Genomic DNA, 72,089 nt, shown 5'->3' on the forward strand with positions numbered 1-72,089 from the left:
ATGTTGGATTATCAAACATCGCCATGTCCCAGCACATGGTCCCATCTACTATAAACCCCATGCACACCTGAGTAATATGAGAAATCTTCTTATGTTGGGTCATTGAGGCACCAGACTTCCACCAGGTCAAAGCCTAACATGACTGCCCTCAATGTTGACTCCATGTCCGGCTCCAGACCCTGCCTGGGAGAGGGAAACTGGTCAAATTGCCAATTCAGGGCTCAATTGAAGTTGTTCATTCATATTACACAGCTTTTCATACTACTGTCTCTCTTTAAAAGGAGTCCCTGCCACTATCCAGGTTAGCACGCCTCTATCATAATTAGAATAGGTGGTAGAACACATATATCCTCACCACCATTTGGCCAATGTATCTATCGCTGTCCTAAGCAAGTGTGATTCCTGTAGCATTCCTATCTGAAGTTTGTACCTCCTGAGATATGAATGCCATCTTTACTTGTTGGGACAGCTTTTCAGACCCCTCACATTCCATGTCATTAATGTTTTGTGCATGACCCAGATGTATCAATTGCTCGTATCTCCCTCCTGGAGCTTGTCCCACCAACATCTCATCTCATGGCTATTCTGCCTCAAAGTTGCCTCTACGTATAGCCATTTTCCAATTGTGTGACTACATGTGCATAACAAAATCCCTCCCATTCCCCCAGGACAGACAGATAATCCTGCAAATTATAGTCCATCCAGGTGTGTCACTAAGTCTCACAAAAAACCTTCAAGTGACTGTTCACCAGACCTCCCTTCCAAGAAAAGTAAATTCAACTCTGCAACTTAGCGTAGCAGACCCATAATCTGCATGTAGCTTCCAGTCAGCTTAGGGCCGAACCAATACAGGGTGTACCCTCTACCAGAAGCGAGGCCACCAACCAAACTCCCACCTAGGGGCTCAGTACATGGCCAAGACTTCACTTCACCATGACACCCAGGGATCGAGTAGTTCCATCCCAACCCCCACCAGCCTTTCATATTCAAATACTCACCCCAGACATACAAAAACATATAACATTCCACACATCCTAATGATGTATCTAATATACATCCTGCCAATCCACGAAATAGAAGTTTTCACACAATAATGCACATGTTCAAATCCTAGTGTTCTGAGGATAAAAGCTTTGTAGCTTTGAGTATTTTTACAATTATCAAAGACCTCTCTGGCACAGTCCTTTTCAGATCTCATCATCCACCCAGCAAGGCTGTGATTGCACCACAGCCTGACTGGACTCCATGTCTGGCAGGCCTCTCAGAGGTAATTCAAATCAATCTAGAACCCAGGAGTTCTCTTCCTCCCTTCACATTACATCATCTTCCTGGAATACCACCATTGTTGTCTAGCTGCACTAAGGCCTACACCTCTGGGACCTCCTCAAATCCGTCCACTACTGTTGTCATCACCATGTCTCACCCTCTAGTAGCAGACCTATCCTCCTCTCATCGGTTTTGTCTTGTACCACATCCCGAGCCAGCTCCATCCCTCATATGGTTGGTCCAGGAAGTGGCTCTTCCCTTGCTCAATGACCCCCAACCACGCCTGAAAGAGCAGAATGTACTCCAGGCCCATGTCTCACAATTTCTGTTTCACTTCCCAATACACTTTTCTCTGCAGCTGCAGATTTTTACTGTAATCAGAATACACTGCAATAGAGTGGTGTTTGAAAGTCAATTTTTCCACTACACTAGGCCTCTCAGGGATCCAGTCCTATAATTAAGGGTTCAAATTACCAGTGCTCTATGCGCTCACTCCACCACAAACATCATTGCGTTCTCATTGCTATTAGGATCCATTCCTCTATAAATTTCCCCATGTCATGGTCTTTTGCCCAGTCTGGGAATCCAAGAAAGTGAAGGGTGCCGCTCGCAGGCTCAGACTTTGTTCACAACCGGCTGGGCTTTCATTCTGCTCCGGCTCTACGGCTGCTGAGGACGCCACGTAGCTTCTAGGGGGACCGCTGCTCTCACCTGGAAATCACCACAACCGGGACTGCGAGGACCAGGGTGCCCTGCATACAACTCACCTGTTGCACCTGGTTCCTCTTCCCGACTCCGCCTCCACCAGCTACTTCACGCCTCGCGGCCCCCGCTTCGCGGGAGCCGCTCGCAGGCTCAGACTTTGTTCACAACCGGCTGGGCTTTCATTCTGCTCCGGCTCTATGGCTGCTGAGGACGCCACGTAGCTTCTAGGGGGACCGCTGCTCTCACCTGGAAATCACTACAACCGGGACTGCGAGGACCAGGGTGCCCTGCATACAACTCACCTGTTGCACCTGGTTCCTCTTCCCGACTCCACCTCCACCAGCTACTTCACGCCTCGCGGCCCCCGCTTCGCGGGAGCCGCTCGCAGGCTCAGACTTTGTTCACTACCGGCTGGGCTTTCATTCTGCTCCGGCTCTACGGCTGCTGAGGACGCCACATAGCTTCTAGGGGGACCGCTGCTCTCACCTGGAAATCACCACAACCGGGACTGCGAGGACCAGGGTGCCCTGCATACAACTCACCTGTTGCACCTGGCTCCTCTTCCCGACTCCGCCTCCTCTTGCCCTCTCACCTACAAGTAAGGCCCCGCCCAAACGCGCCAGCGGAACGCGCACGGGACGTAGCTCGGGTCGAAGACCGGGCAAAGAGCAGGCCGTTTGAGGCCGTTCGAGTACGGGCGAGGAAGGGCTAGGGCTGATATACTCGGCTCAGGAGCTCGCCACGAAATCTGTAATCCGGCTGGGGAAGATGTCTGTAAGAGAAACGAGGAGCAAAACATCGTTGGCCTCGGGGGCCCCCGAAGGTACTTTGGACACGTACTTCGCTAAGGCAGGGTCTCTCCTTATAGACGAAATCACTACACTGGAAAGGCGTATTTCCGAAGAGATAGAATGGGTCAGTAGGTCTTCTTTGGGTCCCATCCAACTTGCTACAACTCCAGATCGATCGTCCAGTCACAGCAGAGGGGGGACCAAATGTAATACCCAATGTAATAACCGACCTGTCTGTACTTAGTAACTCTAGTGTCCCAACAACTGACTGTGACATTTCTGCTCATATTGATTCCAGCTTATTACCCCTTCCGCTACCCCTTCCACCACCCATTCTATCTTTACCTGCTTTTAATGCCAAACTTAGTACAATTAATAAAGAGCAAACCACTACTAGGGCTCCCCAGTCCGACCAAACACTCCAACATGCTGGGGAAGGAGCTATCCCGAAAAGGAAAAGAAGGGCTCAAATAACTGGAGGGCGGAAGGTTAAGATTACCAAATATAATCCTACCTGTGAGAACAAACCAGATGGCACGATCAAAAAGGGCCAGAGTAAATCCCAAGATCAAGGGTCGTCATCTTCAAATATCCCTCCCCAAAAAACCCCCAGCTCAAATGTGGCACCGAGGGAGGAGGGCCTCACCCTGTCGAATATTGGTGCTCTCCTGAGGGACCTACTTAATCCCCTTGAAATTCGTTTAGTAAAGATAGAAACATGCCTAGCGCACCTTTAGAAGGGGATCACCCAACTTGTAGAGGGATCAAACACAATCAACCAGACCCCAAGCGACAGATTGCCCAGTACTGATAAAATCACCCCATCTCTGACCCCTACCAAGGAAGGCTGCCCGACATTAAAGCCCACACAACGGCAACAGCCATTGCCTGTCATCCCAGAGCTTTTAAATTCTAATTTTCCAATAAAAGTACAAGGCTCTAGTCAGCAAGCGAAGACAGGCGAAACCTTAACGGGCACCTATGGCAAAGATGCAAATTATAGATCTATCGACTTGCCACCAGAGGCTATACCATACACAGTTATATTAACTGGTATCCCAGAACTAAATCCATCCACCACAGAACCTTTGGGGGCCTTGAAGAACAAGGTCATATACTGGCTCTCTGTGTCAATAGGCCGCTTCCAGAAGGAACATACAGCCAGGTGTTGATGGTGAGGCGAGTCCCATGGATAGGAAACACCAGAAAATCAATCCAAGGTGACTGTGTCCTGATTAATTTTAGAGATCCCCTCACCGTCTCCCACATATGCAGTTGGACACACCAGGCACGAGGGACCTCAATACACCCACTGCCCCTTTCTTTCTTTTATCCATCTGTTAATTATGAACAGGCAGAGGAGGGTTGGGAATTAGTACCTAGAAGGGGAGGTAACCGGGCTGTAAGGGTCACAAGTGTAAACCCTCACCCCAGACCACCACGACTCGACCACCTTTCTACTCACAATAGATTCAGTGGCCTTGACATGGTGGACTGACCAATAAAGATAGTGGGGGAGGAGGCTATATCGCCCAAAAGGATTAATAAAATGCAAGCTCGGAATATAGATCCATTGCAGAAGGCGAAAGCCGACCGGGAACACCCAGATTTGGAGTTAGGTGTTGGGACCCTCCTACCTACGCCCAGCTCAAATGAGGGAAATGTATCCCAAGTAGCTAGTTCAGTTGATATTCGACCTAGAGGGCACGACGTGGGAGAGGAAGTGTCTACAAATTTTGCAGCAGAGAAAATTAATTGTTCCTCCCTCAAGATTTTATCTTGGAACGTGGCAGGTCTGGGAAAAAAAGTAAACTGCCCGGACTGGTGCGCCTATATTCAGGCCCAAGACATTTGCCTGTTTCAAGAAACCTGGGTGAGAGAACACCTTTCCCACCCAGGTTTTGCAACATTTGTCGCGCAGGCAAAATGGGGCGGTACAGGACGCCCCTCGGGAGGTTTGGCTATATGGGTGGCTAATGACCTGGGATGTAGGACCGTCGTTTACCCACAAAAATCGGAGGACATTCTTGTCGTTCGGCTCGAGTGGCCAAACGCACATAGTCTCCTGCTGATTAATGTATATTCAAGGCCAACTAAAATCTCGCAGGTATCACGCACGATAGAGGAGTTGGCACTCGCTCTAGACGAAATTCCTCAGGGTACCCCCATCTTAATTGGGGGAGATTTCAACTGCCACTTCGAGCCCCCTCCGGGCCTAATGGTGGACTTGGCCCAGGAGGAGGACCTGGAGTGGTCTATACCTCCCTTGCAAGCTTCGGTACCAAGAGCCTGGACACCTCTAGCCATACAAATTACCTCTCTAACTCTGAAATATGGCCTTCGGGCCTGTAATGGCAGGATAAACTCGGATATACCAGCTAGAAATACCTATAACAGAGTGGGCAGGGAGTCAAGACTGGATTATATTCTTGTTCCATTACCGATGTGGCCGCGCATTACTGACTTCCGGGTGACATCTAGGGAAGACAGCGACCACAATGCGTTGGAGCTGGAATATGATCATCCTGGTCTTGACCCCAAGGAAAACCAGAGGGTGACATCTGAGGCAGGGCTCGGCCTCACACATAATAGACGCAGAGTGAAATGGGAGAGATTAGTCTCTAAACCTGAGAAGTTACCCATGCTCTATGCGAGGGTAATTCCCATATTTGAAAAGATACAGGCACTCACGGCCCATGGTACAAATCAGAGTGTACAAAAACAATTAGGGCAGTACCATAAAGATCTTTCCAAATCAGTTTCCGTAATCCTTACCTGTCTACCAAAAAGGGCTAATGGAAGCGCCGCCGGACCAGCTTGGTATAATAAGACTTGTCGCAATGCAAAAACAAGCTTACTGACTTCCATCAAGGAGGGTTTGGGAAGTGAGGAAATTAGGGCCAAGAGATCAGTCTATAAAACCCTAATTAGTAACGCAAAAAGCGAATGGGAATACCACAAATGGGAATCACTCACCATCTCACTTGCTAGGGGGGATTCACGTAAATTCTGGTGCACCGTGAACACTGGCTCTGTGGACTTGGCCCCAGCAGTGGAGCCGAATATTTCAGCTAGGACATGGTCAGACCACTTCCAATCGTTATATCACCCATCTGACGGGGAATTGGTAGTTCCTCCTTCATTGATGGTCGATGACACTGTAGAAGTGGTGTGCTTTACAATAAAGGAGGTTAGAGCAGTTATCGTCGGGCTGGCTCCTGGCCTGGATGGTATTCCAGGCGATCTTTTTAAACAGGAGCCGGATGTCTGGGCACCTTATTTGGCTCTACTATTCAATTCAATCCTGGGGGTTATGGAGGTCCCTGATACTTGGCTGGGCGCAGAGATCGTCCCCATCTTCAAAAAGGGTTCGCCTCTGCTCCCAGCCAACTACAGACCCATCAGTCTTATCGATGTCTCACAAAAATTTTTTGGTAGACTGATATTGAATCGCCTCCAGGTTTGGATTGATGAATGTGAAATTTTGAGCCCATTTCAAGCAGGGTTCAGGAGAGGAGTCTCAACGGTGGACCAGATTTTCCGCCTGAACCTCCTCTATTGGTAGTCCGTATTAATTGAGGGGGGCAGCTTATATACGGTGTTTGTCGATCTGCGAGCGGCCTTTGACTTAGTGCCCAGGGACAAACTATGGGCCGTCTTGACGGTTCTAGGGGTCCCCGTTGATCTTCTATCAATTTTGAAGAAATTACATCAGGGCAACTTTGCAAGGGTAAGATGCGGTCGAGGAGGAAACCTCTCGGATGGCTTTCCCATTGACAGGAGGGTTAGACAGGGCTGCGTGCTTGCACCGACCCTTTTCTGCCTCTTTGTCAACTGGGTTTTTAGCCATCTAAACAAGCTAAGTAACATTGACGCCCCTAAGTTGGTTGGCAGCAGGGTGCCAGCAATCATGTTTGCAGATGACACCCTGCTGCTCTCCAAATCTCCTATGGGCATACAAAAGGTCTTGGATGGATTTGTGGACTTCTGCAAGATACATGGTTTGGAGATCAACGCCACAAAAACTAAATATATGATCTTCAACCCGCCCTCCTCAACACGACCGAGTCCTCGGATAGGAGCCTCTAGGCTGGAGAGGGTATATACGATTGAATATTTGGGGGTTATATTCAATCAGTCTATGATGTGGGACTCACACCAAACAAAGGTAAAACTGAAGTTGTCCCAGATGACGGGCGGTGTTTGCAGGATGACGAAAGGTCTGACTTATAAGCCTCTAGGCCCACGCCTCCATATCTACAAAACCCAGGCGAGGGTGGCTGGACTGTATGGGGGTGAAATCTGGGGCCACACAGCTAATCAGAAATTGCAGGTTATTGAGAACAACCTCCTAAGGCACTTGACAGCCCTACCGTCTAGCACACCATTACTCCCACTAAGACTAGACCTGGGTCTAAGACCCATTTCAGAGGAGCTTGGCCTTAAACCTATAATTTTTTGGCGCAATATCTGGTGTACACCAGAGCTCCAGAGTTACAGAATGGAGCTCCAAGAGATCTTGCGCCTTGTAAAAGTTGCCCAAGTGCCATGGTTAATGTATGTGAAACAAACTTGTGATTTATTAGGTAGACCTGATCTGTGGTCAGACCCAGTCAACGCATGTCGTAGGATCTCACGCAAAACTATCTCATTGGCCTACTACGAGCATAATTTACGTGTCTTAATCATGAATGTTCGGGTTGGATCTCTGTCCGACCATTTCCTGAGGTCTAAAGACACATACTGTCGAGAGCTCGTTTTTGATGACATAGGTCCAACACTAACAAGGAAACTTTACCTACAATGGCGTTCTGGCACTCTTCCCCTTAGGGCATACATGGCCAGCTGGACACACTCGCAACCTGTAGCACAGTGCCCAGCATGTGGCCACCCATCCGAGTCCGACCTGCACATAATATTTTTTTGTCGAGCCTATCAAAGACTTAGGAAATACTGGTTGGTCCCACTGTTAAAAAATCTGGGCTTTAGGCAGCACCTTCCAGCCTATAGAATTTTAAAAACAGATCTATCAGCTTCTACAGTATTCGCAGTTGCGAAATTTTTAACAGCAATGTGGTTCACCCGCAAACATTGTATAAAATCAATTATTGTCATTGAACATTCTCCTTGATAGCTATGGTTCATTTGTTACCTGATTTATTTCTGTTTTTTGAGTTGTATGTATTTTTCTGTATGCTTATTTGTTTTACTCTTTTATGGTCCTAGTGGCCGAAATAAAGCTGATATGATGAAAGTTATTTCAGCGGAGCGATTCTCTGCATCATTGGCTTTGTTTTCCAAAGTATTTGTTAGGGTTGTCCATCTTACCCTGAGAGTAGCAAAGTCCAGCTCCACCTCTGCGACTGTACCCTCCACCATTAGGACCCTATCCACTGCAGATCCGTGAACAGAAGACAAACCTCTACTGAGACAGTCTCAATTTTGCCCTCCAGGACACCTCTTGACATGCATATGGCCAGCAAAAGCTCTACGTGTCAGGATTGTTCCATTCCTGTCTCTTGGGCAGTCGCCATCCAGGGTTTCATGTTAGCCTCTGTGGGGAGGGGGGTTCTTCAAGGTTGATATTGCTAATTGTGTTGCCCTACTTTGGCTCTATTTCTTTCACTGCCCTATGAAGACCTGCACCTTTATCAAACACATGTTGACCACAATACAGTATCTGGACCAGACCTTAGGGAGCCCTCTATATCATTAACCAGGAGGGCTATCCTATAGTAAGCACTGCGCACCAGGAAGGGGCGTCGTATTGTCCAGCTGCACGTCTCCCCTATCACAGCTCCATTCAGCCAGGTTGCTGCTCGCTCCACAATGCTCAACCATTCCTGAGCACTGGGTCTTTCATAGCTGCCCCTCCTCAGCACACTCTTTGGAGTACAGTTTACAGGAGACAATCCAATGGGCTGCCCCAGTATGGCCTAGGAGTCACCCAGGTACCCAAGCGCCTACTTGGTCTAGTCTCGCTCCCGGTCTTTTTTTCTCTGAGGAGGGTGCCTCCAGCCCTGGTGTCAACCTCCAAGTGCCAGTAACACACCAGCTCATTAGGTGCTCCTCACTTCCCGCTTCCAGCCTCAGAGGCTGCTCGCCCTGATCAGCCGCACCATGCCAAGTCCCGGAGCCGCACAAGGACAGGCCTTCCACAGGCAGTGCGGTTCACAGCTCCATGCCTGATGCCTATATCACTGCAGTTTGGAGGGAGGATGGGGTAAGAGCACCCATGACCTGCAACCTCCACCAGTGAGTGACCGGCCCACTCCTCTGAACAGGAGATGCGTCTCTCTTACAGCACCTTGGCCCAAGCAGTGCAACTCCTACAAGGGCTGCACACATGTTTTAATGCAGGCCACCAGGCTCTTCATTCTGTAGTAGTCTGAAGATCATTTTAATAGTGAAGATAGACCCTAGACTCCTCTCTGGTCCTTGAAAGACCATAGCTCTTCCCAGGAAACATCATACTTTTGAGGGAGAAAGTTGTGACTGCTAGTGTGCAGGAAGGCATGGCTTGTCTCCCATTTTCCCCGATGTTCAGTCTATGGCCTCTGAACATTTATACCCAACAATTGAAACCATTCTGTCCAATGATTGTCATAAAGTGTGGCTACATATCTTCTGTAACCAGACCACAAAATAGTGCATTACAACAGCATATGTAAATCGTGAGCTCACTACTTACACCATCAGTACCAACCACACTACTTAAAACCTCTATTGGCTTGATCCAGTTTCTCAATTTAGAGTGCTTTTTGTAATTGTAAATCTTTTTGAATGTACAGAAAATTGCCACCTGTTGTACAACATTTGTCACTAAGGGTTTCATTTTGTTTCTTTCTCACATGCCCTTGCTTAAGGTATAGCTGTAAAGACTTAATCTCACAACTCGCTGCCAAACATTGGCTATGGTGGATGTTTCAACTTCAATAATGTCTGCCAATGCCACACAGAGACTATTGATGCATTTCACATAAGACTTCAACACAGTGTTGTTGTACAAATGTAACAATAAGAATGACATGATATACATGTTCAAATATTATACAGACAACTAATGCACTGAAATATCTTACGCAATTGTGACATGTGACTTTTGGATGTTCATTCTGTATGGAAGCCTCCAGATGTACTCTTACTAGAATATTCTGTCAACTGGACAGCTATTTGGCAGTGGCTCACCTACTCATCATGTTGAATTCCATCATAAAGTAAATTTAGGCCCATACACAACCACTTTTAACTTGTACAACACATTTTCTCATCGCTATGTCACTTTCATCCTTGCATTCACTCCTTGCAGCCCTTAAATACATCTAGAGCAGTCTCCTGCAAGGAAGGTGCAGTGTAGCAAGGCACATCTGCGGATGTTAAATGAACTGATACCATGCCATCCATATGATCTACCATCCTGAAAAAGGCATCTAACCAAAGGCTGATGAAACTATGAGATCAGAGTTGATGTTTAAGAGAAATGGCTGGGAGAAGAGGAATCCTTTTAAATAAAATTTAGGCTGATCCGAAGTTTAAATAAGTAACCTCAAGGAGGTCTAAAAAGGAATTCCCATCACCATAGATTATTAAAGTGTATTGTTTGATTGAAGAGTGTGTGGGCTAGGTTTTCACTATAAAATCGTTTTCTAGATATGTCTAATATGAAAGAAGCGTGGTTTCTGTAATAATGAAATATTTTGTATAATTTGTCTTTTGATACAGACTTTTTCCCCTATTGATCCAGGTAGATGTAAGTTCAATTCTTAACTACTTGTGATGATGGATAGATGAACTAAGGTAAGCTAACTTTTATTAGGTCAACCCCTGGTTATTTGATTGAATCTTAGCCTCTACATGCATACAATATCACACACTACAATAGTTGTACTGACTACTGCACTTCTTTTGAGCCAGGTGATTTGCTCAAGGTACGTCTTACTGGCAAAGCCACAACCACATAACAGAGCTAATCAATTTAACACACAAAAAGGACAGGGTTGTCATAAGGTGGTCAACATCAAGAACATTTATTAGTACCACCAAAGATGTAGCCTACTAATAAGATTAAAACTTGTTGAATACTCTAGATCTGATGTACATGACAACCCTGTTGAAGACCACGAAGAGGCTATAAAAGGACTTTCATCCACATGATCTATGTGGCATGCTGCATCATGAAGTCTTTCATCCAAAATGACGTGCATTTAGAGGGGCGCAACCTAACATCAAAAACACTCAAAACCAACCATTCAACAAAATCAGGCCCTCTTATTTTTCTCAAAACATATTGCATTACCAAACTCGAAATGGTGGCGAATACACAATTGTCACATCGTCATGTGTCTACCAAACTGGTAAGCCTATCAATTGGAGGGAATGTCCCACTTGAGGATCGGAGGGACTTCCAAAAATTACCTGGTCATATGTATGTTTTTCTTGGTTCTGTATGTGGTGGACACCAGGCTGCACTGTGTTGTTTTTGCCATTATAAGCCTTATTTAGAGATTGGTTGATGTGATGGTCCTGGATATCTTGTCCGCCAAACTACAACTGCCAAAGGCTAATATGCACTTGTAATATGGGGGACAGGATGTCCGCCATGTTTGGGTCTATAGTGGTTATGTATCTCACCATTATTAAGTCTCCCATTCGCAAACGTCTGCATAAGGTTGAAGACTACATTATTTGATCTGGCATGATATAAAACTTGGGCCTCATCACTCTGCAGTGCCTTACAACTGAGTGCCTCACCGCCCTCATAAATCAGTACAACGATATGACATTATACACATACACACTGTTATATAATAGCGGTATTCAATAAATAATTGTGTTTCCAATTTGTTTTAAATCTTGAAGATCTTCTGTGGCATGTTGGCAAAGAGAACAGCAATAAAAAAATCTTTCAGAGCTGATAAAATACTGTTATACTTTCTGCCTAATAAGTACACGAAGTTCCATAACTCCCCTGATTAAACACATTATCCTTCTCTGGAAAGTCAACGTGATTTATGCAAAAAGTGATTTGGACGTATTTTCCTCCAGCTCTGGAGATTTCATAACTCCTGGTGTGCTCTGGAAAATATCCACTTACTCTGAATCCAAACCAAATTAATGTCTTCTCGAATGACCTGAGGAATTAATGAGGTTTTGGCTGTCAGTCTTAGCCAGGAAGGGTCAACTAAATCATTCGCTGGCCCTTAATGCACGAATTCTCTTGTTTTTTGCAGGCTCTCTGTGTCCATGCTGAAATGATAGCAGCTTCGGATGCCTTTGAAATGCAGCGTCGCTGGCACCCTCTGTCCATCTTGTGTGTTATATTTCAGGCTCTGCTTTCCTAATAGCTGTAAACTCTGAATTAACTGGAGTCAGCAGTGCTGATTAATGAGGCAGCAAAGGAGTCAGAGGACTGTAGGGCCTCCCTTTCTTTTCCAGTGATGTGCGTTCATTTCATTTCTCCCTTCCCATGTCTTAGAGCATTTGCTGCACGTGCTGATCTGCGGTTCTTCTCTTTAGCTTTTTTTTTTACTTCATTCGTTTTATTAATAATCTATACAAAATTACAAAAATTGCCCAAAATACTGATAATTTATATAGCTAGAATAAGACTAGGCCTGGGCTAAAATTTCGTTCCGTTCGCGGAAATTGCGATAATTTGACATTTTTGCGTTCCGCGGAAAGCGCGAAAATGTCAAAATTTCCGCATTCCGCAGCTTGGCGATAATTTGTATCTTGCTCGCGCTGTAAAATAATCCATTCTCGCGCGCGCGCGCGCGATCGCCTTACCTGCATCCCTGCGTTCGCCGACAAGCTTTCTTGATCCGGTCGCATTCTCCATGAGATGTTGTATTGTTTTTAGCCATTTGCGCTGTCTCGCGACAGTTCGCGTCCGCAGTGACGTGTTGCGTCGCGCGATCACGTCTTTCTTCTCGCGATCATGCACCGCGAGACAACTGAAAACAAGATGGCCGCGCCCGCGAGCAACCACATAGATAAGTTGGCGAGCCGCAACCATGCAGAAAATCTCGCGAACATGCGGGAAAAATACTTCTGCATCTTCGCGATATTTCCGCCTGTTTGCGATCATTTTTAACATTTTCGCGATAATTTGCGAAAGTGGATTTCGCAAATTCCGCCCACCCCTTAATAAGATAACCCACGTGAATCACTAGTGCTTTTAACTCCCCACTATTGCTTTAAATTTGCATCATTTTTTAGACTATCCCCTCCTGTTCATTAAACCTTCCCCAAATCAGTCTGATTTTCTTCAAATTGTTTTGAAAAGTGCGTGCATGCATTTTAAGTTTCAGAACTTTCCTCATTTTTATCTTGCCGTGCATGGAACTGCAGCGATAGCTTGGACGCACATGGTTAATGATTTGCCAGGCATTTTGGGTAGATATTGAATAAATATAAATGTACTTTCATGCAACCCTACTTAATGGAAGGTAGACTCCACTAAATGAATCAAAAGTCAGGGATATATCTATGACTGCACACAAGGAAATATATTCAAATACTTTTGTCCAAAAGACTTCGGTCCAGATTCTGAAAGGTGTCAGGAAACACAGCGCAGCAGCCAAAAAAGCAGCGCTGCGTTGCGTGACAGGGAGAGAGCAGGAGAGCGCCATATTCACAGAGATGTGGCTCTCTTCTCCCCACTCCCTATCGCCGGCGCTGATTTCAGCTGCCGTGCGCCAGGTACACACCTTAGCGTTATAGTGCTAGGGTGGTGCCTGAGTCTACTATAGGTGTTGTATAGGAAGGGTACCCTTCCTGTACAATATACTATGGCTAGGCAAGTTTAAAACCTTTTGCTACTATGTATGTGTGCTGCACAGTGCAGCAGGCATGCAAAGTAGGAAAAGAAAGGAGAAATTAAACATTTTTCCTTTTAAAGACCGCTTTCCAGCTGCGTTAATTTTTGGCGCTAAACCTTGTGTACTAATGTTAGCAGATAGGGTTTAGTGTCAAAAAGTATGAGTGGTTGCATGGGACTGCCAATGTGACACCCATGTAATGCCCCCTTGATGCAAATTAATGCACAGCAGAGTTTTGCGCTGCTTTGAGTTACTTTTCCATACAAACCAATGCTAATACCAATTAGCATTTGTTTGTTAATCCCCAAATAGTTTTAGTGTCGGGTTAGCATTACAAAAGTAACACAAACCTGATGTTAATACTTTGTGAACCTGGGCCTTCGAGTTTTCGACAGATCTACGCCATATGCTATCAGTACCCCATGCTGTCATTTCAACAGTGAGGGCAATAGTGTGTGGATATCTGTATTGGTCCTGTGGACAAAGGGCAACATAAATTATGGCATCCATTTCACAGAGAAATGTATTCTGCATAAGTCAGCTCTAAGAATACATGCAAAGTCAACCTTCAAGGCTCCATCTACATGAGTCAAGTAATTGCCAGCCCTGATTCAGATTCCAATTATATTGAAATGATTTCTACTATAGAACAGTGAATATTTTGAGTAAGAAAAAAATAACATTGTCCAATGTCCTAAAAAGCTGGAGATTTACCAAATACACACAACATAATGTACGCCATCCTGGCTATCTCTACCAGTGGCATGACACTGAGTGCACTAATTGTTAGAAGGAGAAATCATAGCAAACCTCTGTGGTCAGATGATATCAATCACAGCAATAACATGAAGCAGAAATATTGCGCCAAAAATATTGATTACAAAAATATAGTTTCCCTATACTTTTAATGGTAAGTACAAGCTATTTAAAAAAAATATTGTTTCACACGAATATTGGTACAAAACATACAAAATTTCGTTTTTTAATATATATGTATATATATATATATATATATATATATATAGTTTAAAATAGTAAATCAGAAATATTTTAAATATAACATTAATATAATGTAAATAAAATAAATGTAACATTTAATACTATATATAAATATAAACTTATATAAACATACACATAAATATATATGTTTATAAAGAAATTACTATTCCCATTCAAGTGTGTGCAAAAGTAGGGAAAGCCTTGGACTTTGTAGGGGTAAAATTTACTATTCACACTTCAGTCTATCCAACAGTAGGGAAATTGTTTGACTTCAAAGGGGTTACATTTACTATTCACACTACAGCCTGTGCAACAGTAGGGAAAGCGAGGACTCCAGAGGGGTAACGTTTACTTTTCCCACTCCAGTCTGTGCAACAGTAGTGAAAGTGTTGCACGCCAGAGGGGTTAAATTGACTATTTCCACTCCAGTCTGTGTAAAAGCAGGAAATGCACTGAACTTCAGAGGTGTTAAACTTACTGTTTCCATTCGAGTCTATGCAACAGTAGGGAGAGCGTTGGACTCTGGAGGGGTTATATTTTCTGTTCCCACTCTAGTCTGTGCAACAGTACAGAAAGTACATCACTTCAAACACAAAATCTCTATGAAACATAACCCTATTAATGTATAACAAATATAAAAATCTTGATATGAACTTTATTAATTAACCAATAATGTGGAAATATATAAAAAAAACAATTAAAGAATTAACATACTATTTTTTTAATGTATTTATTACTTAAGTAACTTACCATACTGTACTCCCACAAAGCTAGCAGACCACACTTAAAATATAACTGAAATAAATAAATGGAACAAAATTAATTGAACTATTAATCAATTAAATATTACTTAACAATTTAATAATTTATTATTAATTAATTAATAATTAACTCCCTACCCTATACCCCTGCAAACCCAGTAGCCTGCACCTAATAAACAACTTAAGAGATACAAGTATCGCACAATTTCCATAAATAATAATCAATGAAATAATTAAAAAGGAATTGTTCATAAATGTTTTATTAATTGTTACTTAATTAGTTTCCCACCCTACACACTTACAAACCCAGCAACCCAGCATGAAAGTACGCATAACTACTAGCAATTACATTAAAAATTATAAATCACTTAGAAGTACAAACTATATTTAAAAATAATATTGACAACTCTGTAAACAATAATAAAATGAATTAATATATGAACTAACACATAAATATAATTACAAAATGATATTTTTTACAATTATATTATTGAAAACGAAATTAACAACAACGATATTCTTGAAAACTATATTGCTTGACAATTATATTTCTGCATCACAATATTTTGTTATCACGATATTTGTTTTCCTGATATTTCTGCAACTTGATATTTAAAACTCAATATTTTGTCCAAATACAGATCAGATATTCTAAGTACAGCTGATCCCCATGGTGTCAATCTGGCTTCTAACAAGAAATCTCCCACCCTGATCATGCCCACATTGCTCCATTGTTTTATTGCTGATTAGTCAATTAATAAAAACAGCACTCGGCAATCTTCAAGCCTAATGTCAGCATTGTCTACCTGAATATCAAAACATTTGTCCTTTGATGAAAGCCATGCAAGAGCTTGTCACAAATTTGTATTGGGTATTTAGGGATATTAATAGTCCATGGGGCCTTCATAGACATCATTAAGGGATCACTAGGGGTTACAGCCCTTTCCACCTCTTTCCCTTACTTTGCAACCCCTGGTCTCAGAGGTAGCAAAATCAGTGCCAAAACATAGGGCTGTTTAGGACTCCACCATCCTTGTTATCTTCCCATTTTTTATTTCACTAATTATATTTTATTAATGTAATAAAAATGGGTCTCCAGGAGCTGGATTAGGACCTTGCTGGCAGCTGAGGTAAGTAAAAAAATCTATGTTGTGTGTGTGCTTGCAGATGATGGTGTGTTTGTGTGTGATAGAGTGTGTATGCATGAGCACTTGTGTGTGAGGGAAAGTGAGTGAATAACAGTCAGTGACAGGTAATGAGAGTGAATGAGTGAGACTGATGTCAGTAAGTGAGCATGAGTGAGTCAGATTAAGTGAGGATGAGTGACAATAAGAGTGACCGCAATTTAGTGCGAGTGGATAGGGAGAATGAATAAGAATTGGTGTTGATGTGTGAAAGAAAGTAGTGACAGTGATTGAAACTAAGAGTGAGAATGTATAAATGAGTGAGAAAAATAAGAAATAACAGTGAGCGTGAATCAATGAGTAAGAATGAGAGAGTTAGTGAATGAGAATAAATGAGGATGAGGGATTAGAATTGAAATGGAGTGTTAGTGATTGAGAAAGTAAACGCAAGCATAAGTGAGAGTGATTTTGAATGAGTGAGAATGAGTGAGAATAAAAGAGTGAGTGAGTAACAATGAGTGTAAGTGAGTGAATGTTTAAGTGAGTGTGAGTGAAAATGTGTTTTTATGCTTGTGAATCAGCTTTTGGTCATGAGATATTAAAGGTAATTCTTGGTTTATAGAGATATTTGCGGAATCATACTGGTATTGGCACATTGGTGGCAATTCCTGGCATAAGTGGAATATAAGAGGGGGGCAACTATGAAAACATACCAGACCTGACATACTAGAGATACATTTTGACATGCATGGTATTAATGGCAAAATTACGATAATGGCATATTTAAACGGGCACCCATGTCAAATTACTGGCCCTGGCATAATGGAGGCAATCTGTGACATATAGGCACAGGTTTTGAAAGAAATTGGGCCAACCCTTCAGGAGAATGAGGGTTTGTTGGCTTGGCACACCATGAACGGACTTGGCTAAAAAGTGCCCTTATAAAGCCCACATGGTTTTAGTAAATTTATGTGAAAAAATTCACCTAAAATGTACCCATTGTCTTCAACATTTTCTCGGAGGATATCACCTAAACCTCCCTAGAAGAGGTCTGCCTTACTCACTCACTAAAATTAAGGGGAAGTTTTGTATTATGTCCCACGATTTTCAAAGACAATTTCAGCACCCTAATATAGGTAGTATCTACAACAGATATTTATGTTGTGTTGTTTTAGTAATCATGCAGTTATTATGGTACTTCAACAATGTCAATTATTGTGATATCAACTTGGGAAAGATCATGTGACATCACTTCTGTGAAGATTCACAGTTAAAGGTCATGTGATGTCACTTGCTGTGATGAAATTAGAGTAAAAGGGTATGTAATGTCACTTCTGCTTACCAGGGTATTTTGGTAAATCAATGTCAATGGGGGGCTTTGCCCATCCCCACTATCACTACATCCTTATTTGCAACCTCCACTGCTCCTGGGTCTTCTTGGGCTGAGGAGAAAGAAACATGGGCATAGTCTAGTGGCGTCCATGCTCTGCAACAACCACTCAATTTTCATGCCCACACCAACACCACTTCAAAGACAGCTACATTCCAATTCAAACTTCTCAGAGTCATCAAACCACTAATTTCCACTGATGACTTTAAAACAGTAGTCAAAGTGCCGGTCCCCTCAAAACCTGACTACAGCAACTCTCTTTTCACAGATATCCCTAAGATCCACCTCGCTATGTTGAGAGCAGCCCTTAACTCGACTGCACACCTCGTCTTGGGTACTAGACAATGTGACCACATCACTCATATTTTCTCCTCTCTGATCTGGCTTCTGACTGAATCAAGGTTTACCTTCAAACTTGTGTGCATCATCTATAAATCTCTCTGCATTAGTGCTCCAAACTATCGTTCCAAGAAACTAATTGTCTCAGGAGGCTCCTGCTTTCTCAGAAGTTCTAACTCCCAAGGCTTGAAACCCCAGCCTTCAAAAAGTTGAGTACTTTGAAACAAGCTTGCTCAAGCACTGCCCCTAGTTTATGGAATGCCATCCCACCCTCCATCAGTACAACCCCATCTCACATCTCCTTTAAAAAAGAACTTAAACTTCTCCTCCTGCAGAGGCACCTACCTCTGTAATTTGTGTTTTGTTAGACCATTCATGATCCTAAGACACATCCCCTCCTCCCTACCCTCTCGAAGTCCCCACCCCCTCTTCCTTCCTGATTGAACTATTTCACTTGAATGAGAGTTGTTATATGTTGTTACATTGTTATTGCCTGTAACCGAGAAGGACTAAGCACGTGTTCTCTGACAACAACCTAACTTTATCTTCCTGTATATCCCTCAGCTCACCTGACGTTGCCCTTGAAAAGTGCCATGATACCCCCTGGGTTGTGCCATACAATGGTAACCTTCAGAATGTGTTTTGCATATGCATGCTATTTCACTTGAATGTAACACTTGTTATATGTTGTTGTTTCTTGCAAGCTCGAAGGACTGATCATATCTGCTCTGCCAATGAACTAATTATATCTCACTGTACATCCCACGGCTCATTTGACATTGCCCTTGTAAAGTGCCCTGATACCCCTGGATTTCTCTATATAGTGGTAAACCTCAGGATTTGTCTTTGCATATGCATTCATCTTTGATGTCCTAATGTAAAGATGCTGAACTGCTTTCTCAGCTTTATTGCCTTATGTAAAGCACTCCGATACCCCGCTGGGTATGGTTCGTGCTATATAGGAATCACAAATGAATAAAATAAATAAACAACCCTATCTTGAAGCTGAGAGCCCCTACCAGCCTGATATCTCAGTGAGTCAACCGCTCATTGCAGACATGAGCTGTGGCCAGGTCATAAATTCAAATCCTAGCAAAACTTCTTGAGCCTTCAAAATTTCTAATGCATTAAGGTGGTAAAATGAAGTTAGGTAATAGCAATGCCATTCATGCACAGCATCTAAAATCTTCAAAAATATGAGCTAAACCAAAGCTCTATATAGAACAATAATTTGTTACTCTAAGAAAATAAATGTGCATTATTTTTGTGTTTGATCAAACTTGTGCAGATATATAACAGGCTTTCAACAACTGTCAAGATCAGTTCTGATATAGCCCTGTAACTCCTACACTGAGGTTAGCCGTAGGTCATATGCTTTGTGGGAGATAGGAATCATTTAATTCACCCATAGCTGCAGTGTACGCTGCCTGGCTGTGTACTTTGCTGTGGAGATGTGGATGCTTGTAGAGCACTCGAGAGCTTTGGGCCCAGCACTGCTAGTGACGTACCCACAGTTTAGCTTTTTTAATGTTGTTTGGCAAGTTTGGCCTTCTCTGATCAGACATTCCTTTTGGGAATGTGCTGGCCATGTTTGCGTGCATCCACAAACCCTGCCCCAGAATCATTTTTGAATTCTGAACATCACTTTCAGTTTTAACCTGTCTTGAAGCCAGTAAAGTACATTTAAAATAGTGGTATTTGAAACATGCATAATTTGTATTTGCATAATAATGCAAAAATTATGCAAAAATGAAATGAAATGCAAAACTAGCGTTTAGGGCCATACGTACGACCGCCAGATTGTGCGACTCGCAAATTGCAATTTTTTGCAACTCATAACCAGAGAATCGCAAAATCTGATGTACAGTCACATGTGGGCACAAAATAGCGACTCACTAACGAGTCGCATTGTAAAAATTGAAATCGCTAATAGCGTGTTTGTATCCAGTCGCAAATAGCGACAGCTGTCAAAGTTTGCGATTGCAATATTTGAAAATTCCCTTTCTGCTTTCTGCTTCCTGTGTCAGGTGAAGTACTCCAAAGACAGGAAGTGCTGGCCTAGGATAAGCCAGGAGAGCAGGCAGTGTGAGGAGGGTAGTCCTGCAGCACACACAAAGAGAGCAAATGAAGCTAAACAGCATCCAAATCACCCTAACAATGTCCAACCAACACTCAGAGAAGGTAGCAGGGCAGAGAAGGAGAACATTTAAGTTGAAGAATGCTGTGATAACTATGACCAGCTATTGGGTTAAACATTCATGACTGTGGCAGAGTCACAAAAAAGGAAAATACGGAAAAACATGGAGCAGAGGATCAATGCCATGGGAGTGGCTGAACGTTCCATAGAGAAAATCAAGAACCGCTGGTATGACTTGCAGTTTCTTACCAAGAGATGGTGGCAACATGCCTGCGGGACTCCCAGGCAACTGGAGGTGGTCCTTCAAATGTACTCCCACCCTCAACAATGGAGACAATGGTTGAGACGACCTTTGAGTATGAGGCAGTCACAGGAATTGGGAACCTGGACACATCGGCCCATGCACCATCACCATGTAAGTGCAAAACTTCTACTATGCCAACATTTCTGCCCTTACACCTGGTGCCTACATACATTCAACAAACCCCTACCCAGACATAGTTGGATGGTCCATGTAGATGGACAAAAAATCACACATGGTGTATTATGGGAAAAGTAGTCATAGACAAACAATGCAGTTAGTGCAACATAATGCTGTTGTACGACCAATGAGATAGTATGTCAAAGGTAAAATTTTATTGATCTCCCCATTTACCACATAGATACACCTGTGGAAGTACATGAATGGGTGGCAGATGAGGAAGAAGACCATGGCCAGATGGAGGAAGAGCAGTGTGCTAACCACATTACATGGCCTGTCCAGCACTGTGTCCATCTCCCCACAGACAGCTGCAGTAGAGGTGCAGGATAGCCACCAGCCACCTACTCCAAGGCCCAATCCAGTCACCAGGGTCTGGCAGCAGCGCTCCACTCAACAGGCGCATAGGCGCCAGCAGGCAAGGCAGGCATCTCAGTCCCAGGCAGAGTCCAACAAACAGGTGGCATATGGTGGGCTGGAGGAGGCAATGCTGCAGGTTCAACCCCTACAGCAGAAACAAATGTGTCTGATTACCTGGAAACTAACAATGGGCTTCAACACCTCGACCCAGCAGTTGGCTGACAATCACTCCCGCATGTAGGCCAAAATGGGTGCACATGCAGGTGCTATAAGCCTACTGTGCACAGAGCTGCTTGAGGACAGGAGCCTGCAAAGGCGAAGGGAGAGAAGTAGAGGTGTCAGGATGGATGGCATGTCAAGGGCCATCGAAACGCTTGCACAAGCAACAACAACACTGTCCAAGCTCAAGGCATCCCTACAGGTGGAGATGGGTCTCACGGAGACTGTCACAGATCACAGCAGCCCTGGAGGCCATTCAAACTACCCACATTGCCAGCAGGGTGAGTGCTAAGGCACCAGACAGTGAGGAATCAAGCCTCATCAGTGCATCAGCCTCTGAGGCCTGTGTGCTGCAACGGAGTAGCAGCCACCCACCTGCACCTACACGTGGCACCAGTTCCCATCCTGAATGCAGTTCTAAAAAAATAGTGCACTGTGACAGTCTGGCATTGTACTTTGTTCAGTTTATTTCCCATTTGCGTGATGTAACCGCCTAACATGTGCACCCAATGAACATAGGTTTTTGTGTGATTAACAGGTTGTCTATCAATGTTTTTTCAACCCTGCCATTAAAAAGAATATAATTTTCAACATTCAATTACTTGTTGTGGCATTTTGTGTGAGTACTGTGTTAATGGGCACGTCTTACCATGCAAAGTAATGACTGGCTAAGTGGTCCCTGTGCCTTCTCCCCTTGGATGCTCTGCTTGGCTACTGGGCAGGTGGGCCAGGGTCACCATCCTCTGAGTCCATTCTGGTCACCTCAATGGGTAAGCCTCTCCTGAAAGCAATGTTGTGGAGTATGGCAGAGGTTGCCACAATCTTGCAAGCAGTCTCGGGCGCATACTATAAGGACCCCCCACTCTTGTGCAGGCACATAAAGTGCGATTTGAGGAGACCAAACGTCCGCTCGATCACCGACCTGGTGTGCCTATGTGCCATGTTGTACCACCTTTCATGTGGGTTGTTGGAAGACAGGTAGGGTATGAGGACAGGGTGAGTGCTGAGGCACCAGACAGTGAGGAATCAAGCCTCATCAGTGCATCAGCCTCTGAGGCCTGTGTGCTGCAACAGAGTTAACACACAAAAAGTCTCCACTGGATCTGTGGAGGAGGGAACTAGAGGCATAGGGGTTCTAGGAGCTGGCAGCCTCCACTATAACTGTTTACCACAAGAAGCCGCTCCTAGTGTGATAACCCAAATGAGTTACAGGAACGTCGTAGGTGTGGGCATCTCACAAAAAGTTGCGGACTGGTCTCACACACCACCTGGTGTCATGCTTCATCATTGACCAGTCCTCGCCCTCTAACCCTTCGTTTGATAGAGGGCGGGCATACACTTGACGACAAGGATGCACTTTCTAAATGACTGAGTGGGGGCCCGTGAAAAAGTGAGTGGGGTTAAAAATCATTATAGTGGTCAAAAAGTGATTTTTAATGTGATTGACAACTATATGATATTAAAAACTATGTGTGACGGTGCGTGGGGTAGTTAGTGTCCCCTAACCGTCTTTATGTGTGGTCAACATGTTTCTGCCGGAATGGCCCAATTGGGTCCGTGGCATTCATCAGGACCAAATTATGAGTGAGGGCTCCGTTCTTACCAGGTGTTGGTAAGACACTACCACTGTGTGAGTGTAGCATAGGCCACACTTCACTTCCTATGGTGCTTCCAAAGGTGAAGCCTATGAGAAAAAGATGAGAAACAAGATTTATTTAAAACTTGTTGAATAGGACGTACCTGTAAACAGAAAGGGAAAGAGAAGAAAAGAAAAACAATGCATGCATTGAACTCTAAGAGTGAGTAAAGTGTTTTGTGACTTTGTGACACTCTATTTGTGTACACTTTTGTGAACAATTTCAGCCTGGGAGCAGTAAATACTGCTACCAAACTTACCCTAATTGGTTGGACAACTTGTCCCAAGGGGGGAAGAGGGACGGGGAAAATCCACCGTTTTGTCACTTCTGTTGAGAGAAAACACATAACCTAGGTCTTTTTCCAAACTGCAGAAAAATAATGTCACATATACAGAGAGAAGGTCTGTCATTGAGCAAATCCCAACAAAATTTGAACAAAATTTGGTGGGAAACCTGGGAGGTAAAATGCTTCCGTAGTGAAGGTTAAACAATACTACACACGCATACTCCTTAGTCATTCGCTCCACCCGTACTCTTACTGTTACACGAAGCAGAATGTTCCTGTGTCCTAGGCGTCCGCTCGATCCTCCCGATTTACGAGGAATGGAGGGAGCGGGCGCCGTCTTATATATGCAGTGTGGTTGTGTTAATTGGTTTAATTGGACACAGAACGGAAAGCAGGTGCGGGATTCCCGGTGTCGGGAGAGGGCCGAGCCTGTGCTAAAGATGGCGGTTGTGGCGTGAGAGAAAGAGGAAGCCTCATTCGTTGGGAGCCAGGGGGGTGTGTGTCAGCCGTCCTATGGAAATCGAAGGATCGAAGAAGGACGCCGGTAATAGGGCGCGTCTATGCCTGTTGGATGAGTTCAGTAGAACAGAGCCGATCTCATTGGTTGTGAGGCTGGCCCGACGAGGGGTGTCATAGGTCTGTCCTTGCGGGAGAACTGGTTGACATGGTAACGCCAGCTATGCTACGGCAAATAATGCGCCTTAATATTTACAATGATCTTGAGCTGAGGCAAAAAATGCGCCTTAATATATAGATCGATCTTGGGCTAATTAAGGAGATAATTAATTGTATAAGGTCTGCGTGCAGTAGTGTCCCGATTATAAAGTAAGTAGTGGCACATACGGGCTAATACAGGGTTGTGTGAAAAAGTAGCTCCAACGCTGGAGAATTAACGTTTACATACTGAGACACACGTCTTATTTGCTGCCTCAGCGTGCAATAACACGATGTGGAGTGTCTGTTAATGTAGCGAGAGACGTTTTTTCGGATGGACACTGCTACATATGGCTATCTCTAGCCGTTCTTAAACATTAATGGGGAGATATATCATGACTAAACAAGGCTATAGTGCCGGAATAACCTTATATGTCTCAAAAATTTCAGTTTGTATTGTATAATCAGGCAAGGTTCTATTTGCAAAACCAGATCAAGAAGGGAATCAGAAGGAGGGACAAAGGTATATAGTTTGGTAGTTCTACTGTCCAAATGGCTTACACCCAAAGTATGTCTCCTTTCAACAGTTGGTTAACTGCAGCCATGGAATGTCATCGTTGAGACCTTTTTCATGAGAGCGTAGGCGGTACACCCAACGTTGTTCTCTCACATGGAGAGCTTTTGTGAGATCGAATTTCTTTTTCTTCATGACCTCCAGGATAGTCCACCGTAGGTCTGAGTCTGTGTGGTTTTTCTCGGTGAAATGTCGTGTTAGCTTGGTGTTAGTTTTTTTGCACCTGATTGTGCTACGGTGCTCATTAATTCGAATTCTTACTTTCCTTGTAGTCATCCCTACGTATTGAAGTTGGCAGGGGCATGTTAGTAAGTATATCACATTTTCAGTGTTGCAATTGCTGAACGATTTGAGTTGCCATGGTTTGTTTGTCCCAATGTCCACTGTCTTAGTGTTCTTTGTAAGACTACATGATTGGCATCCGCCGCAGGAAAAATGGCCTACTGCGGGTGGTTGATCCCAAAGTCTAAGTTGTTCTATATTCTCATTGGTGGTCATCTGGGCATGGACTAGTTCATCTCGGAAATTTTTATTCCGTTTATACGCAAACAGTGGGGGTTCCCAGTGTTTTCCAGCGCTGTTAAGTATGTGCCATCTTTTTTGAATGATTTTCTGAACTGAGTTTGAAATTGGGGTGAAAGTGGTGACGCAGACTGGTCTGTTGGTTTTGTCTTTCTCCACGTCTTCCAAAAGTGCATCCCTTGGGTTGTTTCTAGCTCTTTTGTTAGCCTTCTTCACCAGTTTTCTAGGGTTATGGCGTTCAATCAGTTTTTTCTCGAGTTGTTCTGCCTGTTCTGCGTAGGTCTCTTTCACAGAACAGTTTCTCCTGATACGGAGGAACTGCCCAACGGGTAAATTCTGTTTGAGGGCTTTGGGATGATAACTCTCATACAAGAGTAGGCTATTTCTGTCGGTAGGTTTGTTATGAACCTTGGTTGTTATCCCCTCGTTAGTGAGTGTTATATCCAAGTCCAGAAAAATTGCGTGGTTTTTATTGATGGTATGAGTAAATTTGAGATGACTGTCTTGTAGGTTAACCCAGTGGACGAAGGCTGTTGCGTTCTCTTCTGTTCCATTCCATACAATCAACACGTCATCTATGTAACGTTTCCAAATCTTTATGTGGTTTTGAAATGGGTTCACTGCATTGTTGATGAAATCATCTTCAAATTGCTGGACGTATAGACAGGCCAAGCTAGGAGCGAATGTGCTCCCCATCGAAGTGCCCGTTACTTGGTGATAGATGACCTGTTCAAATTCAAAGAAATTTTCTGTGAGGGCCAGTTCGGCGCACTCCATGACAAAATGTTGGGGGGTAACAAAATCCCACTCCCTTCGCAAGATGATGTTCTCCACGACCTCCAGTGTTCGTCGTTGCGGAATACTAGTGTAAAGGGCTTCGATATCCATCGTTATAAGCCAGTCATTCGTGGTGTCAACCTCCAAGTCTCTTAGGAGGCATAGGACATCTTTTGTATCCTTTAGGTATGATTGTGTTTCTTTTACAATGGGCCGTAGGAACCAATCGCAAAATTGGGACAGGGGTTCTAGCACCGATCCGATGCCTGAAACGATTGGTCTACCTGGCGGTGGCATATGTCCCTTGTGGATCTTGGGTAGAATGTAGAAGCGCGGCATCCTAGGTTCTTCGTTGATTAAGAAATCAGCTTCTTGCTTCGTTATCCAGTTGTTACCTAGGGCTTCTTCCACCATGTTCTTAATTTTGATCTTAATTGGGCCCGTGGGATCCGTTTGGTGTATGGCATAGCTGTTTGTATCTGCTAGCAATCTTGTACACTCATCTCGGTACATCGTGAGGTCCATCAGGACAGTCGCGCCCCCCTTATCTGCTGGTTTGATAACGACATCATGGTTGTTTTTGAGTGCTAGTAGGGCCATTCGTTCCTTCCCTGAGAGGTTGTTGAACCCTTTGGTGTTAAGGAAGTCAATGTTTTCTATATCCCTGAGCACTGCCTGTTCAAATGTCAATATTTGGCATGAAATGTTCTGATTTGGAGGTTGGAAGGTGGACTTTTTCCGCAGCCCGGTAGATTTCCTCTTATCATCATCAATTTCTGTCGTGTCTCCAAAGAAGTCTCGAAGCTTAAGTTTCCGAAAAAACTGGGCCAATTCCATATTAAGAGTGAAGGGGTCATTTTTGGGAGTGGGGACGAAACCTAGACCTTTGTTAAGAATGGTTTCTTCATCAGGGGTTAGAATGTGTGTGCTGATATTAACGATATTGGTTAGTCCCTGCTTGTTGAGGGCATCTCCATTCTCCCTCTGCTCCTGGTTGTTACTCCTTGCGGTGGTTGTTGGTCCTCCCACTGGACCCTTGTGTTTCTTCTTTTTTGTCTGCCCCGCCCTCTGCCTCTGCCTTGGAATAAAAAAGACGGTGGGCCTGGATGATAACCAAAGCCCGGTGGAAAGTAGGGCTGTTGCCAATAGCCAAAGGGGGGAGGAGGTTGGGGTGGTTGTGGTTGAGGTACTTGCATCAGGGGTTGGTACCCAGACGGTTTCCCATAGTGTGGTCCTGAGCCTTCGTCACTGCTGGAGTCACTTCTCTCTTCTCCAGAGCTGAACGTCCAGTTCTGGGGAGTGGGTCGGAAGCGTTGTTTTCTCCCCGATTGTTGTGGAATTGGTTTATTGTAATGTTCATCCGTCACGTATGGGTAAACTGTTTCTTTACTGAACTTTTGTACATCTTTTTTCAGTTTAGTCAGCTTGGATTGTGTTAGATATTCTTTGTATTCTAAGTGTTCTTTATTAATTTCATCCAACTTCTTTTTAAAGACTGACAGTTGTACTGTAGTTTTCAGTTTGCCTTCGCTCTGTTGGATCTCGACTAGGAGAGCATCTGCTAGTTGTCTCGCAGTGTTGATAATGAGGATGAGCCAATCTTTTGTGCATTTCCACGCAATGCTGGACCAATTGATTCTAAATTCCTTATTATTAAGGAATAATCTGGGTTCGTTAGTGACAATCAATCCCCTGGGTGCCGTATTTTTCCGGAGATATTCTGTCATAAACGCCCCATGTAGGGCTGTGCGAATTTGTTCTTTTTTCTTTGAGGATAATGCTTCCCACTCATCTGAATTATGCACTGTTTGCGTCACTATGGTCTCCGCTAGTAGGGATGGTGTGTTTAAAATCTCTGCTAGGACTTCTTCCCCAAATGAGAGTTCGGTATCCATACTGGATAATTAGGGTAGCGTTGAGGATAATCCCAAATCGATCCTTATCATTTGAAAGGACAGTGTCAGAAACAAAGGTGACTGTAGTAGTTCTTTTCTGTTTACAAAAAGTTTGTATAACAGAATAAATCCCTTGTACTGGGAAGGTGACCCCTTAATTTGTTCCCACAGCCATCAGCTGTACGTAAGTTAACACACAAAAAGTCTCCACTGGATCTGTGGAGGAGGGAACTAGAGGCATAGGGGTTCTAGGAGCTGGCAGCCTCCACTATAACTGTTTACCACAAGAAGCCGCTCCTAGTGTGATAACCCAAACGGAGCCCTCACTCATAATTTGGTCCTGATGAATGCCACGGACCCAATTGGGCCATTCCGGCAGAAACATGTTGACCACACATAAAGACGGTTAGGGGACACTAACTACCCCACGCACCGTCACACATAGTTTTTAATATCATATAGTTGTCAATCACATTAAAAATCACTTTTTGACCACTATAATGATTTTTAACCCCACTCACTTTTTCACGGGCCCCCACTCAGTCATTTAGAAAGTGCATCCTTGTCGTCAAGTGTATGCCCGCCCTCTATCAAACGAAGGTTTTAGAGGGCGAGGACTGGTCAATGATGAAGCATGACACCAGGTGGTGTGTGAGACCAGTCCGCAACTTTTTGTGAGATGCCCACACCTACGACGTTCCTGTAACTCGTTTGGGTTATCACACTAGGAGCGGCTTCTTGTGGTAAACTGCTGCAACAGAGTAGCAGCCACCCACCTGCACCTACACGTGGCACCAGTTCCCATCCTGAATGCAGTTCTAAAAAAATAGTGCACTGTGACAGTCTGGCATTGTGCTTTGTTCAGTTTATTTCCTATTTGCGTGATGTAACCGCCTAACATGTGCACCCAATGAACATAGGTTTTTGTGTGATTAACAGGTTGTCTATCAATGTTTTTTCAACCCTGCCATTAAAACAAATATAATTTTCAACATTCAATTACTTGTTGTGGCATTTTGTGTGAGTACTGTGTTAATGGGCACGTCTTACCATGCAAAGTAATGACTGGCTAAGTGGTCCCTGTGCCTTCTCCCCTTGGATGCTCTGCTTGGCTACTGGGCAGGTGGGCCAGGGTCACCATCCTCTGAGTCCATTCTGGTCACCTCAATGGGTAAGCCTCTCCTGAAAGCAATGTTGTGGAGTATGGCAGAGGTTGCCACAATCTTGCAAGCAGTCTCGGGCGCATACTATAAGGAACCCCCACTCTTGTGCAGGCACATAAAGTGCAATTTGAGGAGACCAAACAACCGCTCGATCACCGACGGGTGTGACTATGTGCCATGTTGTACCACCTTTCATGTGGGTTGTTGGGAGACAGGTAGGGTATGAGGACCCATGGCCTCAGGACATACACACTGTCACCTGATAAAACAGGGAGTAATGAATGGGATACAACATTTAAGTGTTGTAATTACTTTGCAGTACCTAGAAGGTAACCTTCATCAAAATCCCCTCTTCTTAGTTGCGGGCATATACCACTGTGCCTGAATATGTAGGAGTCATGGGTGCTCCCTGGATATTTTACCACAATATCTGTGATCATATTGTGTGCAATGAAGACAGCTTGGATTTTTAGGGAATGGGTGTTCTTGCGGTTCCTTAATAGGTATTCCAGACAGGAGAGGGGCCATATATGCACATGGGTCCTGTCTATACAGCCGATTACCTGTGGGAATCTGGCTATCCCGTAGAATTGCAATTTCACAGTTTGCAGTTCCACATTATTCCTGTTCAGGTAAATGTGTTGGTGTATGAAGAGGAGCATGGTGTCTAGGAAATTGTGAATAAAAACGTGAAAGCGTGATCTGGGACACCCCTCCGGACACTGCTATCACATTTTGGTAACTGCCACTGGCCAGTAAGTTAAGAGAGCACAACACCTGGACATGGGTGGGGATTGCATTGCTGCGCTGCATACTGCTTTCAAGGTGCGGCTTTAAAGTGGCTATTAGATCCAAGATCACATTACTACTCAGCCTGTATTGTTCATAAATCTCTTCCTCTGTCTTCTCAAACATGGTCAGCCTGACTCTGAATATAATCCCCTGTTTCCACCTCCTCTGCTGAGCAGCCTCTTCACTATCACGTACAGGGCACCCATTGTGGAAGTCCCTGATGTATTCTGGGGTTGTTTTTATACGTTGGGCCCTGGTACCACCTGTTTTGAGATGGTGTTGAATTGCATGTGCATACGGGTCATTTTGCGACTATTAGCAATTTGCGACTCACTTCTACATACTGTTTGCGACTCGCAATTAGGGATTTCCTAATTGTGACTTGCAAAATCCGGTCACAAAATTTACCGACTTGAAAACCGGTCGTATCGTTATTTTCACTTTGCGAATGCTTGTCATACATTGAGCATGACCGTTTTGCATTCGCAAAGTGAATACGACTGATTTGCGAGTCGCAAAATGGTCATGCATGCGGTCCGTAGTGCTATATTTTAATGCAAATTGCATTTTGGACTTTAAAACGTATTTAGCAATAAAAAATAAACAGTGCCACAAATAAGAGCAGCTCACGTTATGCTAATTTGTGTTGTTCCCGGACTCCCAAAATAAATTTTGCATCAAACATGGTGCAATTACCCCATATGGCAATATGGCATAATTTTGGAGATTTCGTTTAGTAAGCGTAATGCAAAATTCATGAAATTACACAAGATTATGCTGGTTTATTAGAAATTTTGCCCGGGCTTAAATTAAACCAAACCGATTTACCCATGCATGTTCCTCATCAGGGCCATTCCACTTGTCAGGTCTGTCAAACAGTTTCTTGAATACCCCTGTGTCGACCATATTACAGCAATATATTCAGGCCATCAGCTGAAATCTGGAAAACTTTTATCTATCATCTGGTTGGAAGAGAGGAAGAAGAGTGCAAAGTAGAAACAGATGGAAATAATAATGTTTAATGCCGCATTAATTTGTGGAAGAATGTTACCTCAGAATCTAGAATTTCCTCTAGATCCCTCACCTTTTGGATTGGTATTAACAGTGCTCCAAGTGTAGAAGCATATACAAAGTGGTAACGGTTCTTTCAGGTACCTTCAACAATTTTTGTTTTAGTTTCACAAAGTCACAAAATAGGTTCTTTCATCAAGTGGTCAACATTAGTCAGGTCCTCTATGATGCTAATTCAGTTAATTGGATGTAGATCAGAGTACTATCCACTTATATCTGAAATTGAAGATTGTGTTTTTCAATTAACTGGCCAAAGGGCTTATAAAAGTTTCAATATAGTGAAGGTAAGAAGTACTCCTGGGGTACTAATGATATAACCAGCATGTTATTGCTGTGTAGTTGTCCTCTGCTTGTGTGTTGGCTCACTCTCATTTTGGCTTACAAGGTATATGCCCCTCTCATTAGGTCTACATCCTTATTGGCGGTCATGGAGTAGGTTGCTTTGTTCCACGTGTTTCTGCAATTGAGTAATGACTTCACTTTTAAAGATGCGGGCCCGATTCGTAAACGAAATGTACATGTGAAAATCTTCACACACATAGATTCCTGTCTATGCATAGGTAGAGATCTTCCCCAGATGGTGTCCATCAATTCAGGGCAGAAACCTCCACCTAGTTGTAAAATGTATGTGTCCCCATCATGGAAAGAAAATTACAACTGTGTTCTACTGTAGGGCTGTTGGAGGAGTTATTCGCCCTGGGGGTGGAGATTTCTGTGGCTGGAATGAAGAGTTTGACCACGGTGGGGGCGGTGGGAGGGTAAAGGAATAGGGAAACACCGTACACATGACCCAAATTCCAAACACACACATTAACTCTCCGAACATATATATGCAGCACACACTCTATGCTCTGCCCTCTTCCCTTGGACTGCATAATTAACAGATCATCGCACATCAATTAAAGGATCCAAGATGCAGGCAGCAAGAAAGAGAAACTTCATTGAGAAGGAGACAGACTTTGTATTTTGGAGGAATGCACTTTGGGGGAGGCTCAAGAAAAAGTGTCAGAACAAGAGGAGGTGGGTGAAGAAGAACATTACTAGGATGCAGGTGGTAAACACTCTTCCTGGAAGTTGGCATAGATCTTGTCTCCATCTCATATCTCTCAAGGACCATGCTCCCATCATGCAGTATGTCATTGTGCATGGAAACCCAGCATCAGACCGGGTACCAAATTAACCCCTCACTTGCAACTAGTTTTAGTATCAACACTCAGCTCACTCTGTCCTCTCTACTCTTCACAAATAGGCGGACTCACACACTCATCTGCCGATCTAGCAACACCTTGCACTTACTAAGAGAATTTGCTTAAACTTACTTAAAGTACACCTAACCAACCTACTCACTAACACGTTATTAAATCCTCTCTCTCCTCCTCTCTTCTCTCCTCCTCAAATAACAGTTTTTCAAAATGAGGGGTAAATCAACAAAGATTTTTACTTATATAGTGAAACAAATGTTTTTTGGTGTAACATGATTTCTTATTTGTGCAGGATGTCTGTGATTGGTTGCTATTGCAAAGAGTTTCACATGTTGATGGGTGTGGTGGAGCATAGCCTTGTATGGTTGTCCATGTGCGGAAAAAGGCACTCGAGAGTGTGCCTCAAGCACAATTTTCATGCAATTAATATTCTTAGCATGGGCACAACTGACGACATAAGGCACAATTTTTTAATTTGAGGGTATTTGGAGGTGTGGGATTTCCAGCAGCACTACTGGATTTTTAGTAAATATGGGCCTGCGTTTTCTAACATTTGTTTATTTATAATAGACAGAAGCCCATATCGTTTTGTCAACAGATATACATGTTTCTGGGCAATTCTTTAAAGAAAGATTGATTCCCTCCTTTCTTGCTTCGTAAAAACATGTTCATCCAGTAAACTCTATTTGTTACCATTCTTCGTGAGAAGGTTGATGTGTACTAGTTCAATGTTTAATCCTGATTATTCCGTGGCTTTTCCACAGGTTAGGATCTAGATCCTAGGTACTGCACAGAACAACGCTGTGTAGTCAGGGCAGATTGTCCAAAGGAGCTTGAGATCAGAGTTTACAAAGGCCTTCCCCATTCCTATCCTTCTCTTCTCTCCTTGATGCCCATTGCATGATATCCGGACTGGAAGCATGGACTTTGTGGCTCTGCCTCTTATTGAAATGTATGTTATGCCTTTTTCAAGTCCATTCTGGATCCAAAGACGCATTTCATACAACAACAAATAGGAGAAAATCACTTGTGAGATAAACAACAGCCACTTGCATTCTGTTTGTTCACGTTGTTCTCGTGCTCCAGTTTCAAGATTTTACCCAAACGCAATCTCAATTGCATAAAATGATGTCTAGGCATATTTTTAGGCATTTCTGGTGTCAAGCGCATGTACATTACTGGACGTTATGTGAGATTATGTCAGCATAATCAAATTTTCTCCCGGGCCCAGTATAAAGCAAAGAAAAAACAGAGTGTTGGATCTGACCCATGGTGCAGGGTCACCTCAGATTTTTGTCGTTGTTTGCTGAAACCGTTTTTGTTGACATTAGGACTCGGCACACTATACAACTGCTAATTTGCGGTAAAGTGCCTGTGAACTCACTTGAAAAAATTGCAAAAGTGGTATACACCCGATTGGTCCATTTGATTTACTTGTAAGTCCCTGATATAGGGTACTACATGTATCAGGGCTGGTAAATCTCATGCTATTAGTTGAACTGTAAAACATATCTCAGGCCTGCCACTGGAGCATTTACTGTAGCTTGAAACTGCCATTTTGACCTGGCAAAATAAACCACTTGCTTGGCCTAAACCATCCTTTTTAATACTTTAAAGTCACCCCTAAGGTGCATACATTTAAGAAGTAAAGCATGTGTACTTCGGTTTTATGTGTCCTGGTAGTGAGAAACTCACAAAGTTGTTTTTCACTGTAGCAAGGATTGCCCCCATAGACTAACACTGGGTTACCATAGTACCCTTAATAAGTGATCACTTCAGATTGGAAGCAGATAGAGAAATCCTTCTTGCACTCATTTAAATTGTGATATAAAATTCTATGTAGTGGTAAAGTCAGATTTTAATTTGCTATTCTGAAAATGGCACTTTTGGAAGGTTGGTATTTTTCTACCTAAATTCAATGTGCCTTTCTGCCAGTGTCCAGGGTCATATGACTGTTAATTGTTGTCCTGTTGTATCATGTTCCTTCTAGACACAGGAAGAAAGGGCCTAGAGTGTGAGGAAGGGTGTCCCTCCCCTGAACAAAATGGCTTGGGGTATTGTATCCAGCCCTTCCCCAGCTTCAAAGGGTAGCCTAAGGGCTGTACCCTCCTTCTTCCTGACTTCAGAAGATGCCTACCCTGTCACTGCAACGGCAGGTCACATCTGGGCCGGCCTGCCTTCCATTTGTTATCTAACACAGATTGAAGTCAGACCCAAGAGAAGGGGAAGAAGTGACCAGAACCAGTTAAGGTTGACAAAACTGACATACTGGCTGGCATTGGGTATAAAAAGGGCACCCTCAGAACTGGACCGGGGATGATTCAAAAGAAGGCATGCCCTGCTGTCAGAAGAAATAAGGCTGGACCTGTTTGCCCTGAACTAAGGATCCTAGTAGGGACTCCAAGGGTCTGTTGGCTGGCTTCTTGTCAAAGCTGCAGGGACACAATGAGCTTCCAGAGGACTCCCCTGCAATTATCCAGCTAACCGGCAACAACTGGACCTGCCTGGACCCTTCTGCTGGTCTTTGCTGGAGTGAGCCCTGGCCTTCAGAGTTGCCTTCCCTAGTCCTGGAACTCTGACTTGTATCAGAGTGTAATCCCCCAACCTAAAGATTACAAGAACTACACTACAGGTGTAAATTCAGAGGTTCTGGACTCTTCATGTTGAAAAAGAACTGTCCCTGGTCTCCTCACGAACGCGAGCGGAACTCACCAAGGCCAACACAGAACCTGCATTCGACTGCTGACGCTACCTTCCCAGCCACAGACTCCAGACTTCACCCATATGGGGCTCCTCGTGACGACAATAATTGCCCCATGTTTCCCGCCAATGTGAAGCTCTGACCAGCAACCAGCTCTTCATGCCATAAACCATCCCCTACTGTCCCCTGCCAATTCTGGCAGTGATTAATGCATATAATACTAGATTGCTACTGTGTTGCACTCTACCACTGAACATTATCATTTGTCCTTCAATAGTTATGGTCAGGTTAATCATTTGAGCTAAGCAGATGCTGATTTGTATCCAATAGTCACAAAGAACATGCCATCAAATAAATATGGCTTATAACAGAAGTAAAACTTGGATTTGCACTGTTGCATTGTATATTTAGATGCCACTGGAATAGAGACCCTCTGGTAGGGCCTGGTGGATTACTTCCAAAGGGATTTGTTTTCCACTCAACCAAAATACTTATCTACCCCTCTAGTAAAGTCTTCCTCTAAATGATAATAAAAGTTGGAAATAGAAGGTATGCTAGCCATAGAAGTACGCAAAAATCCCTGGAATTTCCAAGGGAATCTGATGATGGTAGAAATAATGCCTGATTTGAAAAATCTTGAAAGATCCCTGCTCTGTAATATTGATTTCAGATGATATCCGATACAACGATTTGAAGTTGGTATCATCGAATGGCTGATATGCATGTGATAATTAAGAGAATTTCCATGGTAGTCAATGTCCACTATGGAATATGGCAAGTAGTGGAGGATGGTACCAGATGGAGGAAAAAACTCATGTAAAATTGGAACATGACAATGCCTTCTATCATACTGTAGGACCTGGAAAATATAAAACTGGGTCATATAAAATGAACCGCTTTAAAAAATCTGTCGCACAAATATTGTCAAACTATCCCACCTATCAGAAAATAAGGCATTGAAATATATACTTTCAAATGGTCTGACCAAGTTTGGATGGATAAATCATGTTCCGCCTAGAGGCCATTATTAAAGCTGGGCCTGGTTCAGAAAGTTATTGCGTTCTACTGAAAGCCCACAAACAAAGCTGGATGTTTGGAAGTGCCTAACGTCTCTGAAGAAAATGCAGATGAATGTACCAATTTGCTTGTCCAGCCTTTTTATGACTCTGTATAAAACTAGAAATTACGGCATCCACTCTGTTGGAAAGTGAAGCTGGGACAAACAATGGTAAAGCCCAATAAACAGAAAATAAATAAGTAGCTAGGTGCATTTTGCTCTTGTTTAAGTAGTTTTATACATTCTTTTAAATGATGGCAATATTTCAATCTGAAATATCTGAAAACTTCTCAAGGGAGACTGACCAAATATTTTGGTACATCTACAATGCATGCATCATCTAACTGAGCCCCCAGTCAAATTCTCTGCAAGTCCTTCAATTGCTACTAAAGATTCTGTGTGTTTAATACTGAATACTGCCACATGGTCTGCAAATGCAGTGGCTTTCACAAGGATCCATGCAATGTGGATGCGAATAACAGAGTGACTTAGTTTGAGCTGCTGTAAAAATGGCACAATATGCAAATATACAATGAAGGTGACAACGGTTGTCTCTGGTGTGTAAAGAGTTCACACTTAGAAAATCATGCCCCTAAGTTGTTGGTTAAGGGCTCTAATCTACTCAACACACTTACCATTCATTCTCATGCTTGCTAAGACTTCCCAACAAAAACATCCATGGCACATGCTTAATAGCTTTCTCTCTGAATCTAATAACATCATCATTAATGACTCTTGAATTTCCTCAGCTTCATCTAGTAGACACTTAGAAAGGTTGGCAGGTTCTGATATTACCTTATAGAGTTCAACTTGAAGTCTGGCTGGCCCAGATGCTTTGCAACGGGTTCAGGGTTTATAGCCTCCTCTACGTTTTCCTTTGAAATATCTGATTCCGGGTTATCAACATCTCTTCGGTCTAACACCAGAAGACTAATTTATGCAAAGTGTGCCTGAAACCAGAGCCAAGCCCAGTGGCTTGGCCACTGCAATGATCAACATAAAATTCCTAGTAGAAGAGAGATGCTGGTTACCAGGCAACATGTTGCCTGTGTTCTGGCAGAGTTTTGAGCAAAATCCTCCTCTCGTCAGTTGTCAAATAAGCTAACGGGTATGTGCAGGATTCCCCTTGCTTGTAACGAACTGAGCTTCCTCAAAAACGATTTCCTGATGCTTTCATTTTTGTTTATTAGTGCTCAGCGTCTCTTGGCTCCAACCTGCTTCAGACACTTCACAATCCCGCTGGTAGGATCCATGCAGCGTACAGTAGGGATAGCAGGCTGAGGCAGATGAGTGTCCTATGATGCACTATACTACCCTCAGCATCAGGAATAAACACAAAGCCTGTGATGGTTCTGCCTGTACTTTGTATTAATGTGCCCCTGAACCTCTTCTGTAAGGTCATAATATCAAGAAGGCTCATCAAGAATTAAAGAAAGTGGGCATATGAGATTCAGGAGAAGCCTTTGGGAGAGAAACAAAAGCCCAATCTGGTCGCACCATGGAGCTCTCTTAATTTGTTCCCTACTTGTATTTGCAGCGTTGACATGTACAGTGAGATAAGGAGAGAAGTGGGCAGTGAGGGTACTTACCTCTCTAGAGTTTAGATATGTATTTTACACAAGTACTAAATAAATTACAAAGAGATAAATATCCCTACTAGGAAACCTGCTGTGAAATACAACATATAACATTTTACCATTACTAATTTGTAATCCAGAGGTAATTATCAAATGTTAAGCGAACTTTGAGGAACTTTCTTAATTATTTCTATATTTTGCACTCACTTTTGCTAAGTCAGGCATGGGCATTATCACAGTCCTTGATGGATATCTCAGTTTATCTTGGTCATCATTTATGTGGACAGTCAACAGCAGTCTAATGTTGTACCTCTCAGTCTATCAAAATCAAAATAGAGGGTCCCTGAGAAATAACTTTTATGGAGAAGAATCCAGGGAAGGATAATATAACAACAAACAGAACAACAAACTTCTCCAATTTGCTTACTAAGGAAGCAATATGTCTACAAAACTGTTAGACTTGGGGGTCTCTAGTTGGCACAGGTATGCACTTGTGACAAATAGGGACCCTTGCCTCTAGTCAGGGTAAAGGGGTACACTCCTAAAATAACCCCTGCTCACCCCCTTGGTAGCTTGGCACGAGCAGACAGGCTTATCTCAGAGGCAGTGTGTAAAGCATTTGTGAACACATACAGTAATCAAGTAACAACACTACAGATGGACACCACACAGGTTTTATATAAAAAATAAGTATTCTTTATATAGATTTACCACAAGACCATAAACAACAAAAATCCACAATACGGTTACTTTAAGATGGTAGACTTTAGGTTAGCTCTCTTTAGTTCTTAAATGCAACACTTTAAGTCAATGTACCTTTAGCTGCGACACGCAGGGCAACGAAAGTGTTGCAATGATGTTGAAGCGATGAAAGTTTTGGTGCAAAGAAATAAAGATGTGAAGATCTTCCAGATGCGGCACGCTTTCCCGATGTTGCGAGAAGACTCGATTCGATGCGTCAGCTGCAGCGGCGGCACCACTCTACACGATGCGACGACAGCGGCTTTGACGGCGACACTCTTCTCCGACGTTGCGAGACGCTTCCGCTCGATGCGACAGCTTGCAGCGGGTCCACACTTTACGTGATGCGACGACAACAGCTCCGACGGTGGCACGCTTCTTCCTCGACGCAAGGCACTTTTCTTGATGCGGTGCAATGCGTCAGCTACGATGGTTGCGATGGCGACACGCTTCTTCGGCGTTGCGAGACACTTCTTCGATGATGCGAGATGCTTCTGCTCGATGCGACATCTGCAGCGGCGGCACACTTTTACGCGATGCGACGACAACAGCTCCAACGGCAGCACGCTTCTCCTTCTTGAGTCGCGCTTCCAGCTCCTTGCGACACGCAGTCCCTCAGAAGGCCCAAAACAGCAGCAGGCACTTCCAAAGAACTCTGGGGAGCTGGGGGTTGAAGTCTGTTGTCCCTGAGACTTCAGCAGGAGGCAAGCTCTTTTCCAAGCCCTTGGAGATCCTTCACAAGTTGAGCAAAAGTACAAACAAAGTTCCTTTCTCCTCTCTTTGGCAGTAGGCAACCCCTGCAGGCCAATCTCCCAGCTTCAGGGATAGTCTCCCCTCAGTTTCTTCCTGGTTCCTCTCCCCAGCAGAGGTTTCTTCTTGTTTTCCCAAAGTGATCTAAATTCTTGGGATCAAGGTCCCAATACTTATACCCCAAAATCCTTTGTCCTCTGAGGGCAGAGGGGCCTTTGCCTTGTTCCATCCGGTTCTGGTCAGTCCTGGAGCACTTTGTTTACCTGACTCCTTCTTTCCTTTCAGAGTGCAGAGCAGAGACATCAGACGCACCACAGGAGGTGGAGCCAGCATTGTGGAGGGAAGGCACAGCCCTATTCAGGTCCCAGGTGCAACTCCTCCCTCCCATCTAGATGCAGATCTCTCTATTCACCACTGGGCTACCTCACCCTGTCTCCTGGAATTCCACAGCCCTGTCACTCAAACTCCAGACAAGGAGTACACAGCCTAGAAGAGGCAGGTTTGAATGGTTAGACAAGAAAATACCTACTTTCTAAAAGTGGTATTTTCAAACACAGAGGGGCCGATTCCGATCCGGGTCGGAAGGGCACCGAACGCGATCCAACCGGAAAAACTACAAGCCGTACGCGTGTTTTCCACCCGACTCATACAGCTATACGAGCGAGCAAGTACGATGCGAGCTACATGAAGTTCACTGAGTGAGTCGTTTCAAGGTCCGAACCGCTCCGTACGTCTCGGCCGTAAGGTAACCGTGGCGTGCAATGGATGCGATTTACGACCGAGCCAGTACGATGCACATGTCGGACAGCCGGTGCGAGCCGGACAATCCGGCTCGCAAAACGTCCGGGAAGTTGCCTTTGGGGGTCTGCGTCGGACCCCCTGACACCCGCAGCCCTACAACTCAGACACAAGGAGAGACCCAAGGGTCCCCCCAACAGAAGCATGTACGGTGCGGATGGCACTGACGCGTACCCACTGTAGGGGGCGCCCTTGTGCGAGACGTACCCATTCAGTCAATGGGAGCCCATGTACGCGTCGTATGACCGGCTCCCATTGACTTCTATAGGTGTCCGACGGAACCGAGTCCGGCAGCATACGGCCGCATCGTACTCGCTCGGTCGGACTGCAGGACACCGGCTCGGTCGGAAAACACTCCGGATCCGGCTCGGTCGGAGAGCTTTCCGATCGGAATCGGCCCCAGAATGTTAAAACCAACTTCACTAAAAGATGTATTTTATCATTCTGAGTTCAGGCATACTAAATTCGGATTTTTACCATGTTTCCTGAGTCAGTTAGGATTATAAGATGTAATAATCAAACTGCCCATTCTGGCCTATGGAGAACAGGTAGCCTTCCAATAGTGAAAAATGAAAATGGCTGTAATTCACTATTAGAACATGCCACACACACCAGGGCATGTCCTACCTTATCCTTACAATGCACCCTGCCCTTGGGCCTACCATAGGGGTGTCTGATATGAAGAAAAGGGAAGGTTTAGGGACTGGCAAGTGGGTGCACTTGCCCAGTCAGCATTACAGCACCAGACTGCACGCAGGCTCTGCAATTTTGAAAAATAATGCCCTTGTGAATTCCCATAGAAGCCCAGGTTCTGGTGTGAACCTGGGCTTCTATGGGAATTCTCAAGGGCATATTATCAAGCCCATTATCGCTTCTTTAGCAGCAGTTTCCTGACGCTAAAGCGGCGATAATGTTATTGCCTTCCTTGATAATATGGCCTTTTGTCTTCTTACTCTTTTCACTAACACTCTTCTTTTAGGGTGCCACTAATCTCTACTTTTGTAGTTTATTCAGCAAAGCTTCAAGCTTCCAATATTGTTGTACCCCAAGATGTAATATCATTATGGGATTTTCTTTTTGCCAGTACAGATGAGGAAAACACATACAAAGCGACCTAACTGTTGCCAAACACTTCTTCTGACAAAAAGTCAGACTAATTGGCTTTGCCACTGTGTGTTAAGATACAATGGTAAGACATTCACTCGCCAGTAAAATTCACCTCCCTTTTCCATTTTCCTGATTATAAAGGTGGGAGGTGCTATGGGGAAAGAAGGCACAAGGAGTGATTCCTGACGAGGCACCAAAGCACATTAGCAGATGGCTGGCACATTACACGATGGAAGAATACTTTCTTGAAAGCAAATTAAATTACATTGTGGCCTATGCAGGAAGCACTTTTGTGTCATACATTATCAGAACAGTGTGGTGCTCTTATTTTGTCTTAAGACCACAGTATGTGCTAGATATAGTCAGTCATGGAAGATGCTCCATTTATTCTCCGGAGTGACAGGTAAGCGAGCCACAAGCATGCACTGAATTCAGCCAGCCATGGTAAATCATCTGCGTCCATCAAGGACTGATGAGGAGTAACACTCAAGCATTCTCCAGAGAATCCCAGACATAGACCGTGCTACATAGGAGTGACAAAGGAACACCCGACAGGGATGTAGTGGCTTATTTATTTATCTTTGCAGACTTACATAGTGCAAACTCAGCCCAAAGGCATTGTAGCCATCTATATGGGCACCAGTTACATTGCACGAGGGAATATTACATTTTTTAAGGCATGTGGAAATTAAGTGACTTGCCCAGAATCATAGGATACTGAGCCGACGCCGAGGATCAAACCTGGTTCCCAGTTCCAAAGTCAGCAGTACTTGCTGTAATGCAACATCCTCTCCCCTGGTTATTCTCTGGTTAAAGGCAGCCAATAGAGATTCTCAAAAGGGTACATCCAGGAGTGGCAGAAGAGTAGACCACAACAAGCATTAGTTACAGACAGCCAGTATAAATGCCCATGAGGGTGTATCCTGGAAACCACTAGACTGAATGCTTCATAGAATCATTGAGGATCAGAAGGAGACAAACATGCATGCCTGCACTGGATATAGTCGACATAGTAAGTATTGTAAAGAGTATGTCCTAAGAGGATGCAGCCTTGTTAATGTACTTTAAGAGCTACCCAGAAGTGATACTGTGGTAATCATCAAGCAGGCAATTACAGGCAGCCAGAGCCCAAAAGCCCATGTCTTACTGAGATCTACAACTACCCTTTCAATGAAGAACTCCAGAGCCCATCTGCCACCCCGTAAACTGCCCAATTCCAGCTATCCCTAGAGACAAGCTCACCAATATCCAAAGACTCTTCATCATCTCTGCATGCTTATTGACTCAACTGAGTGCCTCCTGGCCTTCATGAACGCCTCCCCTCCATTGTCTCCAGAGACATCCATGCTCTATTCCTTCTACTGACACCTCCATCACTCCCATTGATAGAAAATGTTCAGCCTTCCATGCCTCCATGTAGACACTCCACCTCCCGTCAATGAAGAGCCTGCAGCTCCCATACCTCGAATAAGACCCTCCACTGCCCTCTCAATGAAGAGCCTCGAACCCACTATGGATGCATCAGTCCTCCATTTTCTCCATAGTGGGGAGCCTTCAATCCAAACAGATCTCCGTGGAGATTGTTTAAGCACCCTCTATAGTTTATTTTTATTTTAAAAGTTTTATATAGCGCTAGCTTGACCCGTAGGTATCAGAGCGCTTTACATGCATACTGTAAAGAAAAACAGACGGAAATTGCATTACATAGTAGGCAGGCAGAAAGGAAGCAAAAACAGGGATAAAAAAAATACAGCATGGAAGATAAGGTGGTTAACACAGTCCGGTCACCAACTATCCTTGAATGATAAGAGAGAGGAGTAAACTCGGATATTGAAGTCTAGGTTAATTGACGTTGGTCAGGAAAGTATTTGTTAAGGAGATGGATTTTCTGGTCCCTTTTGCAACAGAAGAGGGAGGGGTTGCATCTGAAGACTCTAGGGAGAGAGTTCCACATCCTGGGAGCGTTGCCAGAGAACGATCGGTATTCTGTGGTTTTCTTTTTCAGTTTCGGAGGAATAAGAAGGAGTGAGTTGGAGCTTCTCAGCATTCTGGATTGATCTGCTCTTACCAGTTTGTTGTTCAGGTAGTTAGGGGCCGGAGAGTGAATGGTTTTGTGTGTGATGCAGGCCAGTTTGTAAATACACCTCCCTTCCATGGGAAGCCAGTTGAGGGAGTTGAGAGCTGGAGTGATGTGATTTAATCTTTTTACTCCAGATACGAGTCGAGCGGCCATGTTCAACACTGCCCTTAGGGGGGCTAGGTGAGCTTTTGGAATCCCTGTTAGGATGGCATTCCCGTAGTCGATTTTAGAGAGAACTAGGGATTGGACTACTGTCCTGAGGTCATCATGGGGAGGAAAAGGTTTCAATTTCTTGAGGTGTTTTTGGGGCATATTATCAAGGACGGCGTTAAAAATTATCGCCTGGTTAGCGGCAGGAAACTGCCGCAAAACCGGCGATAATGGGCTTGATAATATGCTCTATGGAATTCCAATAGAAGCCCATGTTCACACCAGAACATGGGCTTCTATGGGAATTCTCCAGAGCATATTATCAAGCCCATTAACGCCGGTTTAGCAGCAGTTTTCTGCAGCTAAACCGGCGATTATGTTAACGCCGTCCTTGATAATATGCCCCTTAGAGAGAAAAGAGCACTTTTTGCAGAGTTTTTGATGTGGGCCTCCAAAGATAAGTTCTTGTCAAGGGTGATGCCTAGAGACTTAACTGAGTCAGATAGGATGATGGGGCAGTTTAGGGCGACTAGATTCTTGAGCCACTCTTGGATTGGACGATGGTTGCTTTTTGGAGAGAATAGAATTAGTTCTGTTTTATCTGGGTTGAGCTTTAAGTGGTTAGCGTTGAACCAAGTTTGGATCTCGGTTAGAGTGGCATTGAGGTGTTGGATGTCGCTGGGAGACTTGATTTTGAAATAGATTTGGGTGTCATCAGCGTAAAGGTGGTAATTCACTCCAGCTTTTTTCAAGATGATTGTGAGGGGCTCCGTGAAAAGATTGAAGAGGGCCGGGGAGATGATCGAGCCTTGTGGGACCCCAAGTGTGACTTTTGTTGGCTTTGAGAGACAGGAGTTGATTTTAATTTGTTGCGAGCGGTGTTAAAGGAAGGAGGTGAACCATTTTAGTACTGTGCCATTGATGCCGGAGCGCTTCGACCAGGTCTCCAGAAGCGCTGGATGATTTACTGTGTCGAATGTCGCAGATAGGTCAATAAGGATGAATAGGCAGGCATCACCTTCATCTAAAGCCTTGTGAATATTGTCAGAGACGTTGAGCATAGCTGTTTCCGTGCTACAGCCTTTCCTGAATCCTGATTGAAAGGTGTCGAGGAGGTTGAACTCATCAATGTGTTTGTTGAGTTGGTGGAGAATGCATTTCTCCAATGTTTTTGCAAGGAATGGGAGGTTGGAGATAGGTCTGAGGTTGTTGAGATCATTAGGGTCGCCCCCTGGTTTTTTGATAATGGGTGTGATTTGTCCAAGTTGAAGGGAGTCTTGGACACAGCCTGAGGTGAGAGAGGCGTTGATGATTTTTGTCCAGAAAGGGGAAATGGTGTGGTTAAGTTCTTTTATGATTGTGGATGGGATGGGGTCCATAGTGTGGGAGGAAGGTTTTAGGTTAGAAATTATACTGAAAACCTCATTTTCCGACATTAGCTGAAAGTCGAACCAATGCGCATTGTTTTTTAGCTGGAAGCAGACCTGATTGCCTCTTTCTGAATAATCAGGGATGGTTATAGTGGGGCGTCAGGTTAAGTGGGAAGGAGGGTTAGTGGTTTGGATGAAGGATTGATCAATTTTCGAGACTTTATTAGTGAAGAAGGTGGCAATTTCTTCACAACGCTCATTGGTGGCTTTGATTTCTTGAGAGGGAGTGCAGTTAGTTTGGCTTTTGACAATGTTGAAGAGTTCTCTCGGTCTGTTTTTCGCCAGATCTAGTTGGCTGCAAAAGAAAGACGCCTTTTCACTGAAAATGTGTTTTTGTATGCTTGCCGAGCATATCTAAGTTGCACTAGGTGTAAGGTCGAGGGGTTTAGTCTCCAAGACCTTTCCGTTTGTCTGAGTTGATGCTTTTCCTCATTCAGATCCAAGTTAAACCAGGGTTTAGATTTGGTTTTCCTCAATTGTTTGAGTTTGAGAGGAGCTACTTGGTCTAGAACCTCTGTCATTTTTTAGTTAAAGTGTGTAGTGAGGTCATCGGCCGTCGATGATGAGGGTTGGAGTTGAAGATGGGCATGAATCCTGGATTCAAGTTCGGATAAAGGGATTGCTTTGATATTTCTGGTCCAGTGTTTGGGTTTGTCATCACGAATAGGTTGGTGGAAGACAAGTGCATCAATCTTGAACAGAATTAGGTGGTGGTCGGACCAGTCAATGGGGGAAATTGCATTCAGAGAGACCAGATCACTGTTGGTAATGATCGCATCCAGTGTTGCACCTTTGGTGTGAGTTGGTTTATTGCAGAGTTGTTTGAGGTTATATTTTTCAAGTAGGTTGGATAGGTTCTGGGCAGTGGAGTCTTCTGGGTCGTTCCAGTGGATATTGAGGTCACCCAGGAACACGTCTTTAGTGTCTGTCATGGCGAACCGTGATATTAGGTCTGTTAGTTCTTCGGGGAAAAGGGTACGCTCTCCAGGAGGATGGTAGATGGTGTGGAATTTGATGGGTGAGGTGCCCCTGGCAGTGAGTTCGACACCCAGGTATTCAAACAATAGGTATTCTGCAGGTTTAAGTTTGGTAATCTGTATTGTGGGTGATGGCTAGTCTTTCCCCCGTTTTGATCGGTTTGTCTTGTCTGATGATGGTGTACCCTGGAGGGGGGAGAATGTCAAGAATGGGGGTGGAGTGGACATTGAGCCAGGATTCAGTGAGGAGAGCGATGTCAATTTCTTCAGCGAGTAGAGCTTCAGCAATGTCTGTGGCGTGTTGTACTGCTGATCTGCAGTTGAGGAGCATGCAATAGAGAGGACGGGGAGCCTCAATGATGGGGGGAGTAAGGTGGATAGAAGAGTATTGAGCAGGAGGTCTAGGTGAGTGAACATTTTTAGTGATTCTGTTAGTGCCGATAATAACAGGGATGGGGAAAGGGGCTGACTTCTGGCTCAAAGCGAGGTAAGAGTCGTTGATCTCATCAGGTTTCGGTATCGAAAAGGGTTGGCGATCCCGGTTGGGTCGAAGTGTCTGACTCGCTGACAGACTGGATAGACGAGGGGTGCACTGTGGGGCCAAGGGAGCGGTATTGAGTGGGGTGGGAGGAAATCTACCCGGGGAGAGGGAGCACAGCGGCTTGGTCCTGTTGAGAAGATCTTGTTGTAAGTATAGGAAATCAGCAGCAAGGGAGTTAATTTTCAGCTCCATTCTGTTCAGTTGCTGTGCTATTGAGCAGAAAAAGTTTAAGATTTTAGGCAGGGGCAAAGAATTACTTGGGTCTTTGGGGGGAGAGTGAACAGGGGTCGGGGAGTGGACGGAATCAGTGGGGTTAGGAGAGGAGAAAGGTTGGACGCGGGGAGCCGGATTAGTAATGCTCCCATTCAAGGAGTTCAAAGGAGGAGTAGAGGGTCTACTGTCCAAGTGAGGAGGGAGAGAAATTTTAGGTAAGAAGTCAGAGTTCCGGGCAATGTCAATGAGATTATTGGTGGAAGCAGGTTGTGTATGTGGGTGTGCGACGGCGGAGGGGGAGCGTGTAGTGATAATAGGGGGGAACGAGTTTATAGGATGGGTGACTACGTTGGCCATGGGGATGTCACGGGGGTTGTCAGTGAGGTAATCGGTGGAGACCGGTTGTGTCTGTGGATGTGGGACATCGGAGGGAGAGTGTGCAGTGCTAGTAGGGGGGAGAGTGACCACTGGATTGGAGATGACGTTGGACATGGGGGAAGTAAGGGTCGGGGGAAAAGGGTCTGTGTTGGAGGAAGAGGTAGTTTGTGAGGGAGGGTTCAGTTTATATGGGGTCGAGCAGAGAGTGCCTGTGGGGATTTCGGTCGCGGGAGGGCAGAGGTTAGAGTCCGAGCTGTCAAGATCTAGATCGGTCTTGTGGTGTTTGTTGATTGTGAGTTTGTGGTTCCTGGTGTGCTCAGTAGATGTAATAGTTGTGGGTGTTTGGCGGCGGAGAGTAATGATAGGGGTAGTGTGATTATAGTGAGTGATGGTGGATGTCCATGAGTTGAAGAAAGGTTCTTCGGGTCAGGGAGATTGGATCAGTTCCACGTTATTCGTAAGGGTGATGGTGGGTTGGGGAGATATGGGTTGATGGCCCCGTTGAGTTAACAAGGGAAAGAAGTGTGAGGAAGTGGCGGTCAAAAGGGGTGAGGTGCGGGTCGGTGGCCTGTATGAGAATGGTTCCAGTTCTGTAGATGGAGATGGTGAGTTCTCCTTTGAAGGTCGGGGAGATGGTAGTGGAGATTTTTTCACCATAGAGAATGATTACTGACTTGGCGACATGAAGGTGAAGAGAGAAGGTGGTTTTCCATTTAGCCGGGCGATTTGTGTAGAAAATGAAGTTAGTTTTAGTGTTGCCGTTGGTCGCTGTGTGGTAGTAATCTACAATGAGTGTTTCCGGGTGTTGTTTTAGAGTACTATGCTTGAAGTTCTTTTTTGCATTACTGGTCATTTTGCCTGGGCAGTTAATGGACCAGGAGTTGGGTACATAGCGCACAAGATTCGAGTTCCGGGTGGGGTAAGGTGGGCGCATGGTTGAACGGTAGAAATTCCGAGATACAATCAGGCCGAAGAAGAAATGCCGAGGCACAGGCCGGAATCAAGCGTAAGGGAGGGTGGTAGTTATCATACAATTATATGCAGTATATACACTAAACTTTAAAGTGCCATATTAACTGCAGTGTAAAACATTTATAGCAGTGTATCTCCTAAATCACAAGAGGTCAGGGCCCCACCAACCATGTTTTTACAGTTCCTGCTGTGCCTTCGGGGGTGAGGGTGCAGTGCAGGCCCCAGCCTCTCAAGCCTGGGTGAGAACCTCAAGCGAACTCCAGGTCCGCACCTGGACCAAGTCTCGTCGGGCACTCCAGCCAGCCAAGCCCTCACCCGTCGGCAGTGCCACCTGGGCCACACTCGAAATCAAAGGCCCAGCCTCACCTTGAGCCACAGGCTATAGAAATTTGCCAACAGCCCATATCTTCAGTGATATGCTGCGGCCCCTTGCCCTCCATGGAGGCTATGCAGCCCTGCATGTTTGTGAAATACTAGAGTTCCTTACAGTGTTTGGCTGACATAGGAGGCCTCTAATGGCAGATATTAATGTGTGTTACTCTTGAAATTTGATGTACCATGCGAGGATCGCATCAGTGGAATCTCTTGGCAGGGAGTAGACCAGTCCTCGTGGTGTCCTGAGCCTCTCTGGCCTTATCCCTACCAAAACGGCTACAAGGGTCTTCCAGCACAGCAATTCCGCTGCTCAATGTGAAGGTTCACTGATGCAGGGAGTGTATGGACAGACAGTGTGCGATTGTCCACATCAAATTTTTGCACATTACATGATATAATGGCTGAATATGTAAGCGCTAGGACTTACCTCAAAAGTTGGCAAATTAACAAAAAAAACTCACAAAATTGTCAGAGGTCAACTTTGAACATTTTACTCAATTGTGCGTGGGATTCCCGCTCATATCTTTTTCGATAATACCCTTAAACCGTACTAAGATTTCATCCAGGTGTCTCTCTGCTGATAGTGCAAAAGTTCCTACCTGTGTGCATAAGTTTATACCTTTCTTATTCTTCCTGAGGTGAAACACTTATTCATTTCAAAGGTCCACCTATGTCAGGACTAATGTGGTTTGCATGATGTAGGGTTACTTTTAGGTGTACTCTTCATTGTTTTTAGAATGCTCTTGTAGTTCTATGTATTTTTGGTCCATAAATGTTTAGAGAAAGCCACGTTCATAAAACAACTAAAAAGAGATTATTCTTGACATATTGATGACAGGCTAAAATGCGAAATCTGAAACGTTGTGTGGTCTTTCACAATTATAACATGTTCTCCTCCAAAATTGTCTTTTTGAAGCTTTGATCCTAGTTGATCCAAAGCATGTGTATTTATTTTATATTCCAGAACCCTCTACCAGATTAAGTTGGACATGATAACAGTATCTGCCAGACTAGAGTTTGTATAATCAATACATTGTGTACATGCCAGCAACAGTGAGTGTTTGTGAAGCAGGAAGTCTTCCTAACTTGAGCTCCAGTTTAATTCCAAAAATCGCGCTGGTCTAAAAATGACTGTACAAATAGATGAGGTTAAAGTGAATGCAGTCTGGATGAGTCACATTACCAAATCAGTATGTCCCAGGGTATGACAGGAGAACACGAACTGCCTCAGCAACCACAAACGCACATAAAGGACACAAAGAAGCAAAGCCCCTAGAGCCTATTTAGAGCAACATGCAGCGAAGCAAAAATGCCACAGGGCCTGATCTGCAGCCTTTCCTACACACAGCCTCAGGACAAGTTATTCCCACAAAGGCTATCCCGTGGAAGAAAATAACAAAAAGGATACTCCCAATCAGGTATTAAACTTCCCTGAACAGCCTACGTTTTCCTGGATCGTTTTCTTTTTCTAAATAGGATTTTTCAATTGAGCGAAGTATAAATACAATCAAAATAAAACAAGGAGAACAGGAGGTATTTTTTAGCAGTTTATGCTTGAGGTAGGAGGTTTCTTCTCTTTAAAACGTTTCCAGCTGCCCATACAGTACATTTAATAAAACTGTTAGCTACCAGTAACAACTAAGGGCAATAACTAAATAGCCCAAGAGGGGGGCACTTGTGGTTACAAGACACTAGACAATTAAAAAAAAACAGAATCACTACATTTTGAACGTTTTATTTTGCTTGCTTTTCAATGATTTCTTCTTTAATTGATGTGTGAATAGCTTGATAAAAATCATACCGACTCATAAACCAACACCAAACGTGTTAGCATATAGCAGGTTCCATGGCCAACCCATGTGGGGCTGACAGCCTAAGACAGGTTAGGTGCAAGGACTGGCCAAAGGGAAGGCCCTACACCAAAACGTGCTGTCCACAACCTTCCAGCCCACTGGTATCCCACATGGTCTGGCCAATACCCGCCAGCACCTGCTGTGCACAGTCTTTATCCTATCAGGTGCCCAAAAGTGACCTGGTCATCCCCTGCTGTGAATGGCTCTTTTATGTTTGCCTCTCTTAGCAGATCACATGTTGGAATGTGAGATCCCTCTATTGGGCTTAGCGTGATGGCAGCCTTTCAAATGTCATGCAAATTCATTAACCAGAACCAAAGTTGTTACAAATAAACTCTTTATTGGCAACCCCACCCTCTTCCCAGCAACAGCTCCTTCTCTTGATGGATTTGTAAGCAAATCAATATACTATAAGTAAACTAAACATGTCACGTATCTTCCACATTTTGACACCTAAGCTATAAAGAAGAGAAATTATTTTTTGACCACCTTTAACTTTGCCTCTTTGCCACATCTGCTTGAAAACTGAGATTTCTGGCCTGGACTTCTATCGTATGTCATGCTGATTCATTAATTAGTGCCATTTAATAGCAATTAATGCTTCTTTGACCCTCATCATTTAACTCTGCCGCTCCATGGTGGATTTGCATGAACCTCAACATATCAAAGATAAGCTAAACAAGAAAAGGGTCTGCTAACTTCTGTGCAGATGTGATAATGCACTAAAATTATTAGCATGTGAATCATTTTGACCCCTTGCTATTAAATGGGCTCCTCTCATTTAATCAATATAAAACTTACCATATCAACAGGAAACTCAGCATGCTGAAGGTTTGCCAAATTTCATGAAGATTAGTAAAATGGTATCAATGTTATTAGGAAATAAGCACTTTTTTTTACTTCCCTTTTTAACTGTTCCCCCAGATGACTCATCACAAATTTCAAAATACTAGAAGTGAGTGGAACATATATACAGTATACAGGCAGTGATGGTGTCTGAGTAGTTATAGTTAGGTCAGAGTTTCCATTAAAAAGGCATTTTCATTTTTTTAATAACTTTGTGCCATTTTATGAATCTGCATAAATCTTGCTAAGAAAAAAGTGCATCCACTTTGGGTTCCTGATGAAAGGTGTCATGCAGATCTGTCATGCGGTGGCTAAAAAAGGAGGGGTCCCTTTAGTGGTATTTGCCATTTTGATGCCATAAAATGCTCTGCTCCTCAATACAGATATAAAATGGCTGCACTGAAATACACAAAAATTGGCATGTAAATAAATAGAACTGCAGTCAAGAAAGTGCCTTCGCTCATTTTGGAGTAAATCCATTTAGTAGTTTTCACAAAATATGTCTTTAAAAAGTGATCTAGAGAAATATTTGTACTATTGTAAAGATCATCGATTCCAAGTTCGTGTACCTCCTGCAAGCAAAAAATGTTAAAAATATTCAAACCTAATTGGATGCGGGAGCTTTTTTTCCAGAAAAATCTGCTACTGCTTTAATGAATTCAGTGTTTTAGTCATGAAAAATAGATTGAAAAGAGAAAAAAATGGACAGGAATAGAATCCCTAACCCCCTGGCTCAGGTGGGATGGTCCTAAAAGAACCATAAATAACACAATTAAATGGGCTCTTGCAGAGGGTTGGGTGGAGGGCTTGACCGACCACCTCTGTGTCATCTTGCCTGCCCATCCCACTTTAACTAAGGTCATGTGCAGTGCAGGTTGGCCATAAATAGAATGTTAGTGCATGGAAAGGCTGGATGTGGCAAAGGAAGAGCTGGATGTGTATATATAATTATAAAAACACCAGAAAATCACTGGAAAAAAACAATTTTAAAATTAAGTTATGGGAGCTGTGGTTATTTTTTCGTCAACCTTCTTAGTAGATAGTGTTTATTGCACCCTCCTTGGAGAAAAGATAACTCAGGTGTCTCTAACTTGTCTCTGTGGTGAATTAGGGTCATCTTGGTTCATAGTGTTAAGAGTCAGACACCTAGCTAGAGAGACTCTTATCTGTGGGGTGATATTTGTATGTATAAACTTTCACTCCATGCCTAGAAATAGTAGACACACATAGGGGCTGATTACAATCTCGTTAGGAAAGCATTCATACTGAATCAGTTCCGGAATGCTTCCCTACCGGCTCGGATCAGGAGAGTTCGACCGAGCGATTTGATTGCATCTGGATACAATTTGGTCAGACTCCCACTGAATTCAATGGGAGCCTGCATACCCAGCGTGAACACAGGCTCCCATTGAAAAAAGGGGTGGGTGGGGAAAAGTGTGCACCCTTTGGCAGTCACCCCATGGTGCCGGCCACACTGTGCATGCATGGAAAGGGGGGACTCATGGGTACCCCCAGCGACGGAATCAAAGGACCCTGGGTGAAGGGGGGCCGATTCCTAAAGCCTTTTTGTCTCGTGAAAACCAAGTCCGTTCAGCTGTTCGAATTGGTCAACAAACTTGCTCGTTCAGAAACCGTCCTCATTAAGCTGTACGATTCGGCTCCGAACTTGTCGGACTGCCTGAATCGTGTTCAGAAATGATTCGGTCAGCCCGGACGGCTTCCTCGCATTGTACTTGGTTGTCCAGAGAGGGGGACGATTCGGTTTGAAACAAAGGCTCCAAATCGGATTCTCTTCATCCGTATCCCGCTAGGTGCCTTTCCTAACGAGATTGTAATCGGCCCCATAGTTGTTGATATTTACTACTATTATAGTATCTTACAGTTCCTATTGTGACTTTCCTGATGAAGGCGCTTGGCACTGAAATGCCCGTAGATGAAGATTCATCAACATTCTAAAGCCATGTGTAATGTAGTTTAATCACCATGTTGTGACATACATTTGAATTTAAAATGTACGTCTTATCATGCAATTGTGTGTATTTATTCTTTAAATCACTGTCATGTTGTATGTTTGGTAATTGTATGAATATCATGTACAGTTTTGTAATTCGATGTTATGCTATTAATTACTTTTTTCTGCTTACGTATCCAGATATATTTTTATATACTAAGTTAATGATTTTATAATAAAAAATATAAATCAATTCCAAGTATTGTGTCTGTTGATGCATATAGATGAGTTGTTAATAGTTATAGCTGCTCAGGGAGTCTGTTCATACGTTATAGTCCTATGAATTGATCCTATGGCTAGGCAGTTTCCATCATAGATCCCAATCATTCTTTCCAGGCTTGCTGCCTGAGAAAAATTCAAAGCAGGATAACAAAACATCAACTAATTGAAAACTGAATTACTCTTTTCGACAAAGCCTTCTCACATCCCAATTCAGACTTGAGGGAACACTTCCTTGCAAGAAATGGTTACTGAAGGTCTGACCTCAAATGCTAAATAACTTGGATTTCATCCAATACAACTAACATCTTATCCACCTGGACATGAATACCATCATCAAGGCAGTGTATTATCAACAATCTTGGAAGAGTGTAGCAAAGTTAAACCTCAAGGACAATCTTCACGCAGTGGCTCAGGGGTTTGTATAATGGAAAAAGTATTGTTTTACATTTTTTTAATAGCAAAATTAACAAACAATTATCCAATCTCAGAGAATTTGACAGGAAATAAATATAAAGTTCCTCATTACGAGCCTCAGAATATCACTACTTCTAGTGCTCCTTCTTCTGTTCGAGATTTTCAGCTTTTCATCTAATTATGTTGGAGGTTAGAGGTTTTGAGATTAATAATTTTAAAGGTCAGACAAGCTATCTTAAACTGCAGTGTCACTGCTTTATTTGGTGTTGAGATACCCTCTAATAGCGCTGTGTCTCTTCAAAAACCATACTTTAATCAGAAAGGCTTCATTGCCTGTTGTAGTAAAAATAATCCTTCCACTAATTGGGCAAAACTGGGTGAGTTTTTCACAATTCCATCCCAAATCTTTGCATCCAGGACAGCTCTAAAAACTATGACATCTCTAAAAATAACCACAGAGAATTTTTGATACTTTGGTCTCACTTGTCCATCAGGGGGAATTTCTCCCTGAGACTTTCAAGTACAGGAGACTTGGAATGTTGTGTGCCAAACAGGGTTGCTGCACCTATTAAGGAAATGCTATTTAAAGTGTTTCTTATGTTATGTTATTAAGCTCTTTTAAAGTGCTCAGTCACTGTGAAACATCCAAAGCACTAGGGTGATCTAAACACAACTCTGTGCATTTTCATTTTCTAACTTGCCAAAAGAGTAGGTTTTCAAAGTTGTGCTGCTACTGAAAAGTCTTCAGGATCAGGCACTGGTTGTGTGTGAACTATTACCAAGACAGTAGTGATTGTGGGGTACTGGGGGGTGAGGGTCGAAATTGCAAAGCTTTGTTTTCACCGAAGGGTTTTTGATTTTGATGAACTCCATGACAGCCAATGTGCTCCTGCAGTACCTGTGGCAAGACGAATTCCAGGACAAGGCCCTTTCCCTGCTTGGTTAGAACCTTCTGCAATAAGAAGCCATCAGCAACAGTTGAGCAGAAAACATTAGGCTGCAGGAGAGATTATAATTTCAGCCACAAATTCTCTTACAGGAAAAAACCCATATCAATGTTAGTGGGATTGATTTATCAATCTAAGCATTCTCCACTGGCATCTTTAAGAGGAATGGCTAAATTGTTGATAAGGCTCCATAGGCCAGTCTGGTGATCCCATACTTGCATAGCCGTTGTCTGGATTCTCTAGCTACCTCATGTCACGCTCTGCTTCTAGCTTTTGTTAAGTCATTCCCTGTTAAACTTCTATTGTTTGGGAGCATGCTACCACTTTTCATAGTTATTTCTTTTAATTTTAACTTTAGTTCGTAATGCTTTGATATTCAAATTCGTTTTACGTTCCTTGCACTTTCTTTACATTTGACTTAGCTTTTTAGCCATTGGCTCTCCTGACATCAAAGCTTCTGGACTTCTATTTTTCAGCTGTCTCTGTTCTCTTTCATTTCCATTGATGCTCCTAAGCTGAATGTTCTTTCCCTGGAGATGGACACACCCACCGTCTTAGTCTATCTATGCACCATTTAAAGAAAGTGCAGGTGCATAAATGCAGTGCACTAGCCAAAGTCTACAAAAACCTGCCTGATGAGCTCTAACTAGGGCAAAACCTGTCGTAGGTTGCGTGTGTACCAGTTCAGGGAGGACCTGGCCTGGCAGCGCGGGCTGGACTGTTCCCATGGGGAGGAGGCTCAAGAATGATTTGCATATTGCTGGGTCCAAACTGAGATGGCATGTGCAAAATTACAATTGGACTAGAATGCGGCCCTTAGTGATTACCAGTGGCTGAGATTATTTCGAGCATTCCTTCCTTCACTTTTTTGTATTCTTTAGTGCACCAGCTAGGCACAGCAACAGGTATGCTTTCATTCACCATGCTTCACAGACTGGGCATTACATTTATTCTAGAAAACAAGTGGTACGGTATGTCCTATACTCTTGTCCCCAGGTAGTGGTGACTTGTCTCTTGCCATGCTGCCTATGGACACTCCTTACTTCTGATAGTCCCTAGAATTAGCATGTCCTCCTTTGTATTCAGCCATGCAAACAAAGGATGCTCCTCAGCCCTGTTGTCTCCTAATTAAGCTGTTCCTCAGTTGCCTGCTTCTGAAAACATGTTCCTTCATCAAACACTGTGTTGAAATTAACAACTCAATCTCTGATCTGACCTCTGTCTTTCCTTTCTCATACAGACTGGGTAATATAATTCATTTAGGCCGACAATTTCACCCTATCTGTCTGGTCCTGCATGCGTGACACCTTCCTAGTCCTGACTCTAACTCCAAACATTCTCTTCTTTGACATTATTCCTCCACTTGCTTTTCAAGCCTGCAAATTTCTACTCCCTAGTGACTTTAACTTTGTACTATTGGCATTTGTCCTGAGAGTGGCATCCTTCAATAGGAGTGTAATGCGATGTCCTAGATCAGAAGGACCCCAGTAAGACCCTTCTGGCTGGGAACCCTTATGACTTAAGCTTCTCATTTTACATCATGAATTTTCTTGCCCAGGACTAACCATGAACCCTTCTCTTGACGCATATTGTAGTTCCACACCTGCCTTTTCAAAATGACAGCTCAAAGCTTCTGCAAGCAATCTTGATGTGGGTTTATCTACACCTCAATCTCCTGTTGATCCCAATATTCCTTCTGCCTTGTTTAATGGATGTTTTTTAATCACCACAAAACTTTGAAAGTGTAAACACATTAGCAAGCTAATTCTGTATACATCTTCTGTGACTCACTGCAAATACAGTCTGCTTTTCTTTTTCTACAATTTTTTTTAAAATCAAATTTCTGTTCATCCATTTTCACTATGTTCTTGGGGGTCATCTCTGGGTACTACAGAGGTTTCCTCCACTGCCATAGCTCTTACCAGATTTGAACATCCTACTCTAGAATGTCCCTGTACTCTGTTCTTTTCCAACAAATCCAGTTGCTTCTCTGCTTATGAAAATGATCCATCTTGCCATCCTTTTCAGTGCTCCATATATTTGAAATTTGTTTATCAGTCACTTCTCACAAACTCTGTTCCACCTTGCTGGAAAAAAACATATTTTTCTTCTTTTGAGGAAACCTGGTACTGAGCTTTATTGTGACTAATTTCCTGTCTATTTCCCCACTTCTTTTCCCTGCCAAACTTATTGAGGCTGGAGTTAATGTACAATTATAAACTTACTTTGAAAAAAAAAACCACTGAAGAAAAGCTTGTACAGCGTACACTCACCACTTATTCCTTAGACACATGTGTAGACCTTTTTCCGGGAAGGTACCTGTATTTCACAGTGCAGAAGACGCCAGATTCCGCAGTGCACCCTTCATGGACAAATTTGTCCTTAACAGGCTCCGATGTGTACTGAGAGCGCAATATGCAGAATTTCCCCTAGAACCAGAGTCCTATTTGCCACTGATAGTCTGATTACAAGTGCTGAGGGAGATCATCTAATTTCAAGACTACATAAGGCATGCATGACACTTGTCCCTGCTAGAGACACTAAATTATGGGATGCTTGAGAACAAGACTTAGGGCACCCAATTGATGACGCACAATGGTCCTTTTGCTGTATGCTGGTTAAAGAAGTGTCTCTGAATAGCAGACATAAGTTGCTCCACTTTAAGTTTCTGTGGAGGGCTTATTTGACACCTGCCAAACTTAACTCTATCGACTCCTCAAAATCACACCTATGTCCCAAATGCGGAGCGAATTATGCGGACTTTGCCCACATGACATGGACTTGTGTAAAAATAGGGACCTATTGGAATGCAGTGTATACTATCCTCACACTCATGCATGGCTTGACCTTGCACCCTATCCCAGAGGTGGCCCTATTGGGGTATGTCCGTAATATTCCCAAACAGTTACACAGATACACTTCCATTGCGCTACTACTGGCAAAAAGGGAAAGAGCCCTACACTGGGGAAGTAAGTTCGTACCTACCACTAAGGCCTGGTTAAACAGCCTCATCTACTGCAACACAAATAGTGACTTATATGCAACTACACTATCCAGCACATCCAGAGCCAAAGATATTTGGGACCCCTTGAAGTCCTATTTACTAGAGATCGAGAATTCCACCACATCACAACCGTCCCTGAGAATAGTTCCTACTGGAGTGGGATGAATTTTCCCATCCCTTCATAAACAGGAGACTTATACACCTTAAGACATATGATATAAAGAGGTGGTTACATGAATGTATATGGTGGTAGAGGGGTGTTATTTCAATTGGTAAAGAACCTGCCATACCATGTATTATGCAGTATGTATTATAATCATTGTTCTCTGGACATGTACCTGATGCTTGTTTGAATATGACAAAATGGTAAATAAAGTTAAAAAAAATAAATTTAAAAAACTTACTTTGAAACTCAGTCTATGCTTTATTCTTTTCAGAGAGGTTTTTGTCTGGCTCACAGGAATGAGTCCACACTTGTAGCAGCTGCAGATGAACTCAAGAAGTATCTGAATGTGGGGATCAAACTGCCATGATACTTCTTGACCTTGTGGAAGCTTTATATAAATCTCACTCACCTGTGCTATTGTTCAGATGCAAATGACTGGGGAGGGATGTCTAACCCTTGGTTGTTTATCCTTCTTCCGAGACAGAAATAAAATGTCACCCTTCCTACTTTGGGTTTCATCTGCTGTCTTGTGGGGTCTTTCAAGGTTACTCCCTGAACACCGAATTTTGAGTATCTATGTGTCTCCTGGTGAACTTTATGAGATCCTTTGGTTTCCAGTTCTGTTTTTTATGCTAGCTGATTGTCAAACTCGAATTCTCTTGAATCTATTTCCACTTTCATGATTGCCTTTTCATGAATGCCACCTGGATATTTGATAGTCATCTGCAGGTCTCCAATGACAAGACTGTGGTACTGATCTTTATCATTTCTACATCTCTGCGGCAGGGTTTCTGGTGGACTTAGTCAGTTGCATATCTCCCTGTTCGATAAACCAAGGCCAGGAATTCTGGCAAACCTTGGATTTCTAAGGTAGATACTTCCTGTTTCCATGCTCTTTGATCTAAAATTCTTCCAGTTGTTCCATCGCCATCAAAAATACTTTCCTTCTGGAGATTATAGGAGCCCAAATTGAATGTGGCATTGCTACCTACAAAAGCCTGGCAAAATCTGCTGCATAAGCTCCCGCTTATCCAGAATGGGACAGCCTGATTTGTACTTGGCCTTCCACACAGAGAACACACCTAATTATTTAGTAAATCTTGACTGGCTCCCTGTGTCCTAGAAGATTCTTATGCGCCTTTATATCTTTCACAAAGACTGATACTAGCATTATCTTAGAGTTGATGAACATTCATATTCATGCTTTATGCAAATTGATTTTTGCCTTCTGCTGCTGAATCTCTATTTTGTTATCCATAGGACTCTGTGAACTTTACCCCTGCTAACTAGTGGTAAAGTACCGGTGTTCTTCCTTTTAAACATAGTAATATTGGCATGCACATGATTGGCACATTCAATTTACTTGTAAGTACCTTGCATATGGTACTAGAGGTACAGAGGGCCTGTAAATTAAATGCTACCAGTGGGCTGCAGCACTCATTGAGCCACCCTCTAAAGAAGCATGGTAAAACATGTTTTAGGTCTGCCATTGCAGCCTGAGTGCTTAGTTTAACACTGCCATTTTAACCTGGAAAAATAAACCTTTTATCAGCCTAAGTCTTCCTTTTTAACACGTATAAGCCACCACTAAAATAGGCCTGAAATGCACATAGGGCAGAGTGCATGGTAATTAAAAAAATAGTCAGTATCAAGCGGGAGAGAGAGGAAAAGGGGCTAGTTCACTTCCCCTGGTTAATATGTAAGAATCAATGGGAACTCGCTAGTAGGTAGAAGCTCCTAGTGTTCGTTCATGAGTAAGAAAAACATTAGTTTTTTATGAAGACCCTCACCCACCACGCCGTTAAAGGAAACCATCCTGTTACACATACCGCACCTTGGCGAGTGCACCACATAGCTGGTCTTTACAGCCTTTTCACCATTACAGCACATTCACGAAACAAAACCTGCTCCGCTGTAGTCAGGTGTCAAAGCACACCCAAGGTGCGCTCGGTGCCTTGGATGGGACCCGATGATTAAGCATGCCACCAATAGGTTGATGGGTGAGGGTCTTCATAAAAAACTAATGTTTTTCTTACTCATGAACAACACTAGGAGCTTCTACCTACTAGCTAGTTCCCATTAATTAAAAAAATAGAACATGTACATTTAATGTTTTACATGTCCTGGCAGTGAAAAAGTAGTCATTTAAAATTCAACTTAATGGTAAAGTCAGATTTTATATTGCTATTTTGGAAATTACCCTTTTACAAAGTTGTCACTTTCCTGCCTAAATGAGAGGGGCTTTACTGCCAGAGCCCAGTGTCACCAGAGTCCTGATAGCTTCCTTGAGGAGTATGTGCACTTCTCCCAGTCAGAGGACAAAGAGATTAGGTGTGGGTAAGTGCTAGACTTCCCTTGACAGGATCACCTGGGCCTATTCTCCAGGGCTAATTGCATTTCAAAGTAGGCCTCTCCTGTCACAGGCAGATGCAGATAGCAACTAGGCCTGCCCCCTATTTTGTCCAGCTAGCCATCAGGCTCCAACCACAGTGGGGCACTTTTTGCCATTACAGTGATAGATCTGCAAGAGGCTTATATTTAAAAATTGGAGTGCACTTCAACGGGGCGTGGGCAAGATACAGAAACAGCTCTTGTATATTCACTGTCCAGCTGCTGACGTGCCAGTTTTTGTTCTACCATACTTCTGTCTTTGAGTTTCTGGGGGATACAAGAACTGCCTCAAACTTGATTTTGGTGTTTGATGTGGGAGGACACTATGATTACCAAAGTACAATACCCCCACACACATAGCTCTCAGAGCCACAGTTAAGTGTGGCAAAAACTTCCACCCTCTTCAAAATGTTCACCAGCTTTTGCTAGGCATGAATGTGGCACCCCCAGGCAACCACTTCAGAATACTCTCTGGACCTGAGAACAGAGCATGTGTGTGAGTGAGAGAGAGAGACATTATGGGCTATTGCCCTCCAGTCCTTATATGGTAGATTAAAGGTGGCACCTCTATGATTTGCTTTTAAGGTCTGTTGATCGAGTTTCCCAGTCACACACATTAGCACAGCCTCCTGCACATTGCTAGTCCTGATCTGCTGTCCATAGTGGACCCATTATGTAGTGTTCATCTTTTTGAGCACCCTCAGACTGCACCCTTCACGCGGAGGAGGAATTATTCACTTTCTACAGCACCAGGTGAGCAAGGGCACTTTTTATTAAACAAGTTTCATTTCAGCCAAATATTGAGGCAATGAGTATAAAAGATAATATATTTAGCAAAAAGGAGAATATTTTACGTGCTTAGTGACTTCCATGTGGTGGGGTGAATTTCCCGATTAATTAAAATGTAGCAAATTTAAGAATATCACCATATTCTCATATAGAAAATCACAGTCTCCCTGAAAAATATTGTATCAATATATTGTGGCTCAAATATCGTCTGACAAAAATAGTGTCCTAAATATTGTTTAGGAAAATGTCACCCTATTAGAATTAATAACAGAAACTATACAACCAATGGAGTTATATTTTTGTAAACAATATTTAAGCCATGATATTTATGTCGGGTTGTGTTGTTTATGCCAAACATTCACTCTCTTAACTATACATCCATCCTTGCATTCACACCCATGCATGTGCTCACTAATTCTTCACACATTCAACTATCCATGCACTCTCTTAGCATCCGTTAATCCATTCACTCACCTACTCACTCATTTATCCATCCATCCACTCGCTTGCTCACTCTTGCCAGCAATCCTTTATCTATCAAAGCAGTCAGTTTGTCGCCTATTTATCCATCCATGCACCCACTCGTCACCTACTCACTTACCTGACCGTGGAGTCAAACACACAAAGTTATTAATCAGTGATGATTATAACAACACATCATATCTATTGACTCTACACGTGTTTGTTATTTTACAGCCCTGCTATACTGTCACTGGTATATTTTTTTCCAGTTTTGTTCATTGTAATTTCGTGCAATGACTTATGTGGATTTTGCTTTAGAAAAGTTCCATGCATGTTATAAGTTGTGGCATTATTCCGTAGAACTTTTCCATTCGCGTTTAAAGGTGAAATATAAGTTCAATTCTTTTTGTATGTGTAAGTGTGTTTCCTCTGTGCTCATGCATCTTTATTGTGGTGCAAGTACAGGAGACAAGGAGTTCTCTTGTTTGCAGGGGGTATGCCCATACAGTGTGGGGAATCCCCCCTTTCCATAAAAGATCAGCATAATGGGCATCACAGAAGAGGCCACGAGAGTGTCGCGGCGCTGCAGAACGCAGATGGATGCCTGCTGCTCTCACTTGTCACTTCTGTACTCCTGCCCCAGGTTTTGCATTAGTTCCAAGCTTCGATACCATCGCAAGAGGCGCTATTTAAACAAGCATTGGCATAGCCAATAGGTCTCGCCTTTGGGACCTTATAAGTGTTTAGCTATGCAACAGTTGCATAACTAAATACTTATAAGGTTCCAAAAGCGAGACCTATTGTCCATGCAAAGCGGCCGTGCGGCTGCGAAAGTGATCGCGATCAAACATCAAAGTGGCCGGCAGCGAAAGTGAAAGTAATCGCGGTAAAGCGCGGCGCGCGCGCGCGCGCCCGCGCACATGTGCTGTAGCTCTAGGCTGGCCTGGTAGCACTTTTTGGAGCCCTCTCAATAAGTCTCGCCAGACCAGCGCATGCGCTGGGTCAGGCGAGACCTAAAAAAGGCAAGGTATTGTTGTATAAAAACAAGCTATTTAAGTAGGCGCTACAGGCTACAACTAATTGGCGGTTGAGGGCATAAGAAATATATATTGAGCTAGACGTATCAAAAAATACTATAACATGTAAATTATAATACACATTTTTAAACGTTATAAAGGAAGTTTAGAAGCACATAAAGAGGTGATAAAATCCATCTTCACAATGTTCAAGAAACAACAAGCGTGGTTACTTAGATATCATCACATAAAGCAGTTTCGCTTTGCCCCATGATTTAGCAAACTGTTCATTTTTTGTGCACAGGAGCTGTATCTTGGCGCTTCTCTCGGTTCGCGCGCCCACCAGTTCTCTATTTATGGCCCGTCTTCGTTTTCCGCGGAGTTTGCAAACTCCGGTCTGGGTCCTGCCAAGGAGAGCACACGGTGCCCCGGCAACGCGCCGTGCTCGCTTCATCAGTCACCGTCCGCTGCACAAAACACGCTTTAAGGAGAAAGCTCTTGGTTCCCGGCTCAGGGCCAGAAAGTTCCTTCCACAAGAGGAAAGATGTCATGCCCCGTATATTTATTCTAGCATTACATAAAATAAATAGTGTTTCGAGATTCTGGAAATGAAAACTGTGCAGTTAAACTTTTGGTCTTTGTTTTGATCTGCCCTTCGTTCTAAAAATAAACTGTCAATTAGCTATTTTTCATCCTGGGATTCGTACAATAACACCAGCTTTTGAAAAATGTCTGGTCCATGACACCAAAGGGACATAAATTAGAAGAACTATCTTGACTACTGTATCTTTCCTGGAGACGCCTCTGCCCTCAAAGGCTGTTTCTTTTAGAAGAGCAAGTCCACAAGCGGCCTGTATCATCTGCTATCTTCATTTATGTATGCAAAAATAGTGGGGCAATGTATATGTAATGTATACATGCCAACACTTTTATCTTTCGTTCAGTGGTATGTTCATGAAGAATCCTGCTAAGAGAGAGTGCGATCTGTTTTTTCAGGGACAGAAGCCTCTGGCTGCTTTTATCCTAAGAAGAGAAATGCATCATTTATATTTTTTGATTTCTTATTACTTAAAAGGTATAGATGCAGCTTGAACAGGCCACCTTTAACGTTTCGTTTTATGAGCTGGTTGGAACAAAAACTTAGATGCAAATGTCAGTGAAACATTGTATGCATCTGATTAAATGTATTTAATTTAATCTAAACAAATAGCCAAGCTACACTGCTCTGTTGCTGGAAAATAGGGGTGTAAATATCCCAAGATGTCCATGTTAGGTTCATGACTTCATTTGTGTAAAACACTTCAACCTAAAAAAATGTAATATAAACATAATTAGCTAAACATATATCACAACCATTCAGAAGAAAGCACAGCCTATACGCGGTTCTGCACAACCTCTTCGTTCCTTTTCCCATGATACTCCTAAGCACTGACGCATTTGTATTTGTGGATTTAACATAAATTCAGGAATTATTTGATTAAAATATGTCAGCCATATATATGCTTATAAGCATGTTTATGATGATGCTTTTTAAAGCTCCAAACATTGGTTTAGCTTCCTCAGGTCACTAATTACCACAGAGACTGCCGGCATGTGTATAGCATGAGGCCTATCTGTGCATAGATCTCAGATGTATACTCCCCACGGCTTAATGCATAAAGCCTTTAATTTGACTCTTGGCTTCACCTGAAACCAGTGAATTGCTTTCCGGGCTAGTTCCGCAGTGTCCCATTGGTGCAGTGTCATGCACAAGTAGTGGCCTCGTTCTGTGACTTTGGAACCTGTCTGTGAGATTTTCTGGGAGTCCAGACTGCATTAGCCTGTAAGAGTCCAGGTTCGTCTTTGCTAAAGTTCTAGTTAGCTCCACGTGATGATAAGACTGGGAAAGCTGAGGATGTTTTAAAGCACAGAAAGTTGAAGATTGACTCTGTTGATTATTGACTTGATTCTATTGTACACAGAATGCGGATACCAAATGTGATCCTAAGGTTGTCATCTCTTTTTGCTAAAGGAAGTTACTAAGTTGGTCATCTAAGTTGGTCATCTAATTGTAAGGCTGTGTCTCAAGATACCCCTCCTAAAGAAAAACTCACATCTGTTTTTTAGGTCTCGCTGAGGCCAGCGCATGCGCTGGCTCGGAGAGACATTTTGTAGTTGGATTTTTAAAGTGCTGCCTGTGGCCTAAAGCTTGAGTGCACGTGAGCGTGCACGCGCGCAGCCGCCAATCATTGCTGCGCGCGCACCACTCACTTGCACTCAAGCTTTAGGCCACAGGCAGTGTGCTCTCGCCGTCCGTCAACCATCCGCTTCCTTATCCGTTAACCACCTCCGCTTTATCTGTATCACGTCCATCTTTAACTTTCATTTCAGAACCCCCACTTCTACCCTCCCCCCTCCCCCCCCCCCCCCCCGCCGATCGCGTCTCGCGGCCGCTCGCACGCCAATGCTTGTTTCCTTTGCCAGCCCACTGACTAGTCTGACTTCCGTTGCCGTCAGCCAGGACAGTGGATAAGAGACGGATGCAAAACGTTGCAGAGCGCGTTTGCTTTCATACTCACAGTGTTCATTGCAGTCCCTCGTGTTTTGTGCCCCATCATGGCATGCTTCTCGTTTCTATATTTCCAAGCAAACCCCCACTTCTACCCTCCCCCCCCCCGCCGATCGCGTCTCGCGGCCGCTCGCACGCCAATGCTTGTTTCCTTTGCCAGCCCACTGACTAGTCTGACTTCCGTTGCCGTCAGCCAGGACAGTGGATAAGAGACGGATGCAAAACGTTGCAGAGCGCGTTTGCTTTCATACTCACAGTGTTCATTGCAGTCCCTCGTGTTTTGTGCTCCATCATGGCATGCTTCTCGTTTCTATATTTCCAAGCAAACCCCCACTTCTACGCTCCCCCCCCCCCCCCCCGCCGATCGCGTCTCGCGGCCGCTCGCACGCCAATGCTTGTTTCCTTTGCCAGCCCACTGACTAGTCTGACTTCCGTTGCCGTCAGCCAGGACAGTGGATAAGAGACGGATGCAAAACGTTGCAGAGCGCGTTTGCTTTCATACTCACAGTGTTCATTGCAGTCCCTCGTGTTTTGTGCTCCATCATGGCATGCTTCTCGTTTCTATATTACCAAGCACCATAGTTTTGTCTTGAAACCATCCCGTTACAGCCATTTACATCCGAACTGAGGCTGAGCCTGTAGGCGTGTCCACCGTTTCCCATTCAGAAGCTTCTTGGATTAAAAAGGCAATTTTACCCAGAGATAGTTTAAGCATTATTTCACCAACTAGACTCGTATAGCGCAACGATGTTCATCAATCACAGACACGATTTCGGCAAGTTCGGCCAGAGAAAAATGCATACCATCAGGCATTCGAGCCCATCACACTCGACCTTTTTGGTTTTTAGGGCCACTTGGGTTGTATCCTCCATCCAGGAATAATGATGACACAACCTTATGTCCTGCACAAATTTGTATGTACAGTATTTCTTTTCAGAATACTTGTGTAAGCACAATACATTAGGTGCCAGGAGTGGCCATTCCCTTAACTCCGTGTCAGTTCCTCCTCGGAGACATTCTCTTTTCTTTCTCAACAGATACATATTAAAAAAAAAATCCTGGCTCACGATTCACCTAGCTGATATTATTGAAGCAGCCGAAACCCTGTATTTCCCTGTATTTCCAAAGCCTTCTAATTTGTCCAGCATTCTTTTATTCCGCAACGGAACAAGAGACAAACACAACCTTCGTTCCCTTCAGCACCCCCTCCCAGCTCCTTCCCAAAATGTAGGGTTGTGTTTGTGTACCCACCCTACCTCTCTACCCATTGGGCGGCATGTCTCGACTCCAGACTCTCATACCAACCGCCTTACTCTAGGGACTGACTCCCCCGACAGGAAACTTTAAACGTGCAGTACTCGTTTTCATCCAAGCAGATCTCACTGCATCTGAATGCTGTCACTCGGAGCACACCAAGGCTTTGTTCTTGTGCTTTGTAGGCCCAAAGGCAGATCTGTTTTCTAGGCACTGCACTGCCACAGCAGTGTCTGTGAAGCTCCCTCTTTGCCACCACTGAGACACATCTTACTGCAACGAGCAACATGCAGAGCACGTGTATATTAGAACAAACCTACTCAGTTTTCCTCACTCGAGGGCACTTTTGAGACTACTGAAGCCTGTTGATTTGCTGAGTTAGGAAAGCAGAGAAACGCCCTTTAAAGTACTGTAGAAACGATACTGTCAATAGTTCATCCACACTGCCCTAAATATTCAGTACTGATTTATTTGCTTTAAAATGAATCCTCCCTCAAAGGAGATTCTGAAGATATTTTGTTAGTGCCATGTATGCGATTCTTTAGTGTATATTACTTTTTTCGATTTTGTGGCCTTGCGTTCAAACCCAGCAGTTTGCAGGGTTAGTTGGCACATTTGTTTTGTTTTTAATCATTGCATTCCTAGAAAAGCTTAGGGCTTTTTGCTGTGTGTTGCGGCTGAACTCCTTCACCTACTTCTTAAAAGATCACATTTCTTGAACCAGATTGGTAGAAAAATGCAGAAGGTTATTGCAGTCAAACTTCTACATGCTTGGGTTGATATGCATTAGTGCACCTGCCTAAGGGTAGTGGATTTTTCCAAGGCTACTCAAACTTGCAAGGCTTGGATATTTCTTCTTCTTAATCCGTTTTCTTGTGGACCGCAACATGCATGTACATGGAATATATACAGCAATAGCATGTGTCTGTGAGCATATGGCACCTTGTATATTGTGCGATTGCTGTGTGTGATGCACATGAAAGTGTACCTTTTCAGGAGAAGCTTGTGGTGTTTTCAATGTAGTTCTTCAGAAAGAATGGACAACACCTACCACCTCCCCCACCCCGACAGAATTCTGATATTTCTTGTGACCTTAACATTAGTGTGGTGCCGGTCTCAACAAATTCAGGAGAGCAACTGACTGCCGCCTCCTCATAATTTCCCACTCATCTGACGGGCAGGTGCCATTGACAAACCAATCTCCACTCACTAGTTGAGAGTGTAGCGTGAATACCACTCCCACCATATCCCCTCTCAGAGTATGGCAGCAGGGGGAGTGCCACTTCCTACACCATACACTACTCAGATAGGTATAAGAGGGGTGAGTCTATTCTCACAGCTTCTTCTTTTACTCATTAGCAGGTAAATATGGCAGGTTTTACATCCATACTGTACCCCATTCTGCAACGTGTGCCTCTCCCAAACCATTGTTAGCTCGGCAACGGGTCCAGTACTTCTTCACAGCCCACCACTGAAGATCCGGTTGAGTGCCACTCAAGATGCAGGAAAGAGCCCCTTCCACACTAACTCCCTTCCAAAAACGCAAGAGAGGCTCAGACATTATTATATAAAAGTAGAATACATTGAAGGTGCTGGGCGCTGATAACACACCTCTAGTTTTTGCCTACTCACTCCCCGAAAGGAATTTTTAGAGTTTATAGAATTTGTGCAACCATGATGAATAGGGTAGCTAAGGGGATCCTGGCTTGGGATTGTCGAGTTCAGGTCTATTTTGCCACGTTTCCAGGGCAGATGACTGGCACCCATTGTCCTTGCCCTTTTATTGTTAGGGCACCCTCCTGGGTGGATGGGGCATTATGCTAATCAGTGGACAAGCAGTGTTTTAAAGTGGCTATGGTTAAAGTGCAGATCTAGTAAGTCGTGTTACTAGGGCATGGCATTGGCCTCACCTCACTCTGGCTGTGCTTCCCCTTGCTGGCTAGAAGGTCAGATATTTCATCTATGAGCTGATGGCAGTGCAATCTGATTTTATCGCAATCCTTCCTCCTAAGGCAAGGTCAGTATTTATGTTGAAACCACAGTGGATGGATAAGGATTGAAAGCAAAAGAGAACAAGCATTTGCAATCCACGTGATTCTGTGCCTTTTTTTCTTCTGTCCCCTTCGCTGCCCCCGTGATTCTGTGCCTTTTTCTCCTTTTGTCCCCTTCACTGCCCCCGTGATTCTGTGCCTTTCTCCTTCTGTCCCCTTTGCTGCCCCGTAACACAAACACACACACAACCACACACACAAACACACAAGCACACAACCACACACAACCAAACACACACAACCACACACACACAACCAAACACACACAACCACACACACACAACCAACCACACACACACACACACACTCACAACCACACCCAACCACACTCAGTGCTCGCTTCCACCAGGCACATACCACTAGCCGCCAGTGCACGCTTTCACAAGGCACACACACCACCAGCCGGCAGTGCACGCTTCCACCAGGCACACACACCAACAGCCGGCAGTGCACACTTCCACCAGGCACACACACCACCAGCCATCAGTGCACAATTTCTACCGACACACACACCACCAGCCATCAAGGCACACATCAATTGTTAGCGCGTACACAATTAACTATTGTAGCAATCCTAGTATGGCACACTTTACTTTTCAACATATTCTACTAAAGCGCAGCATGCCACCATTGCTACAAAAATAAATACACATTTTTTTGGCCTACAATTTATAGACTTTGGTTGCAATTGGTGTTGCAAGATTTCGCAATGCCAATAGCTCAAACTTAATTAATGCGAGACCTATTGCATTGCAAATGCTTGTTCCTACTTGGCTAAGAACTGTTTCTTTAATTCAACAAAACCTTTTTCGTCTCATGCATATAAGAGATTGGTCACGGCACAGTATTTGCTCTCTGCTGCGCTGTAAACAGTCTCTCCCTTAGCAGTGCCAGGGATACGCGAAACCATTGCATTATGAAGGATAACTTGTCAAAAAAGCCACAATTCTCCCACCTCCTCAACGAGACAGAAATTGGATGGTGAATCCTTGCAAAAGCTTGCGCATGCTGAGATAGAAGCACACATGGGGCAGCAGATTTCATCCCAAAATTTGCATTTACAAAGTGCATGCATTATGGCCACTGCTGCTAAAAGCAAAATACACACAAGTGATGGACCGAATGCAGAACAAATCAAAACATTTGCCCCCATTCAAGAGATCTGGGTTAAATCCATTGTTCTTTTGCTCACCATGCCACCCCAGTTTAGATCCAGCCATATGCAAATCGTCTTGCCCATGTTCCTCATGGGAACAGTCAAGCCTGAACTACCAAGCCAGGTCCTCCCTGGACTGGAATCAAGCATCCTAGGATCAGTTTCGGGGTTTCACCCCTCATCAGCCAGGCTAGCTTGAATTCAATGGCACAGTGAGCCCAGAACCCACGCCTGGGCTTACCCGGGGCACTCAGGGCGAGAAAGCAAAAGACACGCAAGTGATGGACGGAATGCAGAACATATCAAAACATTCACCCCCAGTCAAGAGATCTGGGTTAAATCGATCATTCTTGTGCTCACCATGCCACCCCAGTTTAGACCCAGCCATATGCATATCTGTCTTGCCTATCTTCCTCATTGGTACAGTCAAGCCTGAACTGCCAAGCTAGGTCATCCCTGGACCGGAAACAAGGATCCTAAGACCGGTTTAGGGGTTTCACCCCTCATCAGCCATGCTAGCTTGAATCCAGTGGCACAGTGAGCCCGGGACCCATGCCTGGGCATACCCGGCGTACTTAGGGCGAGAAAACAAAAGACACACAAGTGATGGGTCCCTTGCTTACTTTGCCACTATATTCAAGCTAGCCTGGCTGATGAGGGGTGTTACCCAGAAACCAGTCCCAGGAAGCTTGTTTTCGGTCCGGGGATGACCAGGCTTGGCAGTTTAGGCTGGACTGTTCCCATGAGGAACAGGGTCAAGACTGATTTGCATAAGGCTGTGTCCGAACTGGGGTGGCGAAGTGAGCTAAAGAACGATGATGGATTCAACTCACATCTGTGACTGGGGATGAGTGTCTGAAAAGTTTCCGCGCTCCATCCTTCATCTCTTTGTGTTTGCTAAAAGTGACAGGGTTGCAAATGCCACAAAGATTGGCACATTGTGAATGCAACATTGGGGAGAGTTTGCAGTGGTCCATCAGGCTACTGTCTGCACTTCTCGATGTCTGCTTCTTATGAATAGCTATTGCCTGCTTTTGGTAGATCCTAACCTTGCTGTGCTTTGAACATGAAAATAATGGTTGTAAAGTATTTGTCCATTCCCTTGTGATTTGTACATGGGGAGGAACACCTCTTAGGCATTTCTTTCCCTTGCACATTACGATGGAATGTCCATTTCAAATCGTAATACACATTTATGTATTGCAACCTGAAACTTTGAATACTCTAACTTAGATGTGCTGGATGTGTGAACGCAATGCCTTTGTTGTTCAGGCCCCTGATGCATGCATTGGTGATAATAACCTGGTTTTCTGGTTTGTTCTCCAATTTTATGTGGATTTGGCTGTCTTCTTTGTAAATATGGAAGATTATTTGTCCCGTCTCCATCAGGAATGCTAGCAGTCATGTACAGATGTTTCGTAGCAAAACAGCAGTGTTAGGGATGAAACCAGTGGAACCCACCACTACCCAGTATCAGAATTCACTGAAGAAACTCTGATAGTGTGTTAGGTTATGGACTCGGTGTACTCGGGTTGAGGGACCATAAAGTGAAAACTATTTCTATATTTCGGGGCCTATTTGCATCTCTGTTCATCACCTGAGAAACCTAACACAATTCCATGAAGACTAGCCTTGTTTCTGCATTAATAGGAGATGCTTCTTCAACAGAGTTCAGGAACAACATCTGACTGCGACACCAGCAAGAGCCACTGTAATCCTTATATCAATGTTCCGTGCTTATCATTATTAGTTTGCCCCTCTTGACAAAGCTGGTGGGCTGAAGGTAGATCAGGTATTTGGTCTATAATCTATCCCTATTCACAACTAAATATAACCTCACTAGATTAAATCTGGTGGGCCACCAATACACATCACCCCCATGATTCTTTCCTTCAGGTACTGCACAAGGTTGAGGTACCAGTGTGATTATATGTGTGCCCTCAATGTTCAAACCCAGGTGGGGATGATTAAAAATATCTCATATCAACACCACTGTACTTTAAGTACTTTATTGTGTTGTATGCTAGTACATGCTAAAAAAGGGCAATAGAGTAAATGTATATTCTGGTATTCTGTCCGAGTCAATATGTTTTCCAGCTTCTCTGTCATCCATGGAAGAGGATGTCAATCAATCAATCAATCAATCAATCAATCAATCAATCAATCAATTAACTAGTTAATCATGGATTTGTAAAGCGCACTACTCACCAGTTATGGTCTCAAGACGCTGGTGGGTGGGTGTGTGCAGCTCCATTGGGGTCATTCAAAGAGTCAGGTCTTGAGGTCCTTCCTGAATTGGTGGAGTGTCGGGCTTTGCCAGAGGGAAATGGGGAGATCGTTGTAGGTCTTGGCTGTGAGGTAGGAGAGGGACCTTCCACGTGCTCTGGTCCTGTAGAAGCGTGGGACGTGGCTAGGGAGAGGTCGGCTGAACAGAGGTTTCTCTTGGGGGCATGGAAGGAGATGCGGTCGTTGAGGTATTGAGGTCCGGTGTTGTGGAGGGCCTTGTAGGCGTGCATGAGCAGCTTGAAAGTTATTCTTCTTTTGATGGGGAGCCAGTGGAGGTCACAAAGGTGTTTTGTGATGTGATTGTGCCATGGGATATTGAGGATTAGTCTGGAGGTGGCATTCTGGATGGTCTGAAGTTTACGGAGGAGTTTTTGGTTGATTCATGAATAGAAGGCATTGCCGTGGTCCAGTCTGCTGGTGACGAGTGCGTGGGTGACTGTTTTCCTGTAGTCAGGGGGGGAGCCACTTGAATGTCATGCGTAGTATGCGGAGGTGTTGAAGCATGCGGAGGAGACGGCATTGATCTGGCGATTCATGGTGAGTGCTGATTCTAGTATGATGCTGAGGTTGCATGCATGGTCTGTCGGGGTGGAAGGGTTTCCAAGGGCGGGGGGCCACCAGGTTTCATCCCATGCAGAGAGGGTGGAGCCGAGAATGGCGACTTCTGTTTTCTCTGAGTTCAATTTCAGGTAGCTCTTCCTCATCCAGGTTGCGACGGCTTTCATCCCTTCTGGGAAATTGTGCCTGGTGATGTCGGGTTCCTTGGTGCGGTAGAGGATGAGGTGGGTGTCATCGGCGTAAGAGAAAATGTTGAGGACGTGGTTTCTGACAGTGGTTGCGAGGGGGCCATGTAGACGTTGAAGA

This window comes from Triturus cristatus, chromosome 6, assembly GCF_964204655.1.
Source record: "Triturus cristatus chromosome 6, aTriCri1.1, whole genome shotgun sequence".
NCBI classification, from domain to species: Eukaryota; Metazoa; Chordata; class Amphibia; order Caudata; family Salamandridae; genus Triturus; species Triturus cristatus.